General features: G+C 42.4%; 2 protein-coding genes across 2 annotated transcripts; both read left to right on the top strand.

Moving 5' to 3' along the window:
* Positions 1-11,609: 11,609 nt before the first annotated feature.
* Positions 11,610-50,157, top strand: LANCL3 (LanC like family member 3). The gene is made up of 5 exons (XM_064706818.1): positions 11,610-12,219; positions 40,567-40,690; positions 41,453-41,650; positions 42,579-42,786; positions 43,826-50,157. Exons 1-5 carry the CDS (start codon positions 11,674-11,676, stop codon positions 43,983-43,985), a joined length of 1,236 nt encoding a protein of 411 aa, XP_064562888.1. The 5' UTR covers positions 11,610-11,673; the 3' UTR covers positions 43,986-50,157.
* Positions 50,158-51,901: 1,744 nt separating this feature from the next.
* Positions 51,902-69,639, top strand: XK (X-linked Kx blood group antigen, Kell and VPS13A binding protein). Its single transcript, XM_064706805.1, has 3 exons — positions 51,902-52,376; positions 60,427-60,689; positions 65,706-69,639. The coding sequence occupies exons 1-3, from the start codon at positions 52,132-52,134 to the stop codon at positions 66,530-66,532; spliced, it is 1,335 nt and encodes a 444-aa protein (XP_064562875.1). The 5' UTR covers positions 51,902-52,131; the 3' UTR covers positions 66,533-69,639.
* The last annotated feature ends 1,978 nt before the right edge of the window (positions 69,640-71,617 follow it).

Below are 71,617 nucleotides of genomic sequence, written 5' to 3'. Positions count from 1 at the left end.
AGATGGCCCAGCACAGGCCACAGAGATGAGGAGGGATCTGGAGCATCTCTCTTGTGAGAAGAGACTGCGGGAGCTGGGCATGTTCCATCTGGAGAGGAGAAGACTGAGAGGGGTCTCATTAATGTGTATAATATCTCAAAAGCAGCGCCAAGAGGATGTGCCAGACTCTTTATAGTGGCCCAATGACAGAACAAGGAGCAATGGCCATAAACTAAACCACAAGGAGTTCCACCTCCACACGAGGAAGAAGTTTTTGCCAAAGCTGGCAGGGCACTGAAACAGGATGGTCATGGATTCTCCCTCTCAGGAGACATTCAAAACCCACCTGGATTCATTCCTGTGTCACCTGCTCCAGGTGACACAGCTTTGGGCAGGAGGGTTGGACTGGGTGATTTCCAGACGTCCTTCCTAACCCTAACGATTCCGTGAACTTGTAAAATTTAAAAAAAAACTGCTTGTGTGTGCAAATGTCAAAGAGAAGCATAAAATATAATATGTAAATAATCTCTTTTCCCCCTCTTTGTTGTTTTTTCTTTCCCTGTTCCCTTACCCCTTCCCTTCCCCAGTTCTCCAAGTCCCTGAGGCCAATAGCAGAAATACCCCAGTACTCAATTCCCGAGGGGGCAGCCGGGCTTTTCCCGGGTTTTCCTGAGGATTTTCCCGGATCCTTGAGGAACCGCAGGGCCATGGCGGGGTCTGACCGCGAGGGGTCGCCCTTGTACCGGAGCCGGAGGCGCGCCGGGCGCGGGTGGATCGGGAAAATCCCCGCGGATTCCCTTTAACAGGCGCTTCCATGACTGTGGAAATATTGCTGCATCATCATTCCTTCCCTAAAGAACAAGGTTTTAATGCAGTTTCTCCATTTTGAAATGATGATGTTCCTTGGAAGGACATAATTTGCTGATTAGAGATATGTTTGTTTAGCGGCAGTGCCTCAAGTTTCAAATTTGATTGCGTTCATTTTAATCACATAGCTGATCTTATTTTCAGTAACACGGACTTGTTTGTTCCAAATGCATTTATGAATTTTTGTCTCAGTTATGTCACGTGCTGAAAGGGATATTACTAATTCCTAAAATCATAAAACCCCCAACTTACACAGAGGAGAAAGTGATGGAAGAAGGAAGCATCTTTTGAATTTATTTAAAAAGAAAAAAAAGGGCTCGATTTTAAGTTTTTAATCCTGCTTATGCTGCCCTAAGGGATAGGCTCCAAAACCACACATGATCCTTGTGCCTCTGATGTGAAAGAGCTGTCAAATGTCACACACTGGGTGTGACACAGATACACTTGGCTTATGTCACATTGCCCCTGCCCATGGCTGCATGTCTTTTGTCTGCCATGCTTTACCATGTCTTCCTTCTTTCTAGATGCAACCTGCCCCAGAAACTGCCAGCTGCTCCAGCTGCCATCCCTTATTCTTCCACCCTACATGTCAAAGGGCAGAGAAAATAAACTTAGTGAGGCAGTGGCACTTCACAGCACAGTTTCCTGGCTCCTGTCCCACCCCTTCTGCCCTGTGATCTGAGTGCCTGCTTGGAACTTGGATCAGTTCTGCTTGGAACTCTTTGGGAGAAGAAAAACCTGATCTTTCTGGGCCTGCAAGCACCAAAAAGGGGAAACTTTTAAAAAAGCAAGGCAGGGAGAGGTTTTAGTGATGGAAGAAATTGTACCTGGCAAGTCACCTTTAGTCCAGAGATAGATTTTCAGAAACCTTAATTTTCATCCAAGGATTAAAGTGGGAGCTACAAAGAAATAACAAATAATGTTACAAACACATGTAATCATCTGTCCCAACCTCACTTGTTTAACAGTCAGGTCTGTGGGCCATAGGGTGAAGAGCAGGGATCCAAGGACATACAATGTCAGCAGCAAAATGTTGCTCGAGTTCCACAGAGCTCCTTTCCCAACCCACATCCAGCCTGCCACCAAGGAGTGTCCATGCTCTCCTGGATGTGTGTTCCAGGGGCTGGAAGAGTAGGCGGTTCATTACCTTCTTCCAGAGGTTACTTAGGTGCTGTTTTAGGAAGAGGTCATCACTGAGCCATAAAGTGCGTGAAAAATATCCTCTCTCACCCTTTCTCTGTGCAATGGTGGGGAGAATGCCAGTGGAAAATTCCTGTGCATAATGAGGTCAGATATACTAGTTTTTCCATCTTTTTTAACTACCCAAGCAGTGAAAAGCAACTGGAGTGACAGTCAAAGCTGATCCAGACACAGCTCCAGGAAACATTATGCAAGAACAGGACCTTGATGTAAACAGGAGTTCAGAACCTTAATGCAAATGGGAGCCACTGAAAACATCAGGCTGATCTGCTGAGATGGGGTTCTTCTGATCAGAAATAATTGAAAGCTAACTCAATCTCCTGAGCACAACAATGCCTAAACCCAAAGGTAGATATTTGTGGGGGTACCAGTTGTGTGTTTCTCTGGGTCTGGATTGAAGACACTTGAGACAGTAATTCAGGTTCAGACTCAGGTTTATTATTTCTTATCAGTAAAACAGTCTCATCACTGAGTTTGGCAGCTTTTCATTAGAAGGCACAACATGGCCAACAATCTCTTGTTAAAATGTCTTTTAAGACTAAATTATCCAATTAAGAAAGGATGCCTAGTTTATTTTGCCTTTTAACCCAATAACTGATCCCAAAGAGCTGCAATGCAGAATTTTCTGCCCAATTACAAAATGCCACCCAAACCCATGGAGAAGGAGGAAGAAGAAGCATGGAGAATAAACCCAGGAGGACACCCTTGCCCTTCATCTTGGTTCCATCCACAATATACTAAAAATCCCAAAACCTAAATTTCTCACAAAGTGATACACCTACACTACTCTCTATAATCTATTTCACACTTTTGTGGATTCTGGTTTATCTTGAAGCCTGGGAAACTTTCTCCATGAATGAGAGTCAAAGTCAGTGTTCCCCTGGGGGTCAGGGCACCCCAGAGCAGACAGAGAAATATTCCTGGTGCTCTGGGTTTCCACAGATATGGGAACATGTGACTGAGCACCCCAACTGGGCCTTGGAGCCTCAGAGCCAGCGTGGGCTGGAAGGGAGGTGACATTAAAGAGAAGGAACACTCTGTACACCGGCCAACATGCAGAGGTTGAATTTCTCCCCAGCAGGTAACAAACACTGACGTCTGTGAAAGTCACTGAGCAGTGAGTAACAAACACCCAAATGTGGGGCATCCTGAGAGGCAGCATCCAGCCCTGCCAGCAGCAGCAGCTGCACTCCAACCACAAAGCTCCTGCTGCAGTGATTATTGACCAAGCCCAGCACCCCTCAGCAAGGAGAGGCTTCTCATCCTACTGTGTGTCACTGCCTGACTCGGAGAGATGATGGCTTTGCTTCATCATTTGGCTCTGACACAGGGGAACAGAGCAGCAAGAGAAGGCAGCAAATGCAGGCAAACCGTTCTGAACTAGTTGTGATTCTAAAAGTACTGTTGAGCCTCTTCTTTGCACAAATGATGAAAACAACGCTGTGGCATGAAAAAGGCTGGCTTTACAAACAGCGTGGTGGAAACCTGCAAGTAAACCAAGCACTAAATAAGTATGCATAACTGGATTCATTTGTTTTTAATGAGGTGCAATAATTAAAGTAAAAATTACAGAAAGGAAGGGCTCTGTTTTAAAATTATTTTCAGACTCATCACAAGATTTGTTTCAAATTTGAGCTAATACATACATATATGTATATATATAAATCTAAGTTTGTATATAAATATTACATACATATAATTTCCTTTATCTACATTGCCTTTTTCATCATTAAAGAATTTGAATCATCTGCCTTACACAGAGAAGTTTTAATAACCATGTTTTATAGGAAATACAGTGGGTTTTTTCACCCACTCACTAGTATCACTTTATCAAGCCTGAGATGTTTTAAAATGCCCTTTAAACAGTCTTAATTCTGCTTACTTCAGAGAAATCTCAACTTACAGAAAGCTGGAAGGGAGGGAATCTTGTTCTAGGGCAGTATTTGTCTGATCCACTCAAGCATGAGCTTTTTAGACCAAGTCTGTAAGCAATAATTCTGATCCATATGGTTTACTGAATCAGAGACTAATTTTTTAATATCCCATCCAAATTTTTATCTTAGTATCTGAAAATTTTGCCTTACCAACTATAATGTTGCCCTGCATAATTCATGAAGCTGTGAATTATTTTTATATATCCTCTGCCTCTATTTTTTTTAAGAAAACTGTTTGAAAACCAAACAATAGAAAACCAAAAATGCTTAGCAGCTCTTAGTGCTCTGAAACAAACTTAGACCATGATATTGTGAACAGTACTGAAAGCAGTGAGGGACTATTCACACATCCAAGATAAATCCTAGATGTAAATATTTCCTCGATCATAGCTTACACACTTGAGGATGCAAAAACAAAGCAAAATATTTCTGTTCAAAGTCCAATAATAACACTTCACATTATATTAATTTGTAACTTGAAAATACCCATAAAACCTGCTCCTACTAAAAAAAACCCAAATCAGAATACAGTACCTTTAAAATTTCTGTTACCTCCCTCTTGGATGCTTAACAAGCAAAATAGCAGATAAACTTCCACAGATGGATCTTTAGCACAGTTTAGCAGAGCTCTATGCATCCCATCAGAGTAGTACAGAGCAGTGAAATGAAGACAGACGGTGCAATAAGTGCAAGAGCTGTAAATGAATGTGAACAGAAATTGATTTTGAAATGTTCTTGGCACTTTCCCAAGAAAATACTATCACAGTATTTAAAGAGAAGCATTCCATGCATTGTTTCAGGATTATTGAGAATAAACTCTGACCTCCTTAAGTATTTTCTCTTCTGAGACCTATTTTCAGTGCAGCTGCAACATTTACATAAAAACCAAGCAAACTTGTATGGATTGTCAAACTTAAGCAGAACAAGAATTGCACTTGAGCACCATGTCCAGTTCTGGGCTCCCCAGGACAGATATGGAGCTATTGGAGAGAGTCCAGCAAAGGGTCACTGTGATTTTCAAGGGCTTGAAACACCTCTCCCACAAGGAAAGGTGGAGAGATTTGTGACTGCTTGGCCTGGAGAAGAGAAGACTCAGGGAGGGCCCTGGTCAGTGCAGAGGAACACCTGGAGGGAAAGTGCATCCAAACAAACATCCAAATGTGGGGCATCCTGAGAGGCACCAGTCCAGCTCTGCCAGCATCAGCAGCTGCACTCCAAGCACAAAGCTCCTACTGCACTGACTATTGACCAAGTGACTATTGACTATTGCAGGGAAAGTGCAATCAGAACAGAGCCAGGATTTTCTAAGTAGTGCCCAGTAACAGCAGAAAATGCAAAAGGCACAAACTGAAACACAGCTCTGTCTGAACATCAGGAAACACTTTTTTACTGTTAGGGTGTCTGAGCACTGGCACAGGCTGTCCAGGGATGTCCTGGAGCCTCTGTGCTCAGATATTCCAAAGCCACCCAGACACAGTCCTGGGCAACTCACCCTAAGTGACCTGCTTGAGAAGGGAGGGGAGCTGGAGCTGAGTGAGGCTGGACCACTTCCAACCTCAGCCATTCTGTCATTTTATATAATGAATTGAGCTTTAAAATGTGTCAATTAAAAAAAATTCTTGAGGAGACTGCAGTATCTTCAGCATCAACCTCATTCCTTTTCAATGTTAGTTAAGCCAACTGCTTCATTCTTTGAGTGGACAATAGCAGTACACCCAAGGTCAGGTTATTTTATGCATTCCTAGGTTTGCAGCTGTAAGTGATAATGCATCAGCACCCCATGGAGAGCAGTCAGTATTCTGCAGACTTCTAAAAGCATCTAGACCAGGCTGCTCTCAGGTGCACAAAGCTGCACCTGTGTGAATTTGCATGATTCTGTGTTCCCTAACCTAGGCTGCTTACTTCTTAGGGAAAACTGGAAACAGCTGGGCTAGACGGTTTTCAGGAAAAGTCTCATATGAAAGTTTTCATTTTTGTAAACCCAGCCTTGTCTTACAGTTTTGTTAATTTGACCAAAAAAAAAAATCCCCAAAAAACCAAAAGAAACCCCAAGTCAAGAAAAACCACAAAAAAACCCAACCCAAACCAAACCAAAACAAAAAACAAAGAACCACCCCGCCAAAACAAACAATGAAGCAAACATCAAAACACCTGGGAGAGGTTTTGCTTATGCACAATGTTGTATTTGGGGATGTCTGTGTGTGTACACATCTTGTAACACACACCATTATCACAAAGCACTATGAAATATGTCAAACTAAGAGACCCAGACCTGGCCGAAGCATGGCCAAAATGGAAATTTTAAAGATCAACTAGCTGCACTAGTTTTGATGACTCAGAAGTTGGAAATCTTCCATTTCCATTATCATGTATCTAACTTCCTTAGCATATTGCTAAAGCATAACTTGTTTCTGCAGGTGTTAGCTTTCCTCAAGGACATAAGATCATTATAATCATTATCATCATTAGTTGTATGTAAGACTCCATGACAGTTTCTTATCACACTCAGAGTTACAGCCTGAAATCCCAGCAATTTGCACCATTCCCAAGGCCCAGCCACTGTTCCCAGCTCCCTTCATCACCAGGCAGGGACTCCTCCTGGTGAGGTCTCTGCCCTGGCAAGTAGAAGCATGGTTTGTTAATGCAAGTCTATTATTTCCATCACAGCAATTATTGAGATCAGCTAACACCAAGGCAATAGCAAAATGTACTAGTTGACTTCCTATATTGATTTTTGTTCCTGCACTTTGAAATGCTTCCAAATTCCGGCTGTGACAAAAAATGTTACAATTAAAATCTTGGATATCACACTGACATCTATTGTAGAAAAGATGCACTTAAGGAAATTTAGAATTTACAATATATTTTGTACTGACAGACTAATTGATGAGACAAAAAGAAGGGTTTGGTTTAAATATCAACAGCAGAGTGCCCAGTGGGATTCTTTGCTTCCTTATTCTGCCAGACAATGCCAGAGCCATGCAGAGAGCTGCAGATGAATGACTGCTCTCCAAGCACACAAGAGTACTTGTGTTCAGTAGAAATCACTTTGAGCATAAAAAAATGGGATAACCTGCTGGACAAAGAAACTGTTAATTGTGACATGTCTGAGAAAAATTCCACCATTCTGTTAATCTGAACAGGCTCAAGGCAAGGGGAGGAAAATCAGGGATAACAAAGCCTATGACAAAAAGTTCCAGATAGGATCAAGGTACTGATATTCTAGAGTTTTACCAGCTAAGCCAAAACTCTGAATTTCAAACTTCCTGCTCTGCAGAAAGTCCTGGCATTTGTGAACAGCTGAAGAGTGATTCACTCATCACAGGTAGTTCTACATAAAGATACTTTAAAAAGCAATATTCTCTTCAGAGACTCTGTAACAGCTGTTTCTTCCTAAGCTGAAACCCTTACCAAAATCATCCTACCTCTCCAAATGGAAAATGTGACATTTTGTAATAAAAATCACTGTAAGCAATAGTACATCTACCCATGCTTTCAGTATCTCATTACAAAAATATCTAAGTTGCCACAAAACAACAAACACACCCCCAAAATTCTATTCTTGCCTCTTAAGGAAGAGACATGCATGACTGCTCAAGTACCTATTCAGCATTTCCCACTATCCCATAAACTATGTTGGCCAATTTCTACCATATTTGGTAATTAAGACAGTCTGAAAGAAATTCAATTCCTGTTAAATTATCAAATTTTATCAATCTGAGTAGTGGACAAAAATTTAGTGTGCTCCTGAAGCAAAAAGTAATTCAGTGCAGCCCTGTCTTCTTCTGATGTGTAATTATCACTGTGATAAAATAGCAATGCGTGCACCAAAACTTAGGTTATGCAGAAATTGTATTTGTATTATCAACTTGTATTATTACACACAAGTTACAGGAGAAAAGATTGACTGAGGAAAAGAGATTCTGTTGAGCAATGCCAAGAACACTTCATTTTCCAAACAGGTGTTCATATCACTGCCAAATGATCTTTATGGAGCAAAAAACACAAAACCTTTTGTGTGGCTTTGTTAGTGGAGTCCATATAGAACAGGGGAGCTCAACCTGAGAAATAAAAAAAAAAATCTTATGGTAAATAACCAGAATATTCAACATATATTGTATATATATATATATTCAGAGCAACCAGAAACTGCTGGGGCAATTTGGCTACCAAATAACAATGCTATGAAACCCTTGGGGCTGCCTCCACTGCATGAGTACTGGTCAAACTATTCCAAATATTGGCTACTAGCATGGTCTGTGCAGTGCAGTGATCATTCCATCCACATCCCCTCTGGCCCCCACAAAGAACCCTCAACAGAGAATACTGGAAATATAAATACTTATTTTCTGATGTGGACACGAAACAGCTCAGCCTAATTCATTCCTTTCTGCCAAATGCCCCAGAGCCAGCTGCCCATCAGAAGTGACCTGACTGCAGGGCTGGGCTGTAAACCCAGAGCCTCTTGGACAGGAGTGTGGATTCCTGGGACAAAGCCCATCCAGGCTGGAAAGGAGCCAACTGCAAAGCTGACCTGCAGTGGAAAAACTCTCTGGGGAGGGAAGAGCAGCACTGGGCAGTAAAGAACCAAGGGCTGATACTGACAGGTAGGATAGGAACTGAGTTTGGATTTAATAGCAGGTTCACTCAAATCAGCCTGTAGCACAACCCTGCTGATGTGTTCACTCTATTTAACACAACTCTGTTGCGGAAGCTCAGCCTGTGCATGAAGCCCAGTGCTCACCTTCAGCACAGGAGGGATGTGGAATTCTGGGTGAGAACAAAACTGCAGCCACAGGGATACCCCAAAATACTGAAGGCACACAAAACTGGTACATCACTAAAAAGTATTGAATACAAATGACACATCAAGCCATAAGACGTTTGTTTGGAGACGCCTCCAGTCCCTACACGACAACTGAAGAGAGACCATTGTGTTCTCTTGGAAATATCAGGCACCTGGATTCCCTGAAGGAATCTGTAAATAAACAAGTAAAAACGAACCAACATACATGAATAAGTACAACAATAGGTGCCACTTTGAGCATGGGCTGAACTAGACCCTAAAGTTCCTCCCAAACCTATTTATTCTATGATTAGACATTTCATCAATATGTACAACAAGCAAATCTCCAGAATATGTGTTCCAGAATGGTGGATTTACTAAACAGAACAAACAGCTTCAAGGCTTCAGTACCCTCCTCTACCCATCACACCAGGATCATATCCCTTCCTTGTACAATCCATAATTTTTCATGATCCTTGGCATGTGGCATCAGATCTTTAGAGAAAAGAGGAGGCACAGCATGCCCAAAGCAAACAAACCAAGGAGCTGCAGAAATGCAGAGTGGGGGGGGGGAAATTCACATTTTTGTCAAGCTGAAGACCCTCACTGGAGGCCCATTTTTGCTCTGAAGAGGAAGGAAAATCCCAAATGATGTGGTGAGAAACACATGAACTACACCTGAGAATCAGCCCAACTTCTCCTCCAGTTGTTTCAGGACTGCACTTGTGCTTTGTTTGAGAAAAAAAATGCAGAGCACAACCTGAAAGCATGAAACTTTGGTACATGAACACAGGGGCAGTTTAAGATTTGGGGGTTTGCAGCTACAAGAAGCATGTGTTTTTTCAAGATATCTGTCCCTTTGGCTTTGGTAGTTTAATACTCATACAAAAGAAGTACAGCAGAAACTGTCATCCTCATTTCTTGCTCGATTGCTCTGTGGCATTTGCTAAGCTCTCTTTATTTCAACAGAAGATTCCCCAGAGCACAGAAGACGTTCCTTCTTGGCATGTCATTACTGACTCCCTTTTGACTCTTATGTAGAAAAATGTTGCTAATTCAGCTCATTTTCTTATAAAATCTGTATTTTTCTTAAATCCTTTGCCACCGAAACTGGCAGAGATCCAGTTCTCTTTGCTGAGGTTCTCAAAATGAGAGAGCCTTTTTAATTTGAAGACTGAATAGATGAAGGAAGCACCCTCAAAATGTCAAATAAATTATGTCAGAATGAAAAATAAAACTCACAAATTTTAACTTAAAAAGGCATTTAGGGAACACACTTTTCTAGAACCAACAGAAATTCTGCTGGAAAATCTTTAGCTACACTGCCAACTCTATCAATGGGCACCAATAGAAGCTAGTTTATGACAGAAAATAACATATGAATGAGATGTCCTGGCCATTTGCAGGGCATTTTCACATTTTCAATGCTTTACACTGCCAAGGTGTGTGTGGTAGAAACCACATATGGTACAACAGCGAATAAGCCAGAAAACAGGGCTTTAAGGAGCACAGTACAAACACAGACTGATAGGTGAGGATCTGGAATGTAAACATGGCAAAATGGCACCGAAGAGAAGTGAAGAAACCAAAATCAGGGGGGTGAAAGCAAATATCCTTGAGCAGATCATAAACTATATAAACAAGATGGAAAGAGAAAGGGCAGATCAGTTGAATCAAAAACAGAGTGTGAAAGTGCAAGTGAGGAGCTGCACAGGGTTGAGGGAACTTGGCTGAAACAAGTAGCCAGCACAAAGCTGAGAGAAGCCAGCCACAATTTCAGAGCAGGTGTTTCAATATCCACAGGACAGTGCTCTGGTGCTTGCTGCTGCTGTGCCAGCCGCTGGTTACTGCCTGGAGCATCCAGCAAGCTGCACCTTCCATCCCTCTTTGGGAAGGTCCTCAATTACTGAGGCTGCATGTCCAGAGAAAGGACCAGAGATCACCAGGTGCCCATAAGTCACGGGTCTTTGACAAGAAATTCACTTATGGCGCAGAAGTTCACATCATCAGGGGCAGAAGTGACAACTGTGTATTTGTACCATGAAAGAGTTGCTCTTAATCTCTACTTCAAGATTTTCCTTTTTTCCCCCTTTTTTTTCTTCTTTTAACTGGAATCGATTCACTGACCTATATTTTCTGTTCCTCCTAAGCTCTGCTTGGCTCATGCATGAAGGAAAGGGGCCAAAGATGGCCTTGTGCCACCGCTGGTCTGCTGGGGACTCGCTCAGCTTCCCACGTAACCTGGCCTCGGGCTGCCCTCCTTTACATTTGGCTCCATCCTTCAGCTTAGGCTGCAGCAGCCCCCGAGGGGCCGTTCCACGGCCAGGAATAACTCAGCAGCTCTCCGGCCACCCTTCCAGCCCCTGGGAGAGACCGATTAACCCCTCGTCCTCGGGGATGCACAGACGGGTCGGGCAAAGGTGATGCACCGGCTTCCCTGAGTGAAGGAAGAGCCCCACGGCAGGAGAAGCCGGACACCAGATCAGGCTCAGCCCCCGGCGTGTTCTGAGACCCGTGCCGGCCACAACCACCCCGGGCGGGGGCCGAGAAGCACTCGCCGAGCGCAGGTGGAGCAGCGGCGGACGAGAGGCGCTGGGCGGGCACTGAACGCGCTGTGCCGGACCCGGACCGGCTCCGCCGGGGCTCTGGACCGGCATCAGCACCCATCGCTCCGGACCGGCATCGCCCATTGCCTATCGCTCCTGGCCGGCATCATCCATTGCCGGCATCGCCCCCGCCTCAGCAGCAGCGCCTCGCCCGCCCCGTCGGCAGCCGCGGGCAGCGGGAGCGCCCCTTGCCCGCCTCTCCGCTGCCTCCCGCCCGCCTCCCCCGCGCTCCCTCCGCCCCCTCGGCCGGCAGCTCCCGCCCGCCGCTCCCCGCTGCGCAGAGCGGCCGCGCCGGCGGGGGATGGAGAGCCAGCGCTGCTTCGCCAACCGCTTCGATGACTACCCGGGCAGCCCCGCGGCGGCGCCGGACAGGGAGGCGGCGGTGCCGCTGGTGACGGCCACCATCGAGCGCATCCTGCGGGAGCTGCCGCCCCTGGGCGGCCCCCGCGGCTGCCCGGGCGGGCTGTACGGCGGCGTGGCCGGCGTGGCCTACATGCTGTACCACGTCGCGCAGTGCCCGCTGTTCGCGCCGTCGCGGGACTCGTACCTGCGGGCCGCCCGCCGCGTCGTGGACGCCTGCCTGCGCTACCAGGAGGGCTGCGGCGAGGCCGACGCCGACACCCGAGCCGCCTTCCTGCTGGGCGGCGCCGGCGTGTACGCGGTGGCCGCGCTGGTCTACCGAGCCCTGGGGCTGCCCGAGTACGCGCGGCCGCTGGGCAAGTTCCGGGAGCTGAGCGAGGTGTGCGCCCCGCTCTCCTTCCTCGAGTGCGGCTCGGACGAGCTGTTCGTGGGCCGCGCCGGGTACCTGTGCGCCGCGCTGGTGCTGAAGCAGCGCCTGGGCATGGAGGTAAGGGCGGGCCGGGGCGGCTCTCGGCGGCGGGACGGTGCCCTCGGTGCTGGAGGCTGTGTGCGGCTTACACTTTCGGGGTGCAGATTCGGAGCCCCCGGGGAATGAGTCCCTGCGAGCTGTTCCCATCAGCGCTTCTCCCCGAAATGAAAATTAATAGATGAAGCTTTGGCCGGAGGGAGCGGGATGGGGTCCCGGCCGTGAAGCGCAGCGCTGCATCCCGGGGGCCGCCGAGAGCATCAGCTGTTGGTTGCCGGATGGTGAATTAGTTGGCAGAAGGCACCCCGGGCTTTTCAAGAGTATTTCCGTAAAATGAAGTGGGTGAGAAAAGAAACAGCGTTGAGTAAAACAGAGAAAGGAACCCTGTAGTACTAAGCGGTGCTGTGATGTAATCTGTAAGCAAGGAACCCGATTTTCAGAGACATTTGGTCTTGCTAAGCCGAGCATAAAGACTCTGAAATCTGACCGTGTATTTTGGTGCTTTTCATGAATGAGAGCAGGGAGGTTGTGCTGAGAGAGTGAGATGTGATAGATGTGATTATGGTTCAACACAGTGTTGGTTTCAGTAGTCGGGACTTTACCTCAGGACATTGTCATTGTCAGTACAATGCAACTGACAGTTCAGAGCTTCCGCTGATTATGGCATAATAAGTATTGCAACTGATTGTGTTTGCTGTGGTGATTGTGACTAAGTGGTCAGTGTGGTATCTGAGCAGGCAGTTGGTAGATTTTTTTTTCCCCTGTCCTCTTGTCAGGTCCAATCTGTGTTTCCTCTGTTAATCACTGATTTGCAAGTTCATATGCTTCTGGCTTTCTTCCCTCCCAGGAGAGGAAGCAAGATTTATTTATAAGTAAATAAATGATGTAAAACTAGTGGCTCTGCCCAATCCAATACCAGTCACTGCAATTGGAGTCTGAGGAGATTCACTTAATGGAAGTCTCAGGAGGCTCCAGGGTATCCAGAGAAGCCAGGAAGAATGTTAAATGCTGTGATTGCCTTGAACTAGATTTCCTAAGCACATAAGCATTTCAAGTAGCATACCAAGCCTGCTGTTTCTTTCTACAGGATTGTCTGACAATCATAACCATAAATGTGATTATGTTATATGTAACCATAACATAACCAAATTTTCATTTGGTCGTCTTTCCCATGACAGGAAAGTTTTGTAGACACGTCACAATCCATTGTGCAGCAGTGCCTGCCTTGAGGGATGGTTTCTCGTGGAGAAAGAAGCCATCCCTCTTGGTTCAGTTTGCACTGGGGGAGTGTGTCCAGCACCCATGTCGGTGCTTATGATGGTGGTGTGACATTCCAGCAGAAGGAGGTGGCACCCTGCACTCTGCTGCTTTATTTAAAGCTATTTCCATTTGCCTTACATCCCTGGGAGCAATTGCTGAGCAGTTTGGAGAGTGGGTGCAGTCACCTCTCGCAGGCAGCCTGAGCAGTGGGAGAGCTCTGCTCTGTTTCCTTGCTTGGTGACAAATTCTGCTAAAGGCAGCTGCAAAGAGTTACACATCCCCACAGATAAGCACAGGTGTGCACTTACTGTGGAATCTATTTAGCAGATGGGTTAATTGCTGTTTTGCCAATAAAACATATCCTGTGACCCCTTGCTGATGATTTCATTGATTAGCCAATGTCCTTCTATAGTATTATTTCTTCTGTCAAATACATTGTAATTTTAAATGCATAGTGCAATAAACAAAGCACACCACTAATAATTCTTAAAATTAAAAAAAATATTTGATTTTATTAAAGATTAAAAAAAACTTACAGCTGAAATATTTTGCTTCTTTGTGAGGAGAACCATGATTTCTAGTCTATATGTATTCAAGCTTGAGCAAAATTTGTGTCCTTCGATAAATACTCCCAGCCTAGTACAGAATTATTTTGATTAGTACATTGCCAGACCAAACCTTGCATCTTTTTACAAGTGAAGAAAGGGATGCCCAGAGAGAGTACATGTCATTTATTACCCAAGGTCAAACTGTAAGCCAGGTACATCCCAGAATAGAAGCAATATCTTGTGATTCGAACTGCTGGAAAATGCTACCTCCTGTAATTTGATTGTGCACAGCCTCACATGGCTCATTGCTGCATGTTTTCTTGTTACCCACGTTCTTTTTTTTTCTTTCTTTTCTTTTTTTTTGAGGACACTGTGCAAATATTTCCAGCACAAAGTGAAATACATTCCTTATGTTGAAACACAGCCGCTGCTGCCCGCATGGTTTTTTCCTCTGAAGGAGTCAAATGATGACCTACATACGAGAAATCACTTGTCCTTGAAAAAAGCCTTTTGAGGGAATTTTATCATTTATATCTTGTATTTGTTTTTTGTTTAATCCAAGCAGGGATGGAAGGTGACAGCTTTATTTCAGCAGACACACGTTTAGCTCAGCTGCTGTGCCCCAATACTTCAATTTCTTGCTAAAGAGTCTTGGTGTCTTTAAGCTCCACATGTTCTTCATGAAGTTAATGGACTGTCCTGAAGGATCCAGTCTGTTGGATAACACTGACCTCATCTGAAGAAGGCATTTGCATTCAGCTGGTTTTCAGATTTTTAGGCTAATACAGCATTTTTCCCTGATTAATTAATTGGGATTTTTTGCATGAGTAAGGATTACTTCAACAGTCAAGGCTTAACAGGATTTGACTTTCATGATGCACTGTGCTTTAGGAAAGATGTTTATTTTCATCCCTTCTTTAATTTCCATTATATTGCAGTCAGTGCTTCCCAGACAGAGATAGGTAAAATATTGTTTTGGCAGAAATGATGTGTCATTTGTGTAAGGTGTGTGTACTTTAGCTGTCTTTAACTGCTGTGTTTTCACCATTCAGGGGGGAAAAATTGTTTTATTCTCTCTTAAGTACATCTTTTTCTAATGCTTGTAGTGTTGGTTCATTGTGTGTCCTTGAGGAAATCTGTCAGTCCTGCTTTTTATTACCTTCACTCACTCTCTGTTTGCTTGAGCAAACAGCAGTAAGGCACCATTAAAATGGTGGTCCCATCCCTCTGTTTGGATGATCTCTTATCCTCTGCCCAATTTTTCTCCATGCTGCTTCAGTCCCATTTCGTGGTTGATGGAGCATGGTGTGCCTGGGTCAATGCACTCCCTTCTGGCAATGGAACTGTCAGATGATGGGGAAGGTACAGAAGTTCAAGTGGCTCCTTGTATTACCATCTGCTAAAGATGTTGCTGCCTTTTAGCACAGCTTGGGTTATCTTTTAATAACTGATTCTATGGATGGGCTCCACTGACTACGCTGGCTCAGGGTTCAGCAGCAGCAGCACAGACAGCAGAGGTGCCCTGTAGAGACAGGGCAGTGTTTGGCACAGTCTGGGGCTGTGATTTCGTTGGAGACCCTGCTTGCAGAGCACTTTGGGGACCCCATGAGAGACCCTTGCTGCAGTTGCAGGGGTGACAAGGTGAAGCATGACACTGTGGCAGCAACGTGGCCAAACCTGTTTGCTCAGGGACTGAGGCACTGGGGAGTCCTGAGGGCCTGTAGAGGCTCTCCAGTGCCACCGTGTTCCCTCTGTAAGATGTCTCTGTGGCAGAGGGACATCTCAGTTTCCTTTTCCAGCCAGTGCTCGGTCACAACTTGGTGGGCATGTTCAGGGGTGTTATCCTGTCAGAGTGTGCATAATGCTGATATTCTGCCAGGCCTGCCCGGAGAGGACCTTGGTCTTTCCAGCAGGACCTTGTTGGGTGTAGGGCCCTACTGAGAACCATTCTTGTCCTGGCTGTTGTCTGCCACCAGAGCCTCTTTTGTCTTGGACCTCATGGGATTGCAAACCAAGCTGAATGAGTCACCTGGCATGTGGAAAGCAGGAACAGCTCTGCTGTGGGATGTCTGGGACCTGGCTGCCAGAGCATGGGAGTGCCAGGTGTTAATTTAACAGGCAGTGGAATGGATGGATGTACAGTGTGTGGAACCTGATGGGTCCAACCATTGTGTTTTGTAATATTCTGGGAGAGAAGATATAAATAAATGAAAACTATTTTGTTTCAGCTCCTCAGACAATTCTAGATGATGTTATTGGTTCCTTAGAGCCTTCCCTCCAGATAGTCAGTGAGTGTTTAAAGACTCTTGTAGGCTACTTTGCTCTGCTTTTTTCTTTTTCTTCAATCTCTTAGGAAAAAATGGAAAGTGTGAGAGGAAGAATCTTCCTGAGTCCTGCGTAGAATATGTTCGTTTGCAATGTGGAATGTATTAATGCTGAACATAGCGTTTCTGAAAGACATTCAAATTAAAGATCTTTGAAGGGAGCTCTGCAAAATGCCCACAAAACTGATGCTCCTCCAAGTGCTGTAGTGCAGAATCCCCATGTCAGGCTTTAATTCTCACCTGTGCCTGAAAGGGCAGGGTTGGCCTTTGAGGTGAGATTTCATTCCATCACTGTGGCCATTAAAGTCCTTTCTCTCTGTGGAAGAATTTGCCAGTTTATGTGAAACCTTGTGGTGTTTTAAATATCAGATATGGTGCTAGCTGGGACTGTGCTGATTTCATTATTTCTTTTCGCACAGGCCACTGCACAGCCAGGATCTCTTTTTTTGCCAGAGGATTAAAATGAGTTAACAGTAAAGATAAAATCTTTCCGTCCTAGCCTGCTTCTTTTAAATGTACAGTCTCCTAGCCATGGTTTTCAAAATTACACACAGAGGATAAATTTTGCATTAGGTTGCTTAAGTGGATGAATTTAAACCAGAATTTGAAAACTGCCTTTTTCTAACATAAACAGTAAACCAAAGGGAATTATTTGAAACTGGATTTTTTTTAAGGAATCTGAAATAATTTGGGTATACATTTCAGAATTTTCCTGTTTCTCATCAGCAAGGCAGTGCAAATCCTTTTTATTTTAACAGCCTTCAGACTAGGAGATGGGGACATCTTGATAATGCCTGGATTCAGTTCAATGCAGAGGACCCTGAATATTCAGCTGTAGAGTCAAAGTAGAAAACTGGAGGTTCAAAATGTTGAATTTCAAGTGCACTGTTTACCAGCCTGCAAAAAAGCACTGTAATACATACTGGATCCTGCTGCAATTGGAGGTTTGATTGACACAAGTTTAGGACATAAGTTATGTATTCTTCTGCAGAAATATGGATTTCAATTGCTTAGAGCTGAAGAGTGGTATTAAAAAGACATTTCTGTACAAAAGCAGTGCTGTACCTCTGTACCTCTTTGTGCTGTTGGAAGAACATTTGCCTATGCAGCAGCATCTTTCTGCTAAAAAAGCAGCCCAAGAAGTAATACTGATGTTACAATAAGAGATTTTAACAAAAAAAAGGGAGGAAATCTATTTATGCGATGCATCTCTTGTATCCAGAATTGGTCTCTACTTCTCCATCCTTCTCCTGACTCCTTTAAATTTCATATGCAGGCATTTAACTCTTAAACTTTGTCAGTTCAGTCACCTTCCTCATTATCCATGGAGAGCTTTGAGGTCACCCTGTGGGGTTTGTGGATGCTCTTTGTGGGCAGAGGTGTTGCAGGCAGTGTCCCTGCCCTCTGCCGAGCTGCAGGGAGGGCAGGCTGGTGCTGGGCAGTGCCTGGGCCTGTGGAGTGTCAGATTCTCCCTGAACCTCTGGGAACATCTGGAGCCATCAGTGCCTGAAGCAGGGAATCTCTCTGGCATAGGGTGCAGCTGCTGTTTTTCACAGCATTACTTCCTTTGGTGGCACAGGGTCCTTAAATCTGGGCTTTCAGGGTTTTGTGTGTTGTGTCTTATCTGTACACCAAAGAACTTTAATACCATGCTGCGTTTCTGCAGGTAGCAATATTTGACATTGATGTTTCCCCCTGTGGTTCTCAGACAGGACCAAAAGCCACAGAGAACTGTGTTAGCTCCCAGGTAGCACTGGATGACACAGCAGAAAGGAGGAATGTGCATATCTAACATGCTTATGTGCTGGAGTGTTGGAGGCAGACAGGCAGGCATGGGGAAAAAGACATTTGACAGAGGCTGAGCAGAAAGGCAAAGAAAGAGACATTTTAAAAATTATTTTAAAAGCAAAAGAATTAGTTGCTGGCCAAAGTAGAAAAATTGAAAGGTGTAGGGGGTAGCAGAACTCAAGGATGAAGGGAAAAAGGAAAGAAATTACATCATCCCCTAAGCAGAGGGGATTTAAAACTAAAATCATGTTCTTTGACAGACTGGTGGAGGATCTGATGGCCAATGTACTCAATTTAGAAGAAGCTAAAAGTAAACACAGGGAGAAGAGGACAGGCAGAGGAGTAAAATACATTTTGTTGAGGAAAATTACTCTTTTTGTCTGCTTGTTTTTTTTTTGTCACCCATTCTGTCCCCATATTCTCTTTGCATACACTCATACATTTACAGAAATAGCTGTCATCACATTCAGTGCTTGCAAATCAGAGCACAGCCTTATGTCTTTTATTCCATATTTTCTTTGAGGAATAACTGAGACAACTACTGATGTCTGGAAGCAAATAAAGGCTTTTTCATGAGCACTGCTGTACTTCTGACACTGACATTTCCCTGTTACATGCTTATAATACTATAAATCAGTGTGTAACCTGAGAAGTGATGCTGTTAGTAAACTTTGGTACCAGGCTGAAGAAGCAGGACTGAGCTGCTCCAGGGAGAAAGAAAAGAGCACCAGGCTAACAACAATTACTCTGTAAAAGTGTAGCATCCTCAGCACTTCACAGCACTGAAATGGAGGGACGAAAGTAACCTGTAAGTTCCTCTGTAGCCATTTAATACACATTGTTAGAACACTGGATTTTTACATAAAGGTGTAGCACAGCTAAGCACCACAACTGCCAGGGTGCAGATGTAAAAAAGATCCTCTTCGTTTGTCTCACCTCCATTAAATCAGCAGATCCTACTTTTCTCTGTTAATTCAGCTGGACAGTGTTAAAATCAGCCTAGAGCCCCCTTGGCAGGCTGGGTAAGGATTGCAGAGCAGGTTCCCAGCCTTGCCTCTGAGCAGCAGTGAAGCTCTGCTGAGAGGATCAATTGAAATGGGCAAGTCCCATGGTCCTGCTGTCACCCAACTTCTCTATTCTACCCCTTTTTTAAAAAGAAATTGAATTCAAGATATGCAATCAGGTCACTGTGTTTGATGAGATGATCTGTCAAAACATGTCTTTGTGTCTGTCATGGCAGGGAGTTCTCTGACCATTGACAAGCATGAGATTACACTGAGTGATGTTGTGTAACCTTCTGTCCAGTCCATTACAGCAGAGTTCAGGGACAATATCCTGTCAAAACCAGTTATTTCTTATCTATGTTGTAGGCTTATTTTCAATTGATAGTTACTGAGCTGGAGTACCAAGGCAAAATAATTAAAATAGCTGCTTCATTTTAGGCAAACAGGATCAAAAAGTATTTTAATAGCAGTCCAAGCTGTGGCTGAGTCATTTGGTGTTTCTCGGCTCAGTATATTTTGATGTCTGAGAGAGGAACCATAAATCTATTTTTGCAGTAGATCAGCATTCCTGAATTCTTCATTTTAATGGCTTGGTATCTCTTGTTGAAGAGCAGTGGATCATGAGTGAGATGGAAGGGATGTCTGATAGCATTGAATTATCTGGGAGGAAAAAGAGTGGCAGATAAATACACCTTCTGTCTGTCCAAGGCATTTAGTTGTTTTGTGTGGCTAATCTTCTTCACAGGATGCTTCCAGTCCCTCATTGGTACAATGTTCACATGGTTGAGGATTTATAAATTTGGGATATGCTGATCATATTTAGATTGCTCTTAAATGAACGTTGCTCTTAAAATTGTGTGGGCCTGGGTCTAGAAGCAGCACAGGACAAAGCAGCTCTGTGCTGGGGGTCAGTGCAGAAGTGGAAGATGGTAATTATTGCTTATTCCATACTGGTGGCATTCTGCAGTTTGTCTGCTCGGTCCTGACAGCCAAATAATACCATACCACAATCAGAGAGCCTACAGGGACCTTGAGAGGTAATTTATCCCACAGGAAGGTGTACCTGTGCCTGTCATTCCTTACAGCCCCTCCCTCACTTGCTCTTCATACCCTCAGTCAGTGGTGAGGGATCTGCAGTCTGCCCTGGGTGTCTGACACACTGCTGAAGTCCAGCCTAATCATAATCTGAATATTTCTGTAATTTATTCCTGATTTCCTTGTCCTTTCCAATGAGAAATAGCAAGAAACTGTTCCTCTCTGCAGAAATTATAATATAAAGAGCAAAAGCTCTTTATATTATAATTATATTATAATTATAATTTCAGGAGTGTTACAATTTTTACCCTTATTTTTTTTCTCTAAACAATCCTAATCCTTCCAACTTCCCATGTGTGTCATGTTTCCTTTGTCTCTGGTCATTCCCATTGCACTCTGCCAGTCTCCCTCCAGCCTTTTCTGAAGAGGGCCAGAAGTTGGACACATGGTTCTGGCAAAGAACCTTTCTCTGTTGCTTCCAGGTCTTTTTCCCATGCACACAGCAGAGTAAGGTGTTTGCATCCCACACCAGCTCATGGCCTGCCATTATCCAGCAGCCTTTTAATGGACTGCAGCTCATGGACAGGTATTCTTCTGGAAAAGTCTCTCATGCTGGGAAGGATGAAAGTTTAACATGAAAGTTTCACAGATATGTGTGCTTGGCAGAAAGATTTTTGAATGTGCAGTCTGAAGAAGGAATAGAAGTGGAAGCAAGTTTTGATATAGAAGAAAAGAATTGCTGAGCCAGTCTTACTGGCTAACCAAGGAGAAAAGGGTGTGTTAGTTAGAAGGGGTTTTGATGACTTAGAGCAAAGGATAAACCCACCTCAAACAAGAAGATGTTTTTACCAAGCAGAAAGATAGCACAGGCAAACAAGCTTGCCAATGTTGCAAGCAGAAAAAAGGTCTCAGATTTTTTTCCACTGCAAGAAAACTGAAAAACAACTTCTGGTTTAAACTGTAATGTACTAACTTTTAGTGATTGTAGAGTAGTAACATGAATATGGTAATTATAGTAGGTATGATAGGCTATAGATAAAAGTTAAGTTATAGATTGGTTCTGTTGTATTAAGATGCTCAGCAAAGAAAAGTCTATAATGCATTGTAACCAAAACCAAAGGGTCTCCAGGCCTGCCTGCAGCTGGAGCTGACAGCTGTGGGCACAGCTCTGTCACCCATGACCCTGGACTGCTGTAACCTCTTGGATGGAATAAATTGCATTTCGGAGAGCCCCTGGAGTCCCACATCCCTCATTCAGGCTCTTACTCTCTGAACAAGTGAAGTAGGAAGGGGTCATGTGGTGACAGGGAATCATTGAATTGTGCTGAGATATGGAAGATGAGAAGCTGCTTCACCTGAAGGAGCTTTGTGTCATTAATGCCAACAAGAGAATCTCTTTTCCTTTGTTCCCTGAATTAAACTGGGAATATGTCATTCTGTGTTGTAACTTGAGGTGTGCCAGTACATATCCAGGGGAACCTGTGAAGTGATGAGAGTTCTTTTGTGGAAGTGCACTTGGAACAACCTCTTTAAGAGAGCTGAATTAAGTCAATTATTTCGTCTGTATTAAAAACCAAGGAGTAAGTGAAATCTGAAGTGTCTGGAGGTTAAATTTAGTCTGTTCTTGTGATTTACTTTGGTTGCTAATGTAAAGATAAAGCTCAGTGTTGTCTCTTTGTTTTGCCATCTGTGAAATGGCTAATGCTATACTTGCTTTAGTTTTTCTGGGAATAAGCCAGTGATTAAGTAGTCAAAATTCCAGTTAAAATAGCAATGGACTGCAAGATACACACTCCACATGGATCTGTTTAAATTGGATCAGAGCTAAGTTGCTCAAATATGAACCTGAGGAAAATTCTCAGCAGTAGAACAGAAAATGAAACTTGTTCAGGCTCCTTAAATAAATATTGATTTGTTTGTCTTTGGTCTTGCAGAGCTGAATCAATCATGAGCTTTCTTATGCCAGGCTCCCGTTTTCATCCATACATGTTTTTTTATTATGCCATCAAAAATGTCTGGAAATAATGCTCATTTAACTCCTACACATCCAGGACACAAAACATAGACAGAGTTGTAGTGTGAATGCACTTGTCCTGTTTTGATTTTATTCTCTAAGCACTATGGGACTGCTAGCTTATTTTGGTAGAACAAATATTAAAAAAAAAAAAAACCACCAACACACAGGTAAGCCGAGTCAAACTTGGACTTGAATCTAAGGGTCTCTAAATGAATAAAATCTACACCATCTATCTGAAGAGTGGATGAGCATACTCAGATTAGGATTTGTCTCAGTTGTAGGGTCAGAGCATGGCCACAGCTGGAGGCACCTCTGGAGATGCTCTGGTCTAGCTCCCTGCTCAGAGCAGGGTCCACAAGAGCAGACTGCCCTGGGCTGTGCCCACTTGGTTTTGAATATCTCTGCTCTTTGCCTTTATTAGGCAACCTGTTCCTGTGCTTGGCCACCCTTACAGTAAAAAGGCTTCTTTTTATATTTAAGTAGAATTTTCTGTCAGTGGGCACTGCTAGGAAGGTCCTGGCTCTGTCTCCCTTGCTCTCCTCTCCAGGCTGAGCTATCCTGGAGTTAGTACACAGAAAGCACACAGTCATTCCTGCCCCATTTCCCTCTTTTCCCCAAAAGCAGCCTCACAATGCCATTCCACCTCCTCTGACTTCCTCTAGTCCCTTGAATGGGTGAAGGAGTGTAATTTTTTTCCCTTGCAGTTGCCAGCAGGATAGTTCGGAAGGGTCAAAAGGACCCACTCAGCACCATGGTCCTCCTGGCAGTCTTTGCTGTACCAAGGAAGGGCCGAATCTTCTCTCAGTAGCTAAATATTGGGGTTTGACAAAATCATCCCTGGTTCTGGCAGGTAGTTGGGAAGGTTGTGGATCTGAAAACTTTTGGTACAAAGATTTCTTTTTTCTCTGGTTTAGTGGATGCTGCAGCTCGAAGGCTTCTCAAGGGCCTCACACCCTGCAGCTCTGAGTGTCAGTGAAAATGCCTGCATTATTGCAGGAGATAGACCATGCCCCACCATTGAAAGAAGACCAAAGATACCCTAAAAGTGCCTGTGCTCCTGCACTGCAGGAGCATTATCTCCTGACTGAGTTATCAAACACCTCAGGTGCTGTTTGCCAGTGGAGGAGGAGAATTCCCTGTCCCAGGTGACGTGTGAGCAGCCATGGATGCAGCAGGGGAAAAAGACAAAACCTTTTTCTGCAATTACAGGCCAGGGATGCTAAAACAAATAAAACATTCTTTCCAGTGTCTGCAGATGGCCAGGACACCCCTCAAGCACGGGGGCTATGAGGGAGGTTCTTTTCCTGTTTTTATTTTTGTGGAATCTCTTTCAGATGCTGCATGACAGACATCAGAGGACTTCAGTGTCCTTCCAGGCCCTTGAAGTGAAGCTGTTTTATTCCAAGGGCATCAGAATATTTAGCACACAAAATAGGGTATGAAAGGCATCTGGTAAAGAGCTTTAAATACATGTATTTTGACTTAACAGGCTTGCCTTGGAAAACACACTTTGTGATCTGTAGGTCCAGAAATTGCTGTGTGGGGCCCTCCTGTCTCACTTTGCTTAGTTCCTTCTGTGGGGCTGCACAGAACAACCATGTAAAATGACATATCCAGCAAAAGAGAAGATGGCATTGAGTGCTCCCAGGGCACCGTGTGTCATCTGAAACATGAGGAATTGTATTTCCTGTTAGTTAATTACATGCAAGCTAATGGCCAAGTGCTGTGAATATTTCTTTATTACTGTTGGCAGTGGTGTGATTTGTCTATTGGCTCTTATTCTTCCTCCTTGCTGTGTGAAGTTTGAACTCTTAAGAGTAATCTAAACTGTGCCTTCTGACACAGCAGACTCTTTTTCCCAAAATCTGCTTGGTTTACTGAGAACTGAGAGAAAGTAGCACAAAGGGAAGATAGATAAAATATTCCTAATTCTATTATAGTACCAAATGGCAATCTTGCAACCAGGAGGAAAGGACAGATAGTAATCCCATTACTTACCAGGCAGGCTGCATTTTAGAGAGCACAGTATTCCACACTTCCTCAAATAAATCCCATGACTCTTCCTCTGCCCTTGAAATGTGGCAGTGCTGAATTACAAGTGACTGTCTGTATTTGAAATATGACTTGGATTGTGTTTGGAGTTGTGGGCATATTTCCAGGCAGCACTAATGGCACTGCATGCCCCTGGAACTCTTTTGTTACTGTCCTTGGCTTCAGAGCCATCTTGTCCATGTGCCCTGGAGTATCTGGGAGCCACACACAGAACATCAGGATTTTTACTACATCAGGCTGCTGCCACAGTCTAAGGATAGAGTAAAATTCAGATGACTCAGAGGACTTGATCACCTTCATCTTGCTTTCCTGCATTATGTTGTCAGCATTCTTCCCGTAGCTTAAGTTGATATTTCTATTCAGTGGCTCATTGGCATGGCACAAATTGCAGATCATCACACAAAGTAAAAGTGGCATGATGCCAGCGTGGAGTTCTCTAGAATTCCCCCTGCTTAAAGGCAGGGCTGGTGCTACTTTCAAGTGACTAATTTATGCCTTAGTTAGCCTCTGAATGATGCTGTTGTGTCATTTACCCCATTTAACTAATTTCACACGTTCACATTGTTCTTCAGCAGCAAATATTTAGACGTACTTCCATACATCTGCATAGTAGAACTGTGCATATAAAGCAGCATGACATGGAATAAAGAAGTCTTTTGAGACAAGCAGGATCACTTATTGTAAACAACAGAATCATAAAATTAGTGGCTGATGAAAGTAGCCAATACCTTGTTTACATTTGAATATGTCTTTTGATGCTGTGTCAAAGATGATCTTCTTTGAAAACCTAATTGATGCTGGCTTGGATGGGACATTGTGGATTTAGATTTGGCTGGAAGAACCGCAAGCAAAGCTAATCATAACTACTAATAAGGGAATGATGTAGCAACCAGCCTAATTTATTATATTCATTAATGATCCAGAAGAGGCAGATATCTGGATAAGAATTGCTTTGGCATTTAAACTGAAGCAAGTGCCAGACATTATGCACAGGCAGAGGGAAAGTATGAGAACAGTTCAAGAGATTTAAAATGAGCTAAAACAAAGTTTATTTTTATTTTTTAGTGTAAGCGCATGTATCTGCAAAGAAATATCTGTAATACTTACCCTGTGTGCTAGGAAGAAAGTGAGATTCAGGTGAGGTGGACATGACAAGGCCTGAGTGCATCAGAGTTCAGCACTTCCTTTAATGTAAATTCTCTTTACATTCCTTTTCATTTATTCACCATGGGAATGAACAGCTAATATCAATGAAAAGCCATAGCCATTTCTCATTATCACAACATGCCATCCACAAGGTCAATGCCATTTTGGACTCCTTACACAGCTGTACCATCCAACATATCATGTGTTCACTCTCTGTGAATCCTCAGATCCTTCCATTCCCTAAAACTCACCTGGGATGCCAAAGCATCAAAAGTTTTGTAGTAAAAACTTTCCTGGGCAGGTGAATAAGGTTGGATTTGCTTAAATGTTCAAGGCACCTGATTTATATCCTGGAAATCTTCTGGGCATCTTTTGATAGGCATGCAAATCCTGAGAGTGCTGTGTTGGGGGTCACATACGCCATGTCAAAATTCAGAGGCCAGCAGCTCCATCACTCCCCATCTGTGGAACTCTGGCACAGATTTATAGTGCTGCCTTTTCTCCATGGTATTTATGCAACTCCTTCCAGTTTTCCCACAGGTAGTGGCAGTTTGCACTGCATCTCACCTGCCATAACTCACCTCTGCATCCTCCAGAGGAGGCTGTAAAGCTGCAGCTGGGGAGCACATCCCACTTAGCCCAGTGTGCTGGAATGGCTCTTCTCACAGAGCCCCAAGGGTCTGACCTGCTGCAGAGTAAAAGCAAATTTGGCATCACATCTTTCCCAGCAGCAAGGGCAGGATGTGTTCACCTCTTGTCACCCTTACAGATGTTAAGACCAAATGGGCTCTGAGCACATTACAGTGCAAGTGGGGGTCTTCCTTTTTATATGCTATAACTTTGAGATTTCATCACAGAGCTGGCAATTCAAATTCCCCTCCCTTCTTTTTCTGACACAGGGCAGTGATTTAAGCTGATGCCTCTCAGCAGAGTGTGCTGATGGCTGGAGCATCTCATTGCACCTCTGATTGAAATTACTCCCCTTTAATACTCGAACATTCCTCAGAGCACAGCCTGGAGGGAAGTGCTGTCTTTGTCACCTGGAGTGGCAGCAAGGGATGAAACTGTTGCTTGCAGCGTGGCAGAGGCACAGGAGCTGCACAACAGGTTTAAATTACAGTTTTCAAACTGTTTCACACACAGCACAGCATGGACAGTTGGATGCTTCCACTTGATTGCAGTGAGGAGCACTACAGTGTATAAACAAATCTTTCTCCTTCAGGATTTGTTTCTAGTGCTCCATCTGCTTTAATGTCTTGTACCAGTGCTGGATGACTCAGCCACACAAATGTCTGTGGAAAGTGGTTCTGAAATGTGTTGTCTGTAACGTGCCTAACCTGCTCTCATTGAGGACTGGCTTTGTGCTCTGAAACACAAGGGTTCATTTCTCTTCCAGAATTCATTGGCTCACTTCTGGGAGTTGATTCTGTGACTTGGCCTTGCCACATCTGGCAGTGTTGTGACCCATCCCTGGAGGCAAGAGTAGCCCAGGTTCTTGTTAATAGATCTCTTGGGGCAGATTAGAATGAAACAACACTGAATGATTGGTGTCTGTAAATATATATCCATAGGGTTTATTTTGGAACAGGTTGGTTGCAAAGGAGAGCAGGTACATGGCCAAAAAATAATAATTTTGGTTACTATTATCTTTTAATAATATAGCAATATAAAAGCATAAAAATAACACTCAAGTAAATGTACAAGGGAAAAGAAAAAAAAGCATAAGAGTAGAAAGATATCCCACCAATGAATCCTGTAGTGAGATTTGATGCAGTTTTGATGTCCATTGGTCAAAGTGATGGTCAGGTCACAGTCTTGATCCACTGGGGGTGAGGGAGACCCCTGAAACACAAAGTTCAATGGGTCAATGTATGCTTAGGCTTGGTGAGAATGCCCAAGTGCCTTCCCTGGTGAGGGAACTTTCAGTCCTTGGGGGGAAAGCCTCAGAAATAAGCCTGGAGGTGCTTTGGGGGTCTTTGATGGTTTAAGAGCCCTTCTTGCCTCTCAGTCAACCCATTTGAGCCAGTTGTGCCCCACCAGAGGGGATGAACACCCTCAGCTTTCCCTGGGGTAACAGGGGGAGTTTTACAACTGAGGGAGGACAACTGGCATGGTAAAAAGCACCATCCCACCTTGCAGGGTCTTACCTGGCTCAGTGCCTGGCTTGTAGCCCTCGGTGCTGGGTGCTCACACCCTTGGTCTTATGGGGACCAGAGGCTTTACCACCACACACCCAAAACTCACTGCCTGCCCCTCAGGGGGTGCAAATGGGAAATTCAGTCACTAACCATTAACATTCCAGTCTCTTGCAGTCAGGAATAAATGTTCTTACATTGTAATATTGGATGGGTTGAAAGGTGATAAATTATTTATTTACATAGCACAGGATCTGAAGAATTCAAATTTAATTCAGTTGGAGCAGTGGAGCACTTCCAGCAGCCAAGCCAAAGATCTTTCTAAAAGTTCTCAATTACGGAAGAGTTGAGTTGGTTTGTTAAAATTGCACAGTGTGAGTGGACTCAGCTAAATTTTGCAGAAGTAATTTCCCTATTTTAATGAATCTTGGGGGAGCAGAGAGATATTTTGCCTTTAAATTTGCAGCTTTTCATAAACCATAATTTTGTTCGCACATTGCAAGATAATTTTTTGTGGTTTTTTATCCCATTATCTCCTTTAACCACATTATCTCCTGTCCAGAAAACAGATGTTAGCTTCACTTAGAAGAATTTCCTAATTACCTCTAAAGTCCTCGTTTCTGCTTGACTTCCTGCTTTGTTTATTTCGATAATGGGAGAACAGACCCAGAGAATTACCCTAAGAAAGAGCAAAGCAATCAGTGCTAAAGTAGCTGTTAAATAATAATTTCAGTGTTACTCTTGTGCATCCTGACACTTTCTGTTTGCTTTCTGCAGTGCAGCAATACAGGAGCAGAGATAGCAGCCCTGCTCTCAGCTCTGAGAGAATTGTCACACTTCAGGTCCTTCTCCTCCCTGAGTGTCACATTTCGAGTGTGGGAACCCAGAACATTCCTCTGGCTGTCCAGGATGGCCAGGACCCTTGCCAGGGGCTCAGAGACCCTGGCACAGAGCCCAGAACACCTGTGGGTTGGATTATGACCCGTGGAGCAAATTACCAACGTTATATGAAGATCTGCAAGCCACAACAGTTTAGGTAGAATAATAGTGAAGTTATCGTAGGGTGGAAAAGGAGATTTTGGCTCCTGAACCCCTATACCCCTTTTTGGTATGGGGGTTCAGGGGGCAAGATGGAGGGATCTGGGCGTGTCCTGACTTTCTCCTTCTTCTTCTTGGCCTCCATCTTCTGCTGTGATGTTGGCACTTACAGATTGGTTTAAAGTAGAAGCTCACTGTCTAACATAGGTGATAGGTATTGGAAAGTAATTGTAAACATTGTACACGTAGTTTTTGGTATAAAGACCTAACACCACCCTGGGGGCAGGCAGAGTGCCTGGACTGTCCTGCTGGACGGATCTCAGGAGGGCAGGAGAAAGAATTTTATAGATAAGAAACAATGAACAACGTTGAGACTGAGAAATGAAGAGCTCTGACTCCTGCTTCAAGCACCAGGCTGGGAAAAGAGACTTTTAACATTTCTCGGGGTCACTCTAAGCAGCGAGAGGCCCCAACATTCGAGCAGGTCAGGGACTCCTCTGAGGGGCTGAGCTGTTACAGCTATACCTGGATTAATCAGGGGGCATTCTGTGCATCCCTAGGCAGCCTGTCTGCTTGGAAGCCCAAGCTTTTATTCATTTTAAACGTGGAAAAATAACCCCAGTGCATTGAAGGCATTGTAGTTAGGAGCTTCTGATGCTGTGTTCTCTTTCTGAGCCTTAATTTGAAACAAATGAAGGAATGAGTAGTAGTTAATTTCTGCAAATTTTAACAGTAACAAGCTGTACAGTCATTTATGGACAGTTTTCCAAATGCTTTCTGCAGCCTCTCCTCCTCCATCAGGTTTTTTTTTGGTTCCAGCACTTCTGCCACGAGGCTTTGAGATGTTTCTGTTTTCTTATTTGGTTTGGAAAGCCTGTGGATGACGCACGTTCACTTGTTCAGGAGGAGGAGGTCTGAACATTACCAAAAGAAGCCTGCAGGCGCTGGAAGTAAACTGGGAATTCTTGCATGAGGAAGATGAAAGGACTGGATGATAGTGACAGATGAGGAATGCAGTAATTTTAACATAAAGAGGGAAAAAATATAAGGCTGCCTAAAAATGTATAGGATGAAGTCTCTGTTTTCTGAGTTTCAAATGTCCCTGGTATATTTTGTGAGTTGTAACTATGTCAACAATGCTGAATAAAACTCCAAGGAAGCCAAAAAAAGAAGAAAGAATGAACCTGTGACACCCAACAACGCACTTTATATGTCAATTTAAGTGGATGTACAACTGCTTACATTGTAATATTTGTTTTGTTGAACAGTGGTAAAATGTTTTTGACAGGTGTAGTCCAGGCCAAACCCTGTAGTCCTGACAGAAAAAAAATTCTCCATGTGAAACTGTAAATGTCTGACAGTCTCAGCTGCATCTGTGAATGATGACCCAGGATATTAGTTTGAAAAGCAAGTGAATTCCTATTAAACTGACTATCCAGCAAGATGAGAGATAATTTGATCCAATCCAATCTGCTGGTGTGTCTATAAACTGCAATCCTTTATTTTATTTTTTCAAACTTCTTAATTTTATTAATTTTATTTTAATTCTTCAAACAATGTATTTATGGTGGCAAAGAAGATCTATAACACGAGTAGAGCCCGAGCTCTGCCTCCACAGAAAATACATTATTTGGAATTCTGGCTTCAGGGGAGTGGTGCCTTATACTTCAACTGCAATTTTAGTCTCTTTCATTCAGATACAGAAGACATGTTGCCTGGCTCATCACAGGAGACAGTCTTCATGAGAATAGTTGTTGACAGTTCTTTGAGAGTCTGAGGGAGAACTACTGCTTATAAAAGCAGCTTTTTTCAATAGGCATGAAGTATGCACAGCCTTGGGAAAAAGTGATTTTTAAAGCCCACATATTTTTTATCACCACTAACCATGCACTCCACATTGCTTTAGGGCAATGAATGACAGTGCATGTGCTAGTCAGTTCCCTCAAACTGACTGAAATGAGAGTAGGATCAGTGCTTGAAGAGTTGGACATTTGCTCAACTGGATCTGTTAATTGTCTCTACTCAGCTTCTGCAAGTGAGGTCAGCATTTTACTCTGTCAAGTACTTCAAGTACTCCTGAAGTCTTAAAGGGATAACTTGGACAGAATTATCAGTCCCAACAAACCATGAGCCATCCCTGTGGTGTTACTAGCAAGACAGAGAAACCCTAACAAACTTGTAAAATTTTCAGCATTTCTTACAGGATACTTGCCAGGAGTAACAGTCTCCACAGTTGAGACCCATCCAGGTCAATGAGGACTTTGATATTAAAAGCCATAAGAATGATCTAATAATTGAAGTGACTTTGACAAATTGAAAAAATAAAGTGCTGCATGAGGCTGAGAAGGCTCTTTTCCATTACTGGCAGTGATTAAGATATGGTGTTACTTAAGATGAATTGAATGATGAGCTTCCTTAGAGATATTCTCAAGGAATTAGCAATCAATCTTTCTCTGTCCTCATCCTCTACTTTTAATTTGTTGTATTACCTAGTTGCTTTTAAGTATAATCTCTTAGTTTAATTTGGGGTTTTTTTTTGGACTCTCACATCTCTCACTGGTAAAGTAAAAGAATGAAGAAACAGAAGTGTCCAGTTCTTTCTGGAGACTTTCAGGTCATCTTCAGATATGGCTCATCAACTTTCTTTGGTTTCTAGATGCAGTTGTCATTTTCATTTGTAGAACTCTTAAGCCTAGGTCAGTTTCCTTTTGACTAATGTTAGCCTTTACTAACTGGAAATTGAATTCTGCCCATCTTGTGCTGACCTGCAAATGTGTTTAAACAATAATAAATTCCTTTTCCCAAGAAGCAGCCTGCCTGAGTTCCTAGTAGCAAATGATGGTGCCCAAATGAACCAGACTTGCATCATTTTTAAATTCAGATTAAAGCCATGGGTTAATGCAGTGTTTGGGGAGGATGTCTCATTGCTGGTTACAAAGATTTTGTCTCTTGCAAGAACTGTTTCATGAATCCTATTTCCTGCTGCTCTGGAGCTGGAAGCCTGGATAGTACTTCTTATACCCTGCATAGATTGCATTCATGTTCCAGCCCAAGCACCAGGACAGCTTTGCTACCACAGGAAATGTCTGTGGAGCAGTTGAAGGCATGGAATCACTTCCAGAGAACCAGAAGAGCTGCTGTTAAGGGGCAGTAAGCTGCTCCAGTATTCACAGGCAGAGCAGATGTTCCGTGCTTGGCAGTGTTATAAATGGCATGGGATGCTGGGGCAGCACAGCTACAGCACTGTTACCCCTGCAGGAGAGCAAGTGCCCAGCTTGGAAGGTGTTTTTCATCATCACACAGCACTGCCAGGGACACCTGTCTGCAGTGCAAAGGATAAATCTCCCATCAGGAATTGACAGCTCTGCTGTGGTTTTGGCATGAGCCAGTTACAGAGCTCATGCACTGATTTACTTCCTGACTGAGACTAAACAGAGTCAAAGGATTTCCCACTGATGAAGTTTGTGCATGAATAATCTTCTTCCTACCTGTGAGGGGAGAATGGGAAGGGAAGCAGTATCCCTGCAGCAGTAATCCTCTGCTTATCTGCAGCTCTCATAAACTGCTCCTGTGTCTGGTGAGGGAGTGGCTGATACACAGGAGCTCCAGACAAGGATCTGGATTGCAGAAAGGTGATCTGTGATCCATCCATTTTTGCCAGTTCCCAGGGTCTGTGGCCCCATAATTGCTCAGCCATGCATTATGTGGCTAGTCAGTAATAACACTTCAAAAAGAAAAAAAAAAAGAGATTTTATACATCGGTTTAAAAAGGTTGGGGTAGAATTCTGTAATGTAAGAAAAAGCCTCTCCAAGCAGTGCTGGGTTTGTTTCTCACTTAATTTGCAAATCTTTTTAATGTTTTTAAACACGCTTTTCAATTCATGCTCTTGAATTTGGGTGCAATTCTAGGGAGAGATGCTTGAAATGAAATTGTTGGCTCTCTGTGCTCTGTGGTGACTCTAACCCTCGACTAGGCAGCAGAGGAATGCAGCTGGGGTGCAGACAGCTGCTGCTCAAAAGCCTCAGCACAGGAGTGCATCCCGGGATCCCTCCCTTCTCCTGGGATTGGAATTGTCCTCCTGAGAAATGCCCTGCTGGCTTTGAAAGTGCCCTGCTGGCTTTGCTGCTGAGCAGGATCTCAGCTCAGGGGGCAGACTGATACCTCCTCAGTCATGGTGATATCTGAACTGCTCTGATCTGGGGTCTGTCCTTGGCATCCTCCCTGCTTCATTTCTCCAGCAGCAGAGAGCAGTGGGCTGGTGCTTCCCTACTTTCTTCAAGTAATGATAGTGATGGAGAACTGTTTTGTTCCTTCCCAAGACTTAGGAGAGCCACTGTTTTACAACTGGAGAGGTGTATCCAGCCACACCCTGGTGCAGCAGAGTAGGAGGTGTTGGGAGCCTGAGTGTGACTAAGAAGAACTCATGTTTCCCTCTCTCTTCATTGACCGAGGGTAGGGGGAGTTTGAAGAAAAGTGCAGCAGCAACAAGATATTCAGGTCTTCCTTGTGCTTCCTCCCCCTCCACACACACCCTCTCCCTTCCCCTTGTGTCTGCTGGGCATTGTGATTTGTCCTAAGATGAGAACACCTAGGGAGAAATGTCCTAAGAAAAGAATGCAGGAGGAACTGTGTGATTGCTTGCATAATCACAGAATCCCAGAGACAATCAGGTTGGAAAAGATCTCTGGGATCATCAGATCCAACCTGTGACTGAACACCAATGTGTCAGTCAGACCATGGCACTGCATCCAGTCTTTCCTTAAACACCTCCAGGGACAGTGACTCCTTGGGCAGTCTGTTCCAATGTCTAATCATCCTTTCTGTGAAGAAATTCTTCCTAATGTCCAAGCTAAACTTCTCCTGGCACAGCTTCAGACTCTGTCCTCTTGTCCTGTCCCTGGTTACCTGGGAGAAAAGGCCAGTGCCAACCTGGCTGCATCTTCCTGCCAGGGAACTGAGTGCATTCCAGCACGGGGGAAATTGTGATTATTGCACTGACTATGGTACACAGCAGCCTGCAAAAGGGGGTGAAATGCTGCGGGAGGTTGGGCCAGCTGGGCACTCCTCCAATTCCTGCCTGGTGTTCTTACCTTAGAATGAAAATGCCCATCAGTGACAATCACAAGGGAGAGAAGTGTGTGGGGACAGTGCACACAAAGACCCCAGATATTGTCACCCGCCACAAAGGTATTGTAAATTCATGGTGAGCCTTGTGGCAGGAAAGAAGGATGCATCTGACTCCATGTTGTCAGAAGGCTAATTTATTACTTTATGATACTATATTATATTAAAGAATACTGTACTATACTAAAGAATACAGAAAAGATACTTACTGAATGCTAAAAAGATAATAATGAAAACTCGTGACTCTCTCCAGAGTCCCAACACAGCTTGGCCCTAATTGGCCAGAGAGTGAAAACAACTCACAGCAGAGTCCAATCAAGCAATCACCTTGGGCAGACAATCTCTAAACATTCCACATGGGCACAACACAGGAGAAGCAAATGAGACAAGAATTGTTTTGCTTTTCTCTGAGGCCTCTCGCTGCCTTTCAGCTTGCCAGGAGAAAAACCCTGGGTGAAGCAATCATGTTCAGAGAATGTAAACGCCATACAAATTGTTTATCTCTGAAACAATTGTTTTTCTTTGAAACTCTCAATTTTTAAGTGGAGACGTAAGGAATTGAGTTGCTCATTGCATTTGACCAAGTGTGCAGCAGCACCAGCTGCTCTGAGCCAGCCACCTGCCTACAGTGACAGTTGTGCTCCATCCTTTTCTGCAGCACTTTATGTTCCCCTTCTGAAGGACAGGTCTGACAGCAGAATTTGATGGGTTCAGTGCTACACAGTCCTGGCAGGTGGGACCTGGGAAGTTTTGTACTTTGTTAATGTAGCAAAACTTCTGTATTGTCTTATTTGCCAGTAATCTGATTCATCAGGAATAAAGACAGCTTTCAGTTCCTGATTGGAGTCATGATCAGTGACCTACAAAACAGGACAGGATTGGCTTTTCTGGTCCATGGTGCTGAGGTAAAGAGCAAGCCTCAAACCCACCCAAATTCACATGTTAAGCAATGCCAATGGGATCTATAGGGAAGTTTGACTCACTCAGGATTTTAGTGAAGTACCATTTTCCAGTGAACTGGCAGAATCATTGCAGTAGTTTATCACCGGCTGGGGTCTCTGTACAAATCACAAAGGGGACAGGACTTCTCTGGAATGTGCCTTGAGCTGTTTTATTTTCCAGCATCAGCCTCATACATGGTTATGACAATGGGAAGGTGCCATCAGCTCACATCCCAGGCAGCAGACAAAGAACTTAATGTTATAACTCACTTTAAAAGTTTTTTGACCAATCACACAAAGCAAAAGCACATTGACAGTAGTTCTATCCAAGCACTATAAGCACACGTACCTTTGGTTAAAACAATGCTGCTTATTTCACGTACAATACCTGCTTGTGAGCCTTAAAACACAATGCACAGAGTTCCATTATTGAGTTTAAAACTTCCTAATATCTTGCTAGATAAACTTTTCTACAGCTTAGAGAGATATTCTAGACAAGTGTTAATACACAGACCATTGTTCCATTTGTCCTTTTCTGCTTTTTACACAATTTTTCTGCTGACCTATCTCATGGCTGCTGCTTAGCTCCAATCACAGTTTGCTGTCTCTGAGGCCTGCCTTTTGCAGCTTTCCCAAAACCCTCTGATTTTGTGGATTCCCACAACTGTTCTGAGTCTGACCACACTGTCACTGTCAGTTGTGTTACTGTGAGAAATCTGGGGATGTACACTCTCAAAACAATACATGGTGCTGTTACAGCATCAAACAGACTGCATTAGGAACTGTACTTCTGAAACTGATCCAATTTATTGACCAAAGTTTCAGGAGATTTAGAACCATATATTTTTTGTCTTTAAAAGAAGGGTGTACTTGACAGTGCTCATGAGGGACTCAGACTCATGAGCTTCTGTGTCTGTGTACTTGGAGTTGTGCCAAAGGAAAGGAAGATCAATCAAACTGGAATAACACTAAGGGGAGGCAGACCCTGTTATTGTACCTGCTGCTCTTCCATGGCTTCAGGTGTTATCATCATCTGAAAGAGAAAAACCTGGCTGTAACATTGCATGGAAAGGTTCCTGAACAATGCCAGTCCCTGTCTTAGGCAGGAAAAAATCAAAGCTTAAGAAATGAACTGAAATGCCATGTGCTGCAGTAAATATCATGAAATAGCCAGTGTCTGCTGTCTTGCTGAACACAAATATGTATATCATTTTTTGCAGCATTTTGAGTTATTATAACTAATTCACAAGCTCCCTCTGCTGGGCTCCCAGCATAGGAGAGCAATGGCAAAGCTCCTGTGATGTTATTTGCAGACTGACCCATTTTCTTCAGCTTATTTTGACAGTTTGTACAGCATCAGAAATAGTGTACAATCAAATTCATGTAAGTGGCTTGTTAGAAGTGTAACAGAGAGAGATTTGATGTGTTAGATGCATAATAAAATGTTTTTATGTGCATGGAAGGTTTTTTCCATAATAATTAACTGTAGCTGTTACCTCCTGAAAGTGCTTATGCATCTATCAAAAGATCATGATACTTGATTTCAGTAATGCCTTCTGTCACAGGAAAGAGCTCTAAGGAAATAAATACAGACCTGTTAAAAGAATTAAAAGCTTACAGTCCTCAAATACACTCCATACAGTATGCAGTTTGATGTAGCAGTGGTTTTCAAAATGAGCCAAGGGGTTTGTACAAGCATTCAGAGGAATGAAAAGGTGCTGAAAATGTTACTCTAATCAGAACAGCTCATCCTGCTGCTTTCTGCCTAATCCTCAAGGTCAAGATTTCTGTCTGCAGTTTTCAAAACACATACGTGGGGCTTAGCACTGTCATAACCAATGATTGCAAAATCTCTTTTAGTAGATTAAAAGGAGTTGTGAAATTATTGACTTCCAACTAAACAATCTCAGGGTGAGAGATTGCTAACAAAAAGCAGAATGATGCTCTGTGATTGCTGTAGACATAGCACTTCCTGGCTACCTTTTAACAGGGATTTACTGAAAAAAAGAGACCTGCCTTAAGTAATTCACAAAATTGTGGAGTGTCTTTATGGGAAAAGGCATATTGTCTGCAGTGGCACCAGAGAAAAATGGAGAGACTTTATGAACAATCACTGTGGCTTTTTTTACTGTAAGTCAGGCTCCTAGACAGAGACAGTGGTACAAAGAGAAAGTATTAAAGTGCTGCCTATGTGTTGTCCTTAAGCTAACAGGTAAATGGGAGTGAAGCTGTCACCAGTGTGAGTGGAGCAATTATTGGGCAGCACTCAGCATCACTGGACAATGATGTAAAACCGAAAATAAAGAGCTCCAGTGACCAATTGATACAGAAATTGCAGGAATAATGTGGAATGCATGTATTCCAAACTTCAGTCTAGTGAGGAGGCTAAAATAAACATTTCTCACATCAATTAAGACAAACTCACCTCTTTTGACTAAAGTGGACAGGCCACCTCTACTTAAACAGGAAGAGGAACATGTATGATCTGTGTGTTTGATAAACAGCAGAAAGATTAAGAGGGGCTTTTTATATGGGCATGTAGTGACAGGACAAGGGGAATAGCTCTAGACTGAAAGAAGGCAACTTACATCTAAATATTGGGAAGGAATTCTTTGCTGTGAGGGTGGTGAGACTCTGAAACAGGTTCTTGTGGAGAAGTTGTCCAAAGCCAGGGTGGATGGGGCTTTGTCCAGCCTGGTCTAGTAGAAGCTGCCCCTACCCATGGTGAGGGACTTGGAACTAAATTTTCTTTAAGGTGTCTTCCAACCCAAACCATTCTGTAATTCTGTGGTAGAACAAGTTGTGATGTCTTCAAGAATACAAAAAGAAATTAGGTAAAATTTTAAAGCACTAGCAATACATCTCTTAGTGTCATTAGTCTTCCATTCAAGTACTGATATGATAAAGAATGATTTTACCCATGCTCATATTAAGTGACATTCAAGAATTTTCTCAAAATATGCATCTTATCTCAAGTATGAATTTTTTTTCTAGATAGCATATTCTCATATTTGATTTATTCTGCATCAAAGCATCTGATGGCTCTAGAGGACATGATATCAATATATGATTTATCCCTTCAAAGTCTGTTGATGATCAGTCTGGTTCTTTTCTGTCCCTAATTAAACATTACTTCAGTAATTCCCAGGGGCAAGGGAGCGACTACACTGAAATGAAAATGAAGTTTGTAGGACCACAGTTGCACTGTCTGTGGTTATGATTAATGCATTTTATGATTGCTGCTTTGCTCATAAGATTTAGTTTTTTTTTTTTAAGATACTGTGAGGGAGCATACATAGACAAGCCACAGATTTTATTTTTTTCTTATAAGGTGACAGAAATCTAAGGAGATTTTAACACAAAATTGATTGAAGTAAAATGTGTAAAAAAACCAATGGAGATCTTAAATGTAAAAAACCAATGAAGATCTTAAATGTGATTGGTGATTATTCAGCCTTTGGCAGGCCACTAATAGTGATGGTGAGAGTTTCTGTTCCAGTCAGCCATTTCCCAGAATAAGGAGCAAATGCAAATCCTTCATAATTAAGTGTTTTGGGAAACAAGCAGAAACCCTACATTGACTGTGAATTGAGTGACTTGGCAAGAGGTATTTGTAGTCAACATAAATATTTATTTATTTAGCTGTTTGTTAGGACACATCTGCCTGGTGTAAACCCACAGACCAGTCCAACAGGCCAGAAATAAGGCTGTTTTCAAGATTTCATTTTCTTTCCCATTTTCTTTGGTCATGTGGAAGTGGATCAGTGGGTTGATTTTTACCATTCATTAATGCTTTTAAATACAAATTTTCATCTGTCTTTGCATATGGGCTGCTTTTGCATTCTGATAAAGAGGTGACATTCATTAGCATATTCCATTATGCCAGCCAAAGGGTATACTTAGTCTATACTATACTAGTGTATAGATTTAGGTATTCATAGTGCTCAAGTGTTTTGTCTTTTTACACATACTTTATATTGAAAAACAGTGAACAGTGCATTCTTATCTAGCTAATACTTCTTTATGCAGCACCGTGGAAGGCTGGATTTGGATAGAAGTTTATACCCATTTAAAATACACAATCAGCATTCTAAAACAGTCATTAGTTCAATTTAAAAATTAAATATGCTGAACATAAAAATAAGCTGAGCAAAACATGGTTTGTATTGAAGGCTAGTTGATAATATTAAGTGAAGGAATCATTACATACAGAAGATGAACTGATTAAGATTTTTCTAACCCACATGCCTTTCAGAATTACAATTAGAAGAACCTGTCCTTCACATTTATTTTTAAGGGATGATCTTATTAATGCTTTTACAAGGTATGGAATTCAGAGGAGTAGGTCCCAAATTTCAAGACAGTAAAATGAGAGCTCTGGAGAGAATTCAGTGTTTCTCACCCTGTCTTTGCTCTCCTCATTTGCTAAGATTCAAACCATCTCTTTAAATTCTCTGAAGCTAAGACAATAAATTTAAAAATGACTGGAAATGAGTGAAGTCTCCAGATGTTAATGGCTTGTTTAATTCTACTGCAGTGACATTAAAGAACACTAATCAAGATGAGAACTAGGTTGTTCTCCAGGTTGTACAAATACCAGAGTCATTTGGAGCAGCTGTAATAAAATCTCTTGTTATCATGGAACAAGGTGAGACACACAAACAAGGTCTTTCAATCATTATTTTTCAGTCAAGTTTTAAGTGACATTAATTATCTGTAGCATCTTTTATGGTCCAAGTGAGAAAATATACTTTATAACAGATATTGCCTCCATATTAAACCTATCAGTATTTTTTAAACTTGAAGGAGTAATTGTCAGTTCTATGATAATACAAATTATAGCAAACCCAAATGTGTTCAGAAACATTTCAAAGACATTATTTACTGATATTCTAGTTCATTTTAGGATTGCTGTTTATCTTGTCAAGGCTATTTGTACAACCTTTTTTTTTTCTGTGTCATTTTTCCTTTTTGCTTTCTCAGTTTTCTTTTCACAAGTTGAAATATATTTCTTCAAAGTACTGCTGCCATATGGGCTTTCCCCTAAAGCTAAAACAGTGCTTTGGTTAAATTATGTATTTGACCTAGGTGTTGGTCAGTAATGTCCAGGTGTAAGTGACACAGGACATTGCTGATGATTGCAGTGAATTTCCTGTAATTAGAGTTGTAGTTAAACCCTGTAAAACTGATCTCTCACTGAATGCTTTAGATCATTAACATGGAAAAATTCATGTCTGGTGAAATGTGTGATTTGTCAATCTCACTTCTGACACCTCTGAGAGTAAGGCATTAGTCATTTTTAGGGACTTCATTAACCTGTTTGTGATGCTAAAGTCTCACAGGCATAGCTAGCCTATCTTCATAGAAGCCTGTCTTGCACTTCATTTTTCTTAGCATTTTCTTGTATTAAGGAAGTCTGATTCTTTTACTAAAGAGATTTCTGAACCCTCATATGTAGTAGTGATTTAGTAACTCTTCCATGCTTCCTTTTTTTTTTAATCTTGTCTGTAGAAAAATCTGTCTGGGTCAGTGTGTCCCAGTAAAGCCTGTAACATTTACTTCTTTCATTTTTCCTTTGTCTTCACCTAATGCCTCTTCCCCCAGTCTGCAGGCTGCTGTTCTGCAGCTTGCCTGCTGCTTGTTGTCAGCTTCCATCAGACTGAAGGATTTCTGGGAAGGAAAGACTCTTACTGGGCCTCTTTTCACCTCATCTGTGCAGCTAAAGATTTGACATTCACTTCCTGAGACAGGATGAAACTCTGGTTTTGAGACACATTATGTAAATCAACTGTGTTATGTAAGGAACTCCTAATAATGATGTACATTACAGCATATTTATAAGATTAAAGGCAGTACTGCATCCTGTGCACTGGCAAAAAAGCAGACTTCTGAAAAAATGTCTTAAAAATGAAATAGTTATAATAGGCTTGATGTTTGTTTGATGTTTCTGTTTAGGTGCTGACTGCAGCACAAATTAAATCAATTTGCCTGGCTATACTAGAATCAGGAAAACAGTATGCAGTGAAGAAGAGGAAACCAGTCCCACTGATGTATTCCTACTATGGAACAGAGTATCTTGGTGAGTAAAACACACCAACACCTCTGAGAGTGTGCTGTGTGGAGATGCTGAGCTGGGAGGCACTTCAGGAATAAAATACATAAAATCTAGAGTGTGGGATTTCTCCTGAGCCAGTTGGGACCATCCATCCTCCTCCTCCTCATGGGCAGCTGGGTCAGAGCTCACCTGAAGCAGAGGGGAAAGGCCACTGGGCAGGGCCCTTGGGGGCTTCTCAAGGCACAGAATCACTGCAGAAAGTGTGAGATTGGTGCACAGTTCCCTTGCAGGGGAGCAGAGAGAGCAGTCACTGAGTTGTGTGTTCCACAGACCCTGGCAAGTACAGACAGTTCTTGCACTGAAATTTAGGTGTTAGCTCACTGATAGTGTCAGTCAGTAACTGGAAATACCCATTTATGGCCCAGTTTCAATTTGCATTCAGCAAATGCAAATATATGGCCCAGATTCAGCAGTGTGATAAGAGTAACACCTTGAAACAGAATTCAGTTCAGGTTCAGTTTAACTTCCTATAGTGAGTTTCAGTCATATCAGAGTGAGAGCAGAAGGAATTCATACATATATTGTGCAAAGCTAGAGGAACTAAAAATGACAGGAGTAGTAAAATATGGTGTTATACACCTAGAAATCTTTCATTCCAAGCACTATTCCAGTATGCATGAAGGAGCCATGCTCTTGACAAGGAAATCTGTCCCAAGGGAAAGTTGCAATGAGGTGCAGACAGGACCTAAACCCACCCTCTAATTCAGCTGTTTCTGTTCTTTGCAGGGGCAGCACATGGGCTTTCCTCAATCCTGCAGATGTTGCTCTCCTATTATGAGTACCTGCAGCCAGCAGATCAGGAGCTGGTGTGGCAGAGTGTGGATTTCCTGATGGACCAGGAGCAGAACAGCAACTGGCCCCCTGAGCTGGGGGAGACCATCGAGAGGGAGAACGAGCTGGTGCACTGGTGCCATGGAGCTCCAGGTTCTTTTCCCATTGATCTATGCACAGCCAGATGCTGAGCACATTGCTTTGCCACATTAGGTGATTCCATGTACAAGATAATCTCAGGTTAAATTCGACCAAAGTGAAAAAACAACCCCAAAGGACATAAAGAAGTTACACTTTGAGGTGGGGAAATTCATTAATTGCTATTGTTCTTCCCCAGAAAAACCTGTATCCCATCACTGTTCTTGGGTAATAACACAGATGTAGCTTACAAAAACACTTCAGCTACTGCAGTGTTTGTTAAATTCACACCACAAGTCAGCTGAACATTTCCTTAGGCACTTGAGTTAGTTATGTGTCATGTGCATTCCCATAAGGTTACTGTGAACTGAGCTGTGCAGTGCTCTGGTGAAGATTATGATTAATTTATTTAAATCCTCTCTAAAAATAAGCCAAGTAGGTTTTTTTTTTAGCAGTAGTTAGTAGGCATAACTGTGTGTAACTAGAATAAAGCAGTGTAGGCCTAATTGGAAAAAACAAGTGAGTTTCTTTTTCTCTTTTAGTAAAACTTTGTTGACAGTGTAAGAAATTACCTTGCCCATCCTTGTGTTTCTGTCAATGTAAGCAGGTGAGGTAAATGGGGATTTGGAGCGAATAGAACACAGTGCTAAGTGTTTAGTGTTTAAAGGCAAAAATGTGACTATGTCTTTAAAACTATGAAAGTCTGGGAATGTTGGAGTAAACCCTGAAATTCAATAATGCCTTGAAAAGATTGAAAGTGGTGTTGTCACAGGGGCTGGATAATTAGCAGATAGTCCCCCCTCATGGAGCATTTAGAGGCTACACTGACATGTCTAGAGCACAGCCTGCAGTTTTTTAGTGTATTAATCTTTATTTTCTTGGGTGTCCCTCAAAACCCTTGGAGTGCTTATTACAAAAAACAATCTCCCTGCTTTTTTCCTAGGCATTGCCTATCTGTTTGCCAAAGCTTACCTGGTTTCCAAGAAGCCTCAGTATCTGGACACTTGTATCCGCTGTGGAGAGCTCACCTGGCAGAAAGGCCTCCTGAAGAAGGGCCCTGGCATTTGCCACGGGGTGGCTGGTAGTGCTTATGTGTTCCTGCTGCTCTACAGGCTCACTGGGAACTCCAAATACATCTACAGGGCACAGAGGTGAGCATTCCTGTCTTCTGGATTTAGGGAATGCCAAAAGTTTCAGGAACACTGATAAAGCAGAGTCTGTGATCCCCATCCTCGGATATAACCTGAGGGTTTAAGATTCAGGATCAGTTCTGGCTGTGAGTTAAGGGTGGGTGCACTGTGTGTGAGCTCTGCAGTCCCATTCCAGGCTGCCTGGGTTCTCCCAGGCTCCCTCCCTGCCCAGGAGCCTGGTTCCTACAGCAACTGGGCTGGATGTGGAGGGGTCACGTGCATCCAGGTCCATCCTGATGTGGTGGCAGAACTCACACAAGCTGTGTACCCAAGTCCAGGAGTAGAGTAAAACATGATTTGTTAGGATTTTTTTCAGAGCATTTAACACTATTCCATATTACTAGAAGTGCAAAGTAAGTATAGGATGTGGTGTGCAGTTATTTTATATTTTTTTAATTTATCATTCGCACCTTTAGCTTAGCTAGTGGGGTTAATTCTATTTTGTCTGAGTGCAAACACATGTGGTCTAGTAAAAATTCTGTCATGGTGCTGCAATTATCTTTAACTATGTATCTCTAGTTTACTGTACCTGTTTAAAAACATTCTATTCCATGTTTGTTACTGTTTTCCTTACAGCACAGAGTAACAAGGGGAAGTTGTATAGTAATTAAGATGACTGATTTTCAGCCCTTTGCTTATTTTTTAAACTTGTGTAGCTATTTTAGCATTACAAAATTTGTTGCATTGATGTGAAACATTGCTTGCATCCTAAAAGTTATAAAAAAGTATTTGTTTAATGATACATATTACAGAAATCAGAAGAAGCTTATAGCTCTTAAACAAGCATAATGCACACACAGATTACAAAGGTTTGTCTCTTCTGGATCTAATGAACTTCAGTTTCTTGTGGAAATTGGATACTGTACAATTTGTAGAAAAGGTTAAATACTGATCATTCTACTTTCTTTAATTACTGAGTGTTATTAAAATGATGCTTCCAAATATGTAGACAGAGAGGAACACAAAGTAATAACAAACTCTTTTTTGTTTTCTCTCGTAGGTTTGCAGAGTTCTTATTTACAGAAGAATTTAAGTCTGGCTCCCGGGCACTTGAAAGTGTATATAGTCTGTATGAAGGATTTTCAGGAACTGTGTGTTTCCTGACTGACTTGCTGCAGCCCAACCAAGCCGAGTTTCCTCTCTTCAGTGTCTTTGTCTAAAGACTGATGTCCTCCAGGCCAGTCCTGGAGGTAGTGGGAGAGGGCACCTGCAGTTCCACTTACTTTTCCAGACAGGCTATGTACAAAACGAGCTGGGGTACCACTAATGTTAGCCTTAACGTAGCTGGGAGTCAGATCAAAACCAACACACACTGGGGCTTGGGGGGTGGGGAAGTGTGTGGTCAAAATAAATGGGTCAGTGGGGGAAAAAAATGGGGGAGCTGATTGAATCTGATGTCGTAGATATTTATCTAATTATTCAAGTGAGAGAGACAGGGGCATTATCAAACTTTTAATTTGGTGAAAAAAAGGCAAGCTAGAATTGCAGGGACATGCAAAGAAGAAACAGTGATGCACCCAGTAGGTTTTAAAAAGAATCTTGCAAAAACCATTTGTGGAGCAATTCACTAATTGGGGAGGGTGTTGTAGACATGTCACTGCACTGCACAAAGGCAAAATCTGGGACTTTTTTACCCTAAACCACATCTGATAGTTTTAGTAACATATATTAGGAAAATCTGGATCTTTGAGCTCTTTGATCCTCATATAATGGCAGTTCTGTAGATAGCTGAGTGTTCAGGCTGCAGTTTCACAGTTCATTTCAGGAAGTGGGATCTCATGTGTGTAAAGAGCACTGGATTGGACCCTTCCTTTTAAAGCTCAATCTGTGGCAAGGAGCTGGTCTCCTTTCTGATCTACTGTAACTGTGTCATGTCTTGTCTGTATTTTCCCAGTCACGTGGTAGATGGGTGGAGCCATGGAGAAGACTTGGATGGAAAAGTTCTGTAGCAAAGATACAGCAGGCAGATGCTTTCTTCATGATGTAGCATTGCTAGATAAGCATTGTTCAGTGATACTAAAGCTTCCTTTAAAAATTAATTACTTATAGCAGCATTTCTGAACAGTACCCTAAGTTTTTCAGATGATGGAAAACCTGTTTTTCCTTGATGAATTCTTCACTACAAACCCTGCAAAGTGAATGCAATCATGGGGTGGCATACTGATCCTCAAAAAACCTGATAACAGAAGTAAAAATTGCTTTTTTGCCTAGTTAGCAAGATAATGTATATGCCCAAATGATTTTTAGCTCGAAAATAATTTAGATAGAAATAAATGGGTTGCTCAATACTAGTTGCACTAGCACATATAGTTGCAAATATATGCTGTTTTCTATATATTATAGATATGATGACACCGTACTTGAAAGCTAAAGAAAACACTAACATAGATTTGTACTAAAAAATAGAAAATTAATATCTGTATTTAAAATCTATTTACTATTTATTTATTTATTTTTATTTATATGTTAATAATATATATAAAGAAAAATTAGGAAGACCATATGTCAAAAATTGAAGTTAGAGAGAAAAGCTGCTGTACATGCACTGCCAAACAATGCAGTCCCTCTTCCTGCATTCTCAGCTGGAGGAGATTACAATTTCTTTATTTTTAATGCCTAATGGATTAAAGTTCCCATTTCATTTCAGTGGGCTTTGATCAGGCTATAAGATGGAGCTGGGTCTTGAAATCCTCCCACATTTTAATATAATAATCCCTTCCTGCTCTTGCCACTGTTATTTTAATGAGATGGCTTACATTATTATGAGCTGCAGATAAGGATTTCTGCTACTCTGTCTTGCACTGTGCAGCTCTAATTAATTACTTAATCATAGGAATAACCATATTTCACTGGTGAATAAAGCAAAGCAGTTCTGTATCAGTTTGTCAAGAATTTAGGTATCTTTTAGTGAATGGAAATGGTAAAATTCAATATACTTATGTGTTTATTAAAACACATAGGTTAAAAGGCTCTGTGGTCTTTTAAGAAAGCCACTAATGTCACTTACTTGGTTACTCTGAGCAGTGAGATGTGCACACACAGAGGGATGAGCTCCATAGGGAGGGTGTACACATGAGGCTGAATCAAAAAGTCAATGGATATGGGAGTGTGCTCTGCCCAGCCCCTGGAAGTGCTCCTGCTAGATCAGAGCAGAGCCAGCTGTCACCAGTGAAGGTCCCAAATCCATTAGGATTTTTTATCTTGTTGGTTCCTGTAACACATTTTGCTCCTATATTTCATAACTGGGGCCTTCTTAAAGAAAAGTTTGAGGAAGGTAAAACTTGGCTTACTTCTTCTAAATGTGATTCTTCACAAATGCCAGGGAATAAACATTGAGCTCAGTGTCAGTTTTCCAGTGATTTTCCTGTGTGTCTCTCTTTGTAGAATTTCTTCCAATTCACATTCAGAGGAGACTCTGATCTTCTCTGTGTTGTGATCAACAGCACACTCAAAACAAATCTCCTGTCCCTACAACCATTCTCTGTATTAGAAACCCTATGTTCTGGAGAGACAAAACATTATTTGAGCAAGAGTTAGTCCATTCAGCAATGAGAAAACTCATGGAACCGCCCAGTGTTTGAAATCTAGGTCCCAGACATCTCTGCAGGTTACGTGAGTTCAGCACTGACTCTGGCAAGGGCAGCACATGAACATCCAGTCTCATGGGATACATCTGGTAAAAATCTTGGAACATATTTGTTCATCTCTTTCATCAGACATGGCAGTTTGAGCTCACTCTCAGAGATTTGTGGCTTTTCTTACCTGACCTGGCTGGGTTAAGGTGGCTTCTGGATGTGCTGCAGTCACAGCTTCTGAACACAGTGCAAATGCACCCCAGGGCTCTTTGGAAAATGCTCCTTAAATCAGCAGGGATTTTTCATCTTTCCCCTCTTTATTGTCTTATCTGATTTTTTTCTCTGTACTATATATGATCTTACAAATGTGCTGTTGCAATCTGTATTTGTTGCTTTTAAGACATTGACAGAACAGCAACCTGAGTAGAGCTGTCAGCACTTTTCAGTGTAATAAAAAGTAAGGTCCTCTGTGTGCCCTTCTTCCTGCTTTGAGAAATCAACCTTGCAACCTTTGCTAGACATTCTCCATGGAATGCTGTCTCCTCCTGCTCCCAAACTGGGCCCTTATGGACTGGAAAATGTATTCCTGAACAGATTAACAGATTCTGCCCTGGTGCTGTGACAAAAGACTGTCTTGTGGGAAACTCAAGAAGCCTCTTCCAGGGTGTAAAACACAGAAACTACGTCATGTTTGCACATTAGTTTCTTGGTTGTGTTTAGTTTCTAAAGTGTAGGTAATAGGAATTTAAGTGATATTAGTATTTCTGATTATGCTGTTAAAGCAAAGAAGATGCATTATGTGGGTATTGGTGCTTATTTGTGATGTACCTGTGTTTGTGTGGTGCTATTTGTGAGTAAAGCTGCAGATTACACAGCAGTTTAAGGAGCTATATGCTGCTCATGACTTTTAGCCTGCCATCCATAGATTACTGCCAGGGAATAATTTTGAGGGAAGCTAGATCTGTAGTGTCCAGATTTATTGATTTCAGGATTCATACAGAACCAGATGCTGTAAGTTTTATCAGCAGTACAATTCTAACAAATATATCTTTATTTTTAATTGCTACTCATAACATGTTTATTTTGTGCCACTGCTTTCATTGCATCATTGTTGCCTTCAATTTCCCTGCTTTTGTTTCCCAACCTTTGAATAACTTGAGTAGGCTGAAGAAGCAGCCCAGGTGTTTTGTTCTTGAAAATAAGATTGATTGATTTTGCTTAAGCAGGGTGTTCTACTAACTTGCATTACATTATTTTATGCTCCCAGATGGTCTCTTCTTTCTGGCTGTGCCATTTCCCACCTGCTAAGGAACAATCATTATCCTATATAACAATTGTCACTGGTGTTTTACTTCATTAAATAAAACAGAGACTTTCTAGGGAGCATGGTCATTTCTCCATGCTTCAGTGTTTCAGTTCTGTCAGGACAATTGAAACCAAGTGAAATGACTAAACATTGCAAAATTCACTTTTAAGTAGTTCTGGGAAATATACATAAGGGAATGCAAGTAAAGGGATCACCTTTGTTGCTACTCTGTCAAATTAAGTAATGCCACTTTGATGTTCTAATACTGATTATATATGGACATGGAAAGAATATTACAAGAATACTGATTGGTTTTTTTAATTCTGTGGAAAAAAATGAACCATAGTTATCTGCTGTGTTCAGAAACATAGAGGGGCAATATGTGCAAATGGAAACTTTGATAAGCAGTCAAGTTTTTGTACTCATATAGTTTTCTGCATATACAGTTACAGCATCTGCCAACATACTGCATGTTTTATGCCAACAGTGACCTATTTTAGTGTATGCATGCATTTTGAGAATATATCCTTGTTCTTTGGATCTCTGAGGTCTGCCAAGTAAATCTCAGGTGCAGTAATCTTCTACATACCTTGAATATTCACTGGCATGAGTGTATATTCTAATCTGTAGGAAGATTAGTATATCAGGACTAAAATTGCCCAGTTGATTTTCAAAGAGTAATCTTGCTCTGAAGAATTAACAATTGCTGGCTGGCAGCACAGCCTGGGCTGCTCTGAGAAGACATTTCAGTTTATATAAATATGTCTAAGACTAAGTAGTAACAGCAAAAAGCTAAATTGAAAAGAAATAAGAAAATGACCAAAAATCCCACTATGAGGGGAACAACATACTTCAAAGCCATAAGCCAAAAATGCTCAGGGCCCACAAAACAATACAGCAGTTTAGGGATGTGAACAGGCATTTTCCAAAGGAATAGCACAGTGGTGGTACAGTAAGCACTGTGCAGGTTTCAGCTGCCTTGAACAGCACTCCATTGCCATTATAGCAAAGTCATCAAATGTTAAAAAACATTTGCCTGTGAAGGAGTTGCCTGTAGCTGAACCTACTGCCTACTCCTGTCTTTTAATGGAACAGAAGTGATGTGCACTATCCATGATAAGGCAGTTTAAAAAAATACATTCAAGAAGCCAATAGCACCAACTTTCAATCTTGCCTTTGAACATTAAACTTGGCTAATTTGTACTGTCACCGTTGGTCCTACACTTCGTATATTGGAAATTGTACATCATGCTCTCAAAAACCAAATTTATAAATAGCAATCTGCTTGGAAATACATAAGGCCATATTTATTTTAATGCTTAGAAGGGAGTCCCTTGACTTTGTTCATGGCATGACTCAAAGAGAAAATGGAGGCATTTAGGTCAAGTACAGCAATACCAACTAGAATGGCAGAAAATGAATTCAAAGCTTCTTTTGCCAAGTGGTATAATGATATTTGAATACAAGAGATTTTATAGTGTACTGATACCCAGCAACAGCATTATATGACTATGTAGAAGTCCTTAAGTCAATTATATCCTGTAGGGAACAGAAAACAGATTCTAGTCCAACATACATTTTTATATCATATAGAAGAGAAAGGCTGTCTGACCAGAAATTTAACTTTGCTTCTGTCTTCATTACCATGACCACACAAGAGAGAAGGATGTCCTTTAACAATGGTCTGGTTTTGCCACTGAATTGGCCTCCTGCACTCATTTTAAGAGCCTGATAGGCCACCTGCTGATGTCTGTGGTGAACCTCTGCTTGATTCCAGGCATGTAAGGTAGCTCCTTCCACATGTGTGAAACAGGGGTAAAACTGTCATTCCAGAGCCCAGGCCTACAAACTTTCCTTTACACATGAGTCCCATGGAATTAGTAAGGCTTGTCTGCATGGTATGAGGAAAGCACAGGTGTTTGCATATGCAGGGCCCTGTCTGATGGCAATTTATACACATTTTATCTCGAGATCTCTGCAATATATGTGAATACCAATACAAATAAAAAGTCCAGGGAACTTAAATGGCATTATTTAATGTCTAGTTTGTGTTGGTGACACTTGATTATTCAGTATATTCCAGTGTGTGATGTTCATTCCTCGAGTATGTGCCACACCCTAGATTGGTTTCTCAGTGTTACAGCCATTCACAGCCATGATGTGGTACAGGCCTGTAGAATCAAGGCTGATTTGATTCTTTAGAGATGCACCTTATTGTTTGAAAGCAGGACCCCTGCTTTTCTAATATTTTAAACACTGTGATCTTTCAGAATGTGTTTATTGTATTAGTTTTGTATTGTAGATTATGATAGAAACTAGATTTTATAGCTTTTTAAAAGCAGTGATGATACTGAGCTTCATAGTGGCAGAACAAACTGTGTATATCCATATTATGAATATTAAAGCTGTGATTATATTTTGCCTTAAATAAAAGTCCAACCTTGAACAGTATGATTTTGCTTTGGATTGTTTATTTCTGTACTTACCTTTCATAGTGCTGGCAACACTTCCTTCCAGAATAGTCATGACTCAGTGCTCCAAAAGCTTTTCAGTGGTTATCAAAAGTAAAATAAATCATTTTAGAATTAGATAAATCATCCAGGCTGCACACAATGCTTAGGTAAAACAGGTTATGGTAGTTTCCCACAAGACAAGACAGGTTGCTTTTGGCATGTAGATTAAAGTTTCCTAATCTAGGTATTTATTTGCAGGTGTTTATTGTCAGTCTGCTTAAACCTCAGTTTCCATAGCCTCTTCCCTTTCCAGAAATACCCTCCATTCCCAGTGAAGAACACAAGCATAAAATTTACCTTGGCCTGTCCACAACAAGGTTTCCATCTTTATCATCATGAGCTTAGCTCAATTTGAGCTGAGGATTGGGACTCCAGATTTGCCAGTGCAGGAGTTAAAGAAATGGCCAAGTGTTCATTGGCGCTTTTTGTGTAAATCTGGTGACACCCTAACTTGCATTAAAGAACAGTAGCAGATAAGCAGAAGTAGCCAGTAGTGATATCCCATTAATAATATCTCAGACTTCTTGTCTTGCCTTCCTCTTGTGCTCATGTAGGTCCCAGGTGTGTAGTTACCTGGAAACAGGGAGCTGGCAGGAAGAAATAAGATCTATCACCAGAGCCAGCTGAGCATGAACCAAGTACATGCACCAAGAGGAGAGAAGAGATGACTGGAGACTCCTGTGCAGGACACAGGCACCATCTGCCAACCTGGCTTGGTACCTCAGTTTTGTTTCTTGCCAGGTGCTCAGGTTCAGGATTTCATGGAGGGATTACAAAGGCTTGTCTTCTCTTCAGGCTGTCACCTTGTGCTGCTCATCCATGCAGGCGTCGGCAATACTGCTGGGGTGACCATACATATCTCCAGAAGGACTCCACAACTTTGGTGGTCAAGGAGAAAGGGTCCTGCTGATGAGGGGGAAAGGCCCAGGGACAGCATGCAAATGCTGCAGGTCAACAGCTGGTGTCACAGCAGGGCTCAGGGTTCTGTGGACCAGGGAACCTTTGAAGGAAAAGGTCTGGCAAGCAAGGGGAGAGGCACCTGGCAAAGAGCTAAAAGGGCACCTCTGACACTGCCACACTGCCCTGATCAGGGACTCTGAGCTGGGTGTGTCAGGGGAGCCTCTCCTGCGTTCACAACTCCTTTTCTGCCTTTGTTTTGTTTTGTTGTAGGTTTGTTTGTTTATTAATTAAATCATCTCTCAGCCTTTATTGTTGCACAGGATTCTTTTCTTCCTGTACAGACTTTGCCCTTGCCTCTTCCTTTCAGATCTCTATTTTATCACTAAGTCCCTGACAGGAGGGTGTAGCCAGGTGGAGGTCAGTCTCTTCTCACAAGCAAACAGTGATAGGACTAAAGGACATGATCTTAAGCTGCACCAGGAGAGGTTTAGGTTGGACAGTAAGAGGAATTTCTTCATAGAAAGAGTGATTAGACATTGGAACGGGCTGTCCAGGGAAGTGGTGGAGTCACTGTCCCTGGAGGGGCTTCAGGAAAGCCTGGACGTGGCACTCAGTGCCATGGTGTGGTTCCTCTCCAGCCCAAGCGATGCCGCGGCTGTGCGGTCCCCCAGCCTGACCAAGCGCCCTCAGGGGCACCCGCTCGCCCCTTCCCACCAACCCCCTCAGTTCAGCTCTGTGTGTGACGGCTGAAGCAGACACGATGAGGGGGAGCTCCCCGAGCACGGCCGGGGAACCTTCCCCCGCTCCCAGCCCAGCCAGGGTGCAGCCCCGGCCAGGATCCAGGGCCACGCAGGATCCAAGCGCGGTCAGGATCGAGCCCCGGCCCGGATCCAGCGCCGAGCCGCAGAGGCCGCGGGCCAGCGGCGAGCCCGGCGCTCCCTCTGCCGGGGACTGGGCCCCGGTGCAAGGCGGCGGCCGCGGCAGGGCGGCCCGGGCTTGGGTGGCCGCCGCGATGAAATTCCCGGGCTCCGTCGTCGTCTCCCTCGTCCTCTTCATGTCCGAGACGGTGGCCGCGCTGTGCCTGAGCGCGGGCTACCACGACACGGGGAACCGCATGTGGCAGACGCTGACGCTACTCTTCGCCCTCTTTCCCTGCGCGCTGGTGCAGCTCAGCCTGGTCTTCATCCACCGCGACGTGAGCCGCGACCGCCCGCTGGTGCTGCTGCTGCACCTGCTGCAGCTGGGGCCGCTCGTCAGGTCGGTGAGTCCCCGCCGGGGCCGGGGCCGGGGCCGAGCCCGGGGGCGGCTGCAGCCCCCCGGCCTTGGTGCGGTGCGGGCGGGGCCGCTCCCGCTCTGCACCGCCGCTCCCGCGTCCTGCCGCAGCCGCGGGAGGAACAGTCCCTTGGGAATGCCTCGGGCACAAACCTGGCCCCGGGGAAAGGGGCTCAGCCCTGCCGGGCCCGGAGAGCCGCCAGAGCCCCTCCGCGTCCCGCCCTGCGCTGGGTTTGCATCCCTGGGGCTTCTTGCTGATGGTTGTTTCTGTCCGCTACTGCCTCATGCGCGGCGCTTTGCTCTCAGATCGCTTCCAAGAGAGAACGGGAGATTCCTCCACTGTGTCTCCTTCTTCCACAACGATAGTACCCGTCCCATCCCATGGAACATCAGTGATGCTCTAGTCTGGCTTTGCCTTCCAAACGTGAGCTTCCCGCCCCAAATTGCTTTGGAGATTTTCTCTATTTCAGTTCAATGTCTTACTGAAAACACCCGTAGGGAAAAAAAAAAAAAATAGATGAAAAGTTACAGCAGTGTGCAACTCCAAGACAACATGTTTCTGGAGGGCATTAATTTTAAATTTATACTATTTCTTTATTTAAAAAGAAAGGGAATCAAATGCAGTGTGTATGTAGTAGAGGCTTGGAGAAGTGTCACCAACTTTTTGAAATTCCTGAATAGTGTGTAAAAGAAAGATTTGTTCACGCTAAGGAAAGGTGAACAGTTTGGATGTTACAAAATATCTTACACTTCAAAAACATTGACTTCTCCTATAACTATGCTGTTTTGCTTACTTTCTTAAAATTTTAAAGATGTTGAAGTTGTGGCTTTACAATTCTGAAAGAGCTCTGGTTTTCTAAAAGCTAAAGAACAAACTGCTTCCACCCTTTTGGAAAATAGGAGAGGAACCAAAGAGAAAGAAACTATCAAAAATTAAGTACATGACTATTGTTATTCTAAATCAATTTATTGAGGTAAGACAAGGAAAGAATCTAATGTCAAGCCAGAACATGTGAGGAAGCAGACCAAGGATTTGAGGAACAAGAAGAAATTGAAGGATCTTCTTTTCAGTTATACAAAAGAAACATAGATTTATATTTTGACCTCAACCACCAAGCATTACCTGACTTTCTGTTTCTTTTTCAACATCAAGTTTTCAGTTTACAACACAAATCTTATCTTGTGCAGAATGCAGTTCCTGCTCTCTGGTGAGCTCCCAGCTGCAGCCACTGCTGTAAAACCAGTGAGCATATGAAAGCCCTGTCCTCTAGTGTGTTGCTGACTCTGCACTTTTTCCTTTCTCAAAGATTTACAAACTTAGCATTTCCAGGAGGTTTGAGATGTTCTGGATGTGCTGTGCCAACAGCACAAGTGACAATGATGCCATAGTCCCCATGGCATCATTCAGGCATGACAAAGTGACGTATGCTGACCTCTCTCTAAACCCAGGATAACTGGAATTATAATTACTAATTAAATAGAGTAGTACATTCATACTACCTGAAAAACTTATTTTCTACTAAAGGCTGGAAGGACTCTACAAATTAAAAGTTTAATACAAACCAAGCTCTCTTTACTTCTAGGGAAATTGTCAGTTTGTAGGATATAGCACAAATGTCTGGGAAGTCAAAATGGTCTGACACAGACAGTAAAGGGTTTTGGGGTTTGGGTTTTTTTCCTTCCTTGCCTTCCTGCAGCTAAAGATTGTAATATCTGTCAGAAGAGGAAACTGATTGCTTCCTGTCAGATATAGCTCTGCACTGTAAATATTGTTGTGTTTTTAGCACACAAAATACCTTCCCTTTCCCTGCTTTGTAAGGGGGCTTCCTACCCTGTGTGGACTGGCTTACACACAAGGTGGGGGTGATAGCTAGAAGGCAAAGAGTATTTTGGCTGTATCCTCACTGCACTGTGGCTTTTACTTTTTGTAAGCTGAAAAGGACCATTGTCCTTGGAGGCATTTTACTCCATCCTTGGAGGCAAACCTCTGCTCCTTTGCTCCAGAGAATCCTGCTATTCTGTCATCTGCTTCCCTCGTGTGAAGCCTGGCTCCATCCTCCCTGCTGGGACTCCTGTGCATCCCTAGCACAGCCCAGGGCTGCTTAGGCAGGGCTGGGTCAAATTAGGTCAATTAGGACACAGACAGTGGAGCCCCTCCAGGCTCTGTCTGCTTGTTGCAGGGGAATGAAACATTTAAGAACCTTGAGGCTGTGACATGCTGCAACAGAGAGCTGGCAGCTTTGGAGGGCTTTAAAAGAAACTTAACAACAACTTTTTGACTATCTCTGTTTGATACAGCACAGTCAGGATTTCTCTGTTCAGACTTAAGTACTCAGATATCAGTGCACTGCTTTACCATCAGCCCAAATGTGTTGTGTGAGTTTTTATTCATCGTCTTAAAATCTAGACTTTTTCCCCCCTTCCTCTTTTCCTTAAAAAAAACTCCTTTAGATTTGAGGAATAGTTTGGGAATATCTTGGCAGGGAAGGAGGGTATTTAACCTTGCAAGCCAAATGATTCAGCCTATTTTGAATCATCTGAGTGATGGAAAAAAAGTACTTTCTCTCACAGAACCTTCTTGCATGCCACCACCTTCCCCAGCCACCCACACTCCACCTGCTCGGGAGGCACTCTCTGTCCTGCTGCTGCCGCTGGAAGGACTAAAATTAGGTAGCATCCCTCTTCCAGAGAGGACTTTTGGTGTGCTGTTCATGCACCCTTTTTAAATTTCTTCTCCCACTCCCTAGGAGTTTCTCTATAAATTCAGAGCAATTTGTAGAGCAAAATTCCCATTCCCCTTAGTGGCCTGGCTGTGATCCTTAGGATGCAGGCTTGCCAGAGGCTCTGCAGAGACTTGGCTGGAACAAAGTGACTGCAGGTTTCTGGGCATCATGGGGACTCCTGCAGCATTTCAGGTCAATGCCACTCCTTATGAATGCACTTTTCTGGATGCTTAGAAGATTTATTCAGGTAGGTTGTTTTGGGGGTTTTTTGTTTTGGTTTGGTTTTTTTTTGTTTGTTTTGTTTTTTGTTTGTTTGGTTGGTTGTTTTTTTTTTGCAAAAGGAGATTCTTTTACCACATGAAGTAAATTATAACAGAAGAAATTATTTAAAATAGTAGCCATTGTCAATGAGAGGTTTATTACTTTTGTCTTTTCTCTAGGGAAGGTCATGATGAGCTTTCTGGCTCAGGCTGCTCCTGTGCTAGGGTTTGTCTCTTTGTTCCCTTCATTTGGGTGGCACTTGTAGCACCAAAGTCACCTTGAGATTTGAAGCACTGCTGCAATTCCAATACATAATTACTGGATGTGGTTTTGCTGGTGTACTGCTCTACACTTAAGGATTTCTTCTAAGTGTAAATAACGCCTCAGAGAATCAGGGAATTGTTTAGGTTGGAAAGGACCTCTAAGATCACTGAGTCCAACTGATAACCCAGCACCACTTTGTTCACCACTAAACCATGTCCATGAACACCACATCCACATGCTTTTGAACATTCCTAAGCATGGTGGTGCTTCACACCACTTCCCTGGGCAGCTTATTCCAATGCCTGACTGCCCTTTCAGTGAAAAAATCTTTATTCATATCCACCTGAACCTTCTCGGGACCAACTTTACACCATTTCTTCTTGTCCTGTCTCTTGTTATCTTGGGAGAAGAGATTGATCCCCACCTCAGTACAACCTCCTGAGGAGTTGTAGAGAGCAATAATGTTCCCCCTGAGCCTCCTTTTGTCCTTACATTCATAATAGGCACCACAGAATCCCCTGTTAACCAGCTTGCCCTTTTCAATTCTTCAAGTAACAAAAAGTTCAAGAGCTGAAGTGCAGATTTCCAACAAACTGACTTGGCCAGTCTGGGCTTAGTCACACACTGGGGGTGTTGGTGGTGCTGGGACTGTGAGTCTGCTCATGCAGGGACTCCTCCCACCTGATTTACTGAAGACTCTACTGAACTGGCATCATCAAAAGAACCTGGCAGTGCTTCCTTCTGGTACCAGCTTCATGGAGAGGGAAGTTTTTGTGACTGCAGGTGTCTTTGGAACTCTGTTCCCTGGTGCTCTGTTAGTGCAGTGTGAGCCCAGCCTGTTCTGTGTGAGGAGATGCAATCAGGGGAGGGCTGGGTCAGCAGAAGGATGAACTCCTGCAAAACAAATCTCAAGTAAATATAACAGGCCCCCTATATAGAACACTAATGACTGTTTTCCTCAGGTTATGATAGGACAAGGATATAAACAATAGATTTTTTTTTGATGGGATCAGGCTTTGTTTCTCAAGGCATAAGGAGAAACAATTACATGTACCATGTAGACAGCAAATGCAGGAGGAAGCTTGCATCTGACTGCCGGAGGAGCTGCTGCTATGCCAAAGTTTGATTCTGTGAGCTGCAGGAAGTAAAAAGAAAAAACAAAACCCTCAATTTTTTTACAGTCATTCATGTTTTGGGCATCTAATTCTGCAGTTTGAAATCTAATAAGCTCTAATGGTGCAGATACTGTTTCAGTGATATTGTGCAGAAACCTTGTCCCTTGTGAGTGGTCTCCCTTTGCTAGTGACCTGCTTAAAAGTTCAAAATAGAGCAGGTCTAAAAACTTCCCTTCCCTTTCTTCATCAGCAGATCTCACTGTAGGAGATCCTCCCAGCTTTAAACTTTACAACTCTTGATGTGCCTCCCTCTTTTCCAGATGGGAAGATATGTTTAGAGTCTCTTCAGGCTATTTATTTCCTTTATTCTTGAGCAGATGTGTTAGGTGTCCATGGTGAGGTGAACAGGAAATCAGTGCAGGTAAAAGGTAGAACAGTGAGTGAGGAGCAGATCTTTGCCTGGTGCAGGTAAGTAAATCTGCAGGACTGACAAGTCTCTTGCATATTTCTCTAAAGAGAAGGAATTAGTGAAAATTTTCTATCAGAGAAATCTACTTGTACATTTACAGAGGGTGTGTATGGATAGGTCTCAAATAGCCATTTGTTCTTGGAGTGCTGGTTGGGTGTGGAAAGTTCCCTGTTTTCATTGCTTTCTCCCCCTTCACACCACCATTATTTTGCCTGTGTTCCAATCCCACGCATCCATGATAAAAGAGGGAATGAGGTGCTCACTCTCAGCAAGTATATAAGGGTAGGATTATTCCTCCTACTTACTGTGTAGAAGACAAATGTGTTGGGGCTGAATCACTCTTTGTGAGCACCATCAGGATCCCTGGAAAAGTATGGCTCTTCTTTCTGCCAGGATATGGCAGCCGGGGAGAAAACAGCACCATCCTTTTCTTACCTCTTAACTTTCACTTAAGAAAGTAGATCTGACTTTTTTTTCTCAGAGCAATTTTAGTTCCTGCACAGCCAGTGCTGGGGTTGTCAGTGCCAGTTGTACATGCAGAGGACACAGGCAGCTGCTTGCCTTCTGCTCTTGACACTGTGTGAAGGGCTCTTGGAGTGGCCCTAAACATCATTGGATTGTGCAGAAGTTGGGATCTCTCACTCCTGTCCCTCTGGAGCAGAGCAGCAGTGAGGCTTCTGTGGAATTCACCATGCTGCAGGAGATTGTAACTGTGGGGGAAAGCTGCCACGAAGAAATCCCCTTCTTGCTGTGTCTCTTAGTTGTATTTCATGCTAAAAAGAGCAAGCCAGGCAGTTCATTTAAAGACAAGATGCCCAACCCCTCAGCATGTGCTTCATAGGCAAAGCCACAGTCTGACACAGCAACAACATAGTTCTAGACCCTTCTCATCTGCATGGTCATTCAAGTGCCTGTGCCCCTCCCACACTTTATTCCTTAAACTTTTAGATTGGTGCTTGTTCTTTCTGGTGTGTCAGCTGCCAGTCTGCTCCTGCTGGAGGCAGTTGCTTGGGCAGTGGCACCAGCTGAATGCATTTGGTATTTGTCCCAGAAGGCCTGACTTCCAGAAACACTCTTGCATGTGACTGGCAGGGCCTGGGAGAAAATGGGCATCATTATCAATGTAATCTGAATGCTTGCATATAGCATTTTTATTACTCTGTTGTAGTGGTAAAAGCCCCATTTAGCTCTAAGGTTTGCTCATCAGACCATTTCACATTATGTTTGCTTTTCTGTATGGTCAAAAATTCCCCATCACAAACAATATCCTGCTACTTAATATCCAGCTAATAAATAAAAATCAAATGCTTGCTCCAAAACTCTGAGTTTGGTTGGTTATAATGTTTGCTATTGTAGTAGTCTCATCTCCTTAATGGGATCACTACATATTTTTTTTGATGGGTCCCTAGACTATATCTGCTTCTAATCACACACAGCAAGAGTTCAGAGCCTGATGCTGAGATCCAGTGTTCTATAATATACTCAGACTTGCCCTCAGCTCAGGGTGAATGCATGGCTGTGAATACTAAATGAGACAAAAATGGTCTCATTTTTTTTTGGAATAAAATCGATTTGCTGGTTTCAGAATCTATGCTGGCTTCATAAAGCCACAGTGCTTTATTAATTTTTCACACTTTCTTTTTGGCTGTATGGATTCTTTCATGTGGAACAAGATTGACAGGGAGTGAAAAGATTAATGAGGGGAAGACAGAAAGTCACCTCTGTGAATGGAGCATCCAGAGCAGCAGGAATGTTGAATAGCTTTAGTCATAATGATAACTGAAGCCTAGTGAATCAGGAATAGTACTACACAATCCCAAAACTGCTCTTCATCTAGAGCATTTGAAACTTGCTAGTGGTCCAATTAGAGAAAAAAAAGAAGTAAAATTAATTAAATTAAACAGTAGTTTGGGTTTTTTTCTTCTCCCTTCGCCTTCATCTTGTGATGTCACCTGTTCCATGTTTGTTATTACTTCCTAGACAAGGGTGAATATTTCCCAGTGTGTTTTGGGTCCTGTGTGATGCCCAAGCCTGCCCAAGGACAGGCACCCTTCATACCCAAGGAGTTCTCTTAGAACTACTCTTCATGAGTAAACTTTATGAAACTATGAACTAGTTTTCAAAAAAAAATTGCCAGTTAAAAAACAACCATTGGAAGGAAGTTGAGAAAGATGTTCTTTCCTTGCAGATATCTCTCTGGGGCTGTTATCTTCTTTTATACTCAGGAGCCAGATTGTCCTTGTTGCTGCAGCATTTTCTGGAGACAACCTTTTCTGTTCTCTCCCAAATGTATGGATTTATCTCTGTGCGTGGGTGAAGGCAGCAAATAGTGTAACAATATGTAATTTATGAGCAGAAGTGTATGTGCTGGCACCAGTTTGTTCCTTGGGAGTTAGCTGGCAGTAAGTTAGACCTGTATAAACAAGAGGCTTTGGCTCCCACTGTGTTTAAAGTATGAAGAGCTGCAGCAACTGGAAACACTGCATCTTCTGAGTTAGAATCTTTTTTGCCAGATTATGTTTAATATTTCTTTAACAGAACAGTAAACACAAGCCCACTTGAGAACTAAAGCTCCTATTCTTGTGCCTTTAAAAAAATAATGTTGATTTCAAGGGTTGTGAGGCTCAAAACTACTCCTTCTCACTGGTCTTGCATGTTACTGGTGTTTTGAACCATTGCTTGGTAAAGTTTTGAGGTATGTGTACCTGCTTATACCCCAAGCTTCCCCCTTCAGATGTTTTAAGGCAAAGGTATGAAAAGTGGGTTTGTTGCCATGTCCCATTAGCATGTCACAGATGTATCAATAACATAAAGAAAAATACATGAGTAGCTGAAGAAACACACTTCCAATTTAGGTCCTGGCTTTGGCATCCTTGTAGTGGATGAGCAGTTTAAGGACTTTAATGGGATAGCAGAGAGCAAGGGCTGCTCATAGGAAATAATTAAACCTCCTCCAAAGTCTGAGTACTAGAAGCAGCCCAAAGGGCACTGCCAGGTTCCTGCCCTCTAGTAACATGTAATTTTTGTTTTAAAGAATGAAATCTGTCATATTCCAAGTTTACCAGGAGGAGAAAACCTGCAGACTTTGCTCTATGAAAAAATGTCTTAGGATTTAGTATGTGACTGCTTAGAATGCCAGGAACTGGGGAGACCTTTCCTTCTTTCATTTTTCCCTGTTACTCTATCTCCTTGTTTGCTTGTAGGTGTGTGGAAGCCCTTTACATTTACTTCCATGCTGGCAGAGTTGAAGATCCCTATGTGAGCATCACCAAGAAGAGGCAGCTGCCCAAGGATGGGCACTCAGAAGAAGTGGAGAAGGAGGTGGGACAGACTGAGGGCAAGCTGCTCACACACAGGTCTGCCTTCAGCAGGGTCTCTGTCATCCAGGCCTTCCTGGGCTCAGCGCCCCAGCTCACGCTCCAGCTCTACATCTCTGTCCTGCAGCAGGAGGTCACCGTGGCCAGAAGTAGGTGGAGCTGTTGGTATGACCTTTTTGGTGTTTGGGTGGGAGAACAGTCAGTTATAGCTGCCTTGCACAAGAACCAAGATATCTGCAGTGGGTTTCATCTCCCTGGTAGCTTTTGGTGATGACGTTGCTTTCAAGTTTATATAGTCATGTTCTAGACTATGGCACCTTCTGTGGCACACTTGGGTTGCTGTAAAAACACTGATTTGATAAAGTGACCATTATGGTGTGAGAGGGAGGCAGCTGGAGGGACTGAGCTAACCCTAACCCTAACCCTGAGCTGTCTTCATGAAGAATTTTAAAATTACTTCTGTTCCATTTTGTTTTTTGAGCAAAACTTTCTGGAAAATTCCTTGAGGTACACTGCAGAGCATGTTTTGTCATGCTGCCTCAGGGAAGATGTACTTTTAGGAGTGCAGTTTTAAATATGAACTGAGTACATGAACTGTCTTTACTTGTGCCAGACTCTGATTCTGGAATCAAAAGTCAGGGCTCAGTAAGCTGCTGTGCAAGTGTGGTCATCTCATCTCTGGACCCAAGCTGTTAAGCTTTCACCAACATGGGCTTACCAGGACACTGCATCTTGTGGAACTCAGCATCTTGCTTCTATGATATGCTCTTGATTTTCTGGCACACTGCTAAATGGAGAACCATCATGGGACAATCAGCTTTTCAGTGTGAGAAAGGACTTTGGCACCTGTGTGAACTTGAAGGTGCATTTCCACTGAAACACTAAATAGCTCTTGTATCTCTAAGGCCCTGAGAAGATCTTTACACAGCTAGGGAGGCTGAGGCTAAGGTGCAAGTTACTAATTGAAATAAAGTCAAATATAATAGTAATAATAATAATAACCATCATCATAATCATAATCATAATCATAATAGTAGTAGTAATGAAGGGAATAGAGAGGGGTGGAGGGAGAGAGGGAAAAGAATAAAGCCCAAGAAAGACAAGTGATGCACAAACCATCACCCAGCATTGATTGGCTCCTCCCAGACAACTCTCCCCAGTCAATACACTGAGTATGATACCAATGGTATGGAATATCCCTCTGGATAGTTTGGGTCATCTGTTCTGGCTGCGCTTCTTCACATCTTCTTGTGTACTTCTTCACTGGCAGAGTGTGGGAAACTGAAAAGTCCTTGACTTAAAGCACTGCTGAGCAACAATTAAAACAGTGTGTTATCAACATTATTCTCATACTGAATCCAAATTCAGCACTGTATCAGCTACTAGAAAAAAAATTAATTCTACCCCAGCCAAAACTAGAACATGATAGCAATAGTTTCTTGGAAGACATTATTCTTTCAAGTCCCTGAGTGAGACATTACTCCTTCACATCCCTGAGTTCTTCATGAGTAAGGTAGGTCCATCAAATAACCATGGCACTTATGATGTGGGATGGAGACAATGTGATTGAATCCTTTGCTGAACTGTGCAATTATCAACATTTCCAGTCGCTTTGATGTAGATGGCATTTACTTGAGAAAGGTCACCTTTTTAATGTCTTTCTTTTATTACTGGTTTTGACCTTAGTGATCATGATTTACAAAAAGTCCTGCGTTCTAGATTATCAGAGAATTGCATATTTAATAATCATTTGTAATGCTCTATTGCTTCTAGCTTATCTCTGCTGAGATAAGTTGTAATCACAAACTGATAAGTGACATTCCTTGGGTGAAATCACCAGAGATAAGCTGGCTCACCAGAGTTTGGTGAACCCACTTGCAAATGCAGCAGTTTTTTCATGCTTCCCAGGAGCATCTCCATACAGATGTAATTCTAAAATACAGAAATGCAAAGGAAAAGAAAGTGTTAGGAAAGGTGTCGATGTCTGTTAGAGGTCATTCATCAGAGAAACAGGAGTCCTAGCCATATTCTTGTTGTGTGTCTCTTATCCAGCCAGCCCAGTTCTTATTCCACACTTCAGATGTCTTCAGCTTCCCTGTTCTTTGACACTGGTCCTCCAAATTTCAGGCTGTCCTCCATTTGCATCTGTTATAATGATCACTGTCTTGTATTTTGATTTCCATGCGTTTTGTCTTGTGTCTTCATCAATCTGTTATTTTTCTGGATTCCTACAACCCTTGTCATTCTGTGTAAATTCTGCTTGTTCAGGGTAATGAGGTTGATATCACCTGAGAACCTGAAGCTGTTTTACCATCATGCTGGGGGCATGGCATGTCCCTTTCAAATCTGTTTGAAACTCCTTAGTGCTTCCAGTGTTGACTTGAACACTTGTGAAAAGAACATGCATCCTTGATGAGCCCTTTGTCAGCCAGAGCCATGCTGCAAATTTCTTGTGTACTTCATGGCATTCATTAATTTCTCTGGATGTTTTCTTATGGATTATTGGGGTCTTGCCAGTGTCTGGCATTCTTCAAAATTGCCATTTCACAGTCTGACAAAAATGTAAGATCAAGACAAGTAGAGAGCTGCAAAAGCAGGACCAGCTCTTGAGGTCAGTGATGAGCAACATAAAGCTTTGGTGACTGTTTATTATGAAAAGTGTAAAAGTGTTGGATGTAATGCAACATTGGAAACCCACATGTATTAGCCTAATCTGAGTCCTAGTTCTATTTTGTATACATATAACTGTAGTATCTACAATAGATCTCAGTGGTACTTGTGAAGCTCACCTAGAGCAGAATTCACTATCTTAGCAGTTTTTGAAGTGGGAAGGACCAGGTCTTGAAAGGACTTCAGCTGTAATAACAAAACACAACAAAGCAAATCAGTGCCTCCCTGGATGACTCTGTGAGTGTCCACCTCTGATTTGTAAGTAAAAGCCCTTTGGGAAGAGGAAGGAAGAAGAGAAATGCCACCTTTATAAGGACTATTGGAGGATTTGGAAATGTTCCAGGGGAAAATACTTTGCGTTTTAAATTTACATTTCTTTCCCTGCTCAGGATGAGTAAAAGCAACAGTGTCACCCTCTGGTATTTCCCTTTGTGGTTCCTTCAAACCATCTTTCTCACAGAGTTAAAAATTATGTTTGAACTGAAGGTTTGGTGACAATGATGAGCTTTTAGGAAAGAAGTAGGACTGGACTAGTGTGTTAAACCAGAGTCAGCGTGACTTATTTTCTGTCAATGGAGAAATGCCTCTTTTGAAGGCTTGAGTTTACAAGATAGGTTTGAGATTAATATAGATTCCCTAAAGTGAAAATGGGGAATAACATCAGTGTTTCAGCTTGTCAAAGCAGAAAGCAGGCAGAGTTCCAGCACAGCAGCACTCAGTCTCCAGTGGGTACATCTTTATGTTCCTTTACTCTGAGAACATTCTTTTGCTTCATGAGCTGCTGGAATTTATGTTCTTTCACAGCTCAGAACTACAGGAAAGATTTTGTAAAAAGCCATAGGACATCAAGCAATATTCTTGACTGAACTCACCCATTGTTCTGCTTTCACCTGATGTTTTTCCAAGACATAACAATTAAAAATGCCCAGCTCTATGTGTCTTTTGCACATAGGTTTACTGTCACATGGTTATTTTAAGTTATTATCAGAGACATCACTCAGTGCTGTAAGAAAGATGTAGAAACTACTGACTACCTACAAACAATTTCAGCATAAACATTTTCAGAGAATATATGCACCACCAAACTGGCATGTACAAAATTACCATATAAAATGATAAATGTTTTTCACCTTACTGAGTGCCTTGGGAAATTAGATGTAAAGACTTAATTATTTTCCAGAGTAATTCAGAGGTGTTTGTGGGTCATAATGGAAAAGAGATTAGCTGAAATGATAGAGAAAATTCTCTTAAAACGTTGCTAGAGGTCTTAAAATACATTTGTTTCTCCCAAAAGATTGCATAGAAATTAGTGACTTATAATTAGAAAAAAACCCCAAACCCTCATAATTTTGGCCATATAGCTGTAGCAAAACAGGGAATTCAGTTTATTTATAGGATACAAATGTTTATTTGTAGGATATTGGCACACAAACCAATTGAAGGCTGCAGAAAACACTGGTTGCTAAGCATTGCAAATGTAATTGACATAATTAGGAATTCCAAACTCTAATTATTATATCTGAGGCAATATCAGCTATTCAGCATGTTTGTAAAAATTGTGAACAAATATTTATATAATTGTACATGCAAATACAAAAAAAACCGTGGACAGTTGGCATTTTTTTTATTCTCTGTGTTCAGTATTCATGTACATTTGTACCTACTTAATAAGGCAAGACAGGATGCCCTCCTGCTGTGCCAGGTAACATCTGGTCTCTGCCTTCACTTTCTACAGAATTTAAATGTGAAACCTACCTTTCAGGGATTCTGGGTAGGTGGGAGGTGATGAAAATTAATCTGAATTTAAAGACATTTTTAATAGGAGTGGGTCTTTTTTAATGCATGATACAGATTAGTGTATAAATAAAATTGATGTATAGGAAAACAGTGCATGCAGGTGAGTAAATATCTCTCTACACAGCCAGAGACAATGGGGACAGTATTGGGTTTAAATTCCTTCAGCTTTCAATTTTGAGCTGTATCACATAGCTTTTTTGTGATTTGCTTTGACACAGAATTTCACAAGCACCAAGTTATCTGCATGTCCAAGTTACTCCAAAGTTGCAGCTTCTATTTTGCAGTTTTTCATCAGTGTGGAAAGGGAGTAGCACCCCGGTTCCTTGTGGAGTATTGTGGGAGTTAGGGAGCAAGTTGGATGCTGTAATTACTGAGCTGTGAAATTACCAAGGACAGCCTATGTATGAACAGCCCTGGGCAGGGGGAGGACGGACAGACACTTATGGCTGCTGAGTGCCTTCTTTTTCTCACCAGCTTCCTGAATAACTATCAAGCAGGGACCAAAATAGGAGGTAGGATTAGAGTCATGTGCTGGGTTTTGCTGGGGTAGAGTTCATTTCCTTCGCACTAGTATGGGCTGGGAATGGCTCCTGTGGCATTACACGCTGCTGGGAATTCCCAGGAGTGCAGCGACAATGCCTGCAGATGCAATGCCTGCTGCTAAGATGAAGCTCCTGATTTGTCTTTTCTCTCTGTAGGTGTTTTTATGGTGCTCTCTCTCCTCTCGATCGTTTACGGCGCCTTACGCTGCAACATCCTGGCCATTAAGATAAAGTACGACGATTACAATGTCCGTGTGAAACCTGCCGCCTACCTCTGCATATTCATGTGGAGGAGCTTTGAGATCGCCACACGAGTCACGGTGCTGGTGCTTTTCGGTTCAGTCCTTCAAATCTGGGTTTTTGTCGTCGTGCTGCTGAATTTCTTAGGGTTCTTCCTCTACCCCTGGATTCTCTTCTGGCTTAGCAAGTCGCCATTTCCTGAGAATATAGAGAAGGAATTGAGCAGGTTGGGCACTACCATCGTCCTGTGCCTTCTCACGTTCCTGTACGCTGGCATTAACATGTTCTGCTGGTCGGCAGCGCAGGTGGAGCTCAGCGACCCCGACCTGATCAGCAAATCGCAGAACTGGTACCGCATGACCGTGTACTACATCGTGCGGCTGATGGAGAACGCCTTCCTCCTGCTCATGTGGTACATCTACAGAACTGACTTCTACCTCTATGTCTGTGCCCCTATGCTGTTCCTGCAGCTCCTGATAGGTTACTGCATGGGCATCTTCTTCATGTTGGTGTTCTACCAGTTCTGTCACCCATGCAAAAAACTTTTCTCCTCCAGCGTTACTGAAGCTTTGTTGTCCTGTTTCAAGATTCTCTACTTAATTTGCCAGCATCAAAAATCCTCTCTACTGACAGGCAACGTGGTGATAAAATCTCCTGAAAACACTGATGAGGCACGGGGCAGTAGCAAGACGATAGATTCCCAAAACAGGAATATCCATCAAAGTGTTTCTTCCAATGCCTAGTACAATTGGAAGCAAGTAGGTGCCTTTGGAAGGTGGCAGATCACCTGCTGGGAGCATTGTGTATCTTAGACATTGTGTCTTGTGGGTAGGATTTCTTTCTTGCAGATGTAGCACTGCATGATGGCTGACATGCCTGTTTTTTGTGGAGAGCAGTGTATGAGTATTTGTGTTTGTGTATGGAGAGCAATCGTTGTTTGTATATTTCTATTTCAGAGCCTTTTTGCACATAGGTTTATTGTCACATGCTGATTTTAAGTCATTTTTGGAGATATCATTCAGAAACTGTCGTGATGCTCACCTTACTCAGGAAGTCTGAGGATGTAAGGCAATGACTTTTATTTCAGACAGGATGTCCCATGGCATGCCACCCTAGCATGGAAACAGAGCTTAGACCTGGACTATGTATGGATTGTAGCTGTGGTCTGCTTTGATCAAATTGCAGACTATTTTACACTCTAATCAGTGTAATAAGATAATACTTCTCTCAGTGGTAGTAGAATTGGACTTGCACAATGCACTGTAGTCTGGGTTGCCATGAAACAGCCAATTAGCCAGCACTGACACAGAAATGTGACTGTTACTGAGGATGGACAGAGGGGTTATTGGCTTTGCACTGTTTCACCCTTCATGTTTACTGCTTGTTAGTAAGGGAAGTAAATTTAACACATTAATTGTGATGTTCTGGAATAGCTCATTTTTCTCTCATTATTATTTCTTTAATACTTTGTGATCTTCTGGTGTCAGGGTGGTGTTCTTTTTATATAAATATCTGAGGCTGGGCAGGCAGTATGTACCAGTCATGTAGGTGCTCTTCAGTGCACATCTCCAGGGAGTGACTCACCCCATATCAAAATGTAGATGATAGGAATCACTCTCTGGAGACCTGTTACTCAGTGTTAACCAGATGCCTTCACAATTAGTTCTGACTATCCATCTGACTTTTAGATGGCTGAAGTTAGAGAGATGAGCACTTCCCCTGATCATCAGGGGTTTGGTAGTGCCCCAAGTAGGCAGCTCATTGACTTTTTGTACTTGCATAGAAGACACTGGTTCCTTCTTTTTTGAGCTGTGATTTGTTATGATTAGTTTAATATCATTAATTCAAAACCCTCTGACTTCTTAACCTCAGAAGTATCACAACCCTGAAGTCTGATACTGAAGTCTGAAAGAGAAAATGGAAGTCATTGACTTTTTGTTCTCAGCAATACATCACCACAAATAAAAGTGTTTCTGTGTTTTTTAAATTTCTGAGAAAGCTTTAGCAGATGAACACACAAGAATTTAGTGAAAATACACAGACCCATATGTATTTTCACAAATTAAGTGAAAGCATTTTGCACTTTGTTTGCTTAGCACCTTCCTAACATTTCTTTTGAGTGTTACACATTATGGCTGTTCATGGAAACAAATAATTGATGACCAAAGCATCTCCCAGTGCTTGAAGCTTAGTCTCCATTCTGTCCTTATGCAGGATGTGAAGTTCTTAATAGGGATGACGTCATCATAATTGTTTTAGAAGTGTCTCAAACTCAGGTCTTGGGTCATTTTTAATGAAATATGTCACCTGCAGTGCTGCAAAGACATAACCTGCTTTTATTTTTTTCTTTACTACAGTGTAAGTGAATGTCTTCATATTTCAGTTTTATTATGGAGTTATGTTTTCATTTTGCTAAATATGTGTCTATGTATGGTATGTGTATGTAGATGTCATTAAATTATTGGTGGGTGGTAATGGGATTGTTGGCCTGATTTTGCCATGGGAATGTGCCTCATATCTGGGGAAGACACCAAACACCTCCGTTCTAATTTCTCTGAGGAGAGGAGAAAAGAATAGTGAAGTGACTCCTTGAAGACACAAGGGTGTTTCTCTGTACCTTTGTATGTGAAAGTACAGTACAAGATTTCTCTGTGCTTTTCTAGATGTAAAATATTATTGCTTTTTCTTTTTCAGTAGAGAGTTAAAGAAGCAAGGGAGAAGGTAACCTTTTCTTCCAAACCTGTGGAATTCAGCCCACAGGCTCAAATTTTCTGGTGTTCTTATCCAAAACTGAGTATCTGTCTTTATAGGGGGATACTCATCAGTATCAATAATCAGGGAATTACAGTGGCTGCCTATCTACAGATGTACCCAGGTCAGAAATGTTAGTCTTTGGGGGAAAATTTTAAAAGTGGCTTCATATGTAGTGGTAGTTCATATGTAAAGAGAGAGCTTAAAGCAGAATTTGGACACTGTAAGTGGTGGTGCTGTTGTGATTGTGCCATTTGGAAACAGTGAAAGCTTCACAAACCTCAGCCAGGTTGGTGCTACAGTGAAGGCAAATGTAGGAGAGGTGCAGAGCCAGGAGCCCAGGATGAATACACAGTGAGCACCATTAAACCTCACAGAAGACTCTAGATACATATTTAGAGAGGGTGTCACATTACTTCTTATTTTTATACCAGTCTCCTGAAGTGCATGCATAGGGAGATGAATATTGAAATCACTGTTATGAGAGGGGAAAAAAAGAGTTTATATGGGTTCTATTGCTATCCTATGGTTTTGCCGTAGTTGTGCAGAATAACCAAATACAGTTCAAACACTTCTCCAGCACGGGGGGCTGTTGCTGTGCAGTGCCTGGTGTCACCATGGCCCAGGGTGGTTTATCCAGCTGTGCTGCCACTGCTGCTGAAAAGTGCAGGAGGGAGTCAGAGACACAACGATGCTGTGTCAGACCAGGGCTTGAAGGGAGCAGCTGCTTTTTCTGAAGTGTGCTGTAAAGCTGGGAGAGGCAGTTTTTCTCCAGATAATGGAGGGTGTTGTTATCAGTACATCCAGTGGCTGCATGAAGAAGACATGAGACATGAGAGTATGAGTACAATGTCTGTGTATGAATGAGTGATCTCTTGCTGCAAGTTCACTGTGCTTTTACTCTCCTCTATAAATGTTAGAGGGGCCTGTGTGTTCCATGGAAGGGTTTAGGGCTACTGCTGACAACTCTACTCTTTTGAGTAGTCCTGAGTCACAAAAAGGATGGCTCAGCAAGGATTATTTGTGTGTATAAGAGTATGCAAGATCTGACACATGGGTTTTCTTTTATACTTGTAAAACAGCACCAATTAAAAAGTTGAAACTATCCCTCAAGTTGTGTTGGTGTCAGTTCTTAGTGTGCTGCTTTCAAGAAATCTGAAGTAGAGGTAACAGAGCACACTGTCATCTGTCACCTCATAGCAGCAGAAATGTTTTCAAGAAGACCTGACAGAAGAATTAATCTGTGACTGATTTAGGAGCTCTTTACCCCCATGCTTCCATTGCTGTTTAGAAGAACATTTTGTAAGAGGGGGGCAGTTTAAGAGGCCAGTGTTGTATGGAACAAGATTAGTGTAGCTTATTCATTGTCAGTGTGAGAATGTTTACTGGTTTACACTGAGAATTAGGAAGAAATTGTTACCTTATAAAGAATATTTTAACTTCTTCTCTGCACACTTGTTTTACATTCATCTGGATTTACCATATACTTATATCTCACCCTGGGAGTATCTAGCAAAGTCATGACTGAGGATAGGAATGAACAAAAACTTTGCAACACGTGTCTTTCTAAATTTAAATAGATAAAATAGACATATATTTTTTAAATATGTGTGTAATTAGATACATTGTGACAAGTTGTAATATGTGTACATCAATTACATGAGCATTGAGAAAAGATTTTAGAAGTCCTGGTGGTGACTGACACTACTGTGTGCTAGTAAGAGCTGCACTCCCTATGACAGAATTGCTGGATACATGAGACTGTTAAATTGTTATTTTAATTTAATTTTTTTTTTCATTTACAAGTAGTTCCTTTACCTTTCCCCCATAGTTGCTGATAATATTTATCCTAAAACAATTAACCATTTTCTATCACTTTTTACCTATTTGAAGGTCTTATGTAGCAAAGAAAAGAGTGCATTGAACTCAGATGTTTGCAAGACATTATCAAAATCTTGTATTTTAAAATGAAGTTGTGGTGAGTGCCTCAACTCAGTTGGGAATCATCACAGAAACATGAAGGTACAGTCATATGGCAGAGACAGAAGACTTGAAAAGTAAGATGTATTAAAGATTATGCAATTTCCTACTGACCAAGAAAAAAATGTATCATAGAACTGTTAGGTCTTGAGGTCCCAAAATTAGACTAAGAATGAAAGGTAAGTGTTTCAAAATGAAAAATATGAAAGCTTACTGAATCTCTGCCCTGAATGAACAACTTCATATCCTGGATAAAAAGGACAGTTTAATCCTTTTTTAAATTTTTTTTTTATTACATGTTGTTACAAGGAAAACCTTTTGTCACTGAAATCAAGTTTTATGGAAATGGTGAATGTCTGTATTCAAGGTATTAAAATTTTGCCTTTCAGGTGAGAAATTCAGATGTGAATGCATCTGTGTGTAAAGGCTTCTAATCACAGACTAGCATTAATGGGAAAACACACCTAAGCAGAGGATGGATGCTAATTTGCTGGATGTTGCTTACTGAGATCCTTCTGGAATAACATCACAGTTGTAACTTTCTGGCCCTGAAGGTGAGACCTGATTGATTTAATGAACCAGGAACAGCCTGTCTTAAATAGGGGATGTGCCTTCATGTTCATAATTGCTGCAATTCCTATTTTGACAGAGCACACAGAATGACAGCAGATAAATGTTACATATTTTAACTTCTGAAATGTCTCTCATCAGCTACTTGTTTCATCTGATTAATGTGCCCTGTCAGTACAGAGCTTTAATCAGCCACAGACACTTTGTGGAAAATGATCAGGAGCAGATTTAGATGGAGAGCGATGCCAGGGGTAGTCAAGGTGAAGATTAATTCACATCTGCCTTCTAGAGTGGGAGGTAAATGTCCAAACCAATAGCCCAGAACCTCACAGACGAGGTGCCAGCTTTGCATTTTGGTGTGTTCATGCATAGATTTGCAGTAATTGTAAATGGAGTAAGTTGTGTGCTGGACTTGACAGCAAACAGGAGAAGTGCTTGTGATTCTTCAGTTCTGCCTTTGTGGCCATCACAGCACCAGTCACATCCTTCAGATGGGATGTCCTGGCTACTCCTCCTCTCTCTCTGCT

The sequence above is a fragment of the Zonotrichia leucophrys genome, chromosome 1 (assembly GCF_028769735.1).
Source record: "Zonotrichia leucophrys gambelii isolate GWCS_2022_RI chromosome 1, RI_Zleu_2.0, whole genome shotgun sequence".
Taxonomy (NCBI): Eukaryota; Metazoa; Chordata; class Aves; order Passeriformes; family Passerellidae; genus Zonotrichia; species Zonotrichia leucophrys.
This window is presented reverse-complemented; position numbering and strand designations above follow the sequence as displayed.

What these genes read in the sequence shown, in the direction of transcription:
- XK (XM_064706805.1), top strand. Translation starts at nt 52,132, where the DNA reads ATGAAATTCCCGGGCTCCGTCGTCGTCTCCCTCGTCCTCTTCATGTCC. An exon ending in CAGCTGGGGCCGCTCGTCAG is followed by an intron (nt 52,377 to 60,426) that starts GTCGGTGAGTCC and finishes GTTTGCTTGTAG; the next exon opens with GTGTGTGGAAGCCCTTTACA. An exon ending in GGAGGTCACCGTGGCCAGAA is followed by an intron (nt 60,690 to 65,705) that starts GTAGGTGGAGCT and finishes TTCTCTCTGTAG; the next exon opens with GTGTTTTTATGGTGCTCTCT.
- LANCL3 (XM_064706818.1), top strand. Translation starts at nt 11,674, where the DNA reads ATGGAGAGCCAGCGCTGCTTCGCCAACCGCTTCGATGACTACCCGGGC. An exon ending in CTATGGAACAGAGTATCTTG is followed by an intron (nt 40,691 to 41,452) that starts GTGAGTAAAACA and finishes TGTTCTTTGCAG; the next exon opens with GGGCAGCACATGGGCTTTCC. An exon ending in CTGGTGCCATGGAGCTCCAG is followed by an intron (nt 41,651 to 42,578) that starts GTTCTTTTCCCA and finishes CTTTTTTCCTAG; the next exon opens with GCATTGCCTATCTGTTTGCC.